At 42.6% G+C, this 72,089-nt stretch overlaps 3 protein-coding genes and 1 pseudogene across 3 annotated transcripts in view; 1 reads left to right on the forward strand and 3 right to left on the reverse strand.

Moving 5' to 3' along the window:
- Nucleotides 1-519: 519 nt before the first annotated feature.
- LOC128751269 (up-regulator of cell proliferation-like) lies at nucleotides 520-8,058 on the forward strand. The gene is made up of 2 exons (XM_053852179.1): nucleotides 520-544; nucleotides 3,416-8,058. Exons 1-2 carry the CDS (start codon nucleotides 520-522, stop codon nucleotides 8,056-8,058), a joined length of 4,668 nt encoding a protein of 1,555 aa, XP_053708154.1.
- A 13,384-nt stretch (nucleotides 8,059-21,442) lies between these two features.
- On the reverse strand, nucleotides 21,443-28,883 carry LOC128752250 (interferon-induced very large GTPase 1-like). Its single transcript, XM_053853281.1, has 3 exons — nucleotides 28,869-28,883; nucleotides 27,958-28,030; nucleotides 21,443-25,944 (listed from the first exon to the last, which is right to left on the reverse strand). Exons 2-3 carry the CDS (start codon nucleotides 27,989-27,991, stop codon nucleotides 21,947-21,949), a joined length of 4,032 nt encoding a protein of 1,343 aa, XP_053709256.1. The 5' UTR covers nucleotides 27,992-28,030; nucleotides 28,869-28,883; the 3' UTR covers nucleotides 21,443-21,946.
- Nucleotides 28,884-37,393: 8,510 nt separating this feature from the next.
- On the reverse strand, nucleotides 37,394-57,135 carry LOC128751467 (interferon-induced very large GTPase 1-like; annotated as a pseudogene).
- Nucleotides 57,136-62,476: 5,341 nt separating this feature from the next.
- The window catches only part of LOC128751588 (up-regulator of cell proliferation-like), a 14,198-nt gene continuing 4,585 nt past the window's right edge, over nucleotides 62,477-72,089 (reverse strand). The window contains 1 exon segment of the mRNA XM_053852708.1: nucleotides 62,477-67,059. Within this exon segment, the coding sequence (XP_053708683.1) occupies nucleotides 62,477-67,059 (4,583 nt within the window).

The raw sequence follows: 72,089 nt of genomic DNA on the forward strand, positions 1-72,089 counted from the left end.
CCCGCTCACTGAGGTTTTTAACAGTGTTCTTGTGCTGGTTGTTAATGCTCTGGACTGTTGACACAGGGATATCATACTGCTTTGATATGACCTTGGAACCTTTACCTTTAGTGTTGGCCTACACAAGATGTTGATGCAGGTCCTCACTGAGCTCCTTCTTCTTGACAATAATGATCAGAAAATGGGAACAAGCCAAACATTTTCCCTCTATTTATACTCTTCTAGAAAGATGCTATTTTGATCACTGCTTCACAGTGATCAAAATGAGGCTGAGTGTAAAAATACGATAATAGCTGGATTCATCACGGAGGCCCACAGATGTCACTGCCTGCTTGATCATCATTGTCTCAGAACAGTATTGTATCATGAAGCCTCATCAGCCCATCACTAACAAGCATTATTTCATTCCTCATGTCTTCAACACTGTAACTGTGGCACACAAAGGTTTCACATGGAAAATAAACATGACTAATTCTGATTTTAGGTCGTCATGGCTTGAACGACAAAGAGGAAGCGAACATGGCATCAGAAGACAAAGTCGAAGGTACATTTTGTTCTATCATATAAAACACATTTTAATTTGGTCGTCGAACAGTAAGAGACCCAGATCCAATCCACTCCATCCACTAAGCAATAGGGTCCATTTGCCTCCGACGATGGACAAATAGGCAAAATAAGCAAATTAGACATAATAACAAACTGAGCGATCAACCATGAGAAAATGTCTAACACATAGAGACTCAAATGGAACAAAATACAAAGTGAGTCTACAATCCAAAGTTAAGTCTGTGAAACAAGCCCAGAGTCCAGAAGAGCCAGGCATGATCAGAGAAGACACAACACAAACAAATAAACATGACAACAGAATGAATGTGGGGGTGGGAAGATGAAAAGGTGAAAAAACAGGGCAATCCAAGAGCAAAAAAAAACAAAAAACACAAAAGTAATCCAAGGAGAAAAATGCTTGTGTAAACTGATGCGAGTGACAGGAGTAGACACTGTGGTGCTGAACACCAAGTGTCAGTGGCTTGTCAGCACAGGTGAAGGTGACCAGCAGAGATTTAAGTCAGATTTGATGGTGCCAAGCTCGGTTAAGAGGAAGCAGAAAGACATGCCAGGAGGAGAAAGCAGTTACAAAATCAAAGCAGGAGTGGAAACCATGACTCTTTCCCCTTTAAAGACTGAGTGAGTAGATTATTGGGTGAATTACAGTTGGAGCCATTCAATAGTTCCCCTCCCAACACAGTTGCAGTCGCTGGAGGAAGTGTCTTTTAATAATGCAAACCCCAACTACTCATTGCACTACAAGGTGTGAACTGAAGGTGGCACTTTCTCTTCATACACTAACCGCACAGTGACTACTGAAACCTGGTTTCACACCAACATTGGTTGCGTTTTGAGACCTCTCCGGATTAGGGCTTCACTCAGTAAGTCCCATGTCTCAGGGATAGGTTACTGGAGGATCCCGTCACATGTCTGTGGCAAACTTGAGATTACTTCTTCATGCTATTAGCAAGTCGTAATAATACGTTATTAGTGCAAAAAATATTTTGTGAAAATAGTCTGAGTCTGCAGACAGTTGAGTGAAAGTTCTGGGCTTTCTTGAGACTCAGGTGTGAAGCGGGGTTTGGGGAGCTCTTTTGTTGTGGGCCTTTCACTGCTGTCTGTCCTAATGAGCTCACGATTCACATGCTGGTCGCTGAATGATGTTGTGAGATTCCAGGATTGTGAGGAACAGTGTCTCTGTGCAAGGTGAATAGCGCACCCACTTTATTTAAAAATAATTAATAAAATGATGATGATTATTACACACAAGCCCAATGAAATGGTAATTTTGTTTACAGCTCAACACTGTTTTCGTCTGGAGGGAGTTTCGTATTCACTGCAGAACCATTGGCAGTTAAGCAGCTTTCATGAAAATGAAACTCACTCAAAAACATAAATCCAGAAGGGCCCTTCAGTTTGAAGCCATCACACTTTCTGAAAATTTGTAAAAAATGTACTTTACATCAAAATATTTTACAACATTAAATAAAACTTTGCTTGTGGCACTTAGTTCTGTGTGAGAGCAATTGATGTGCCCCAGCAGACTAGGGGACTGGAGCCATGGCATATGACAAATATTAGCATCAGAATCATGAGATCACACCAACTCAAGGACACTTTCTTGGTTACCTGGGAGCCAATTGCTCATGAACAGATAAAAATAGATGCGGACAGATAAATGATCAATAGATATACTGTACTGCACAATATTTCTTTTTGATTTTGCCAGACTTATGGCTTGTCTCAGTATTTTGACACACAATGAGTCTGTCACTTCTAACAGGCTTTGTGAGTGTGTGGCTTGATGCTGACAGAGCGGAATGCAAGTACAGTTAGACATCATGAATAGCCAACATCTCGCTGGAAATGTAATTAATTTTTTCTAAAACACAACATTGTGGTCATGAATCAGACAAATGTGTCCTGTGTTATTTAGTTTAAAATGGGCAAGTAAAAAAGCAGAGTGGGCAGATGGATGTCAACTGTATAATTTTGACCGAATGTTGTGGTGTTGGGTCTCAGGTGTGAAGGGAGGAGAGAGTGAGAGAGAGCTCCTTTTTGGGGGGTTCATTGTTGTTGAGCTTTGTTTCTCAAATGCGCTGTTATCATTGTCAAAATAACTTTACAACTGCCACATGGACAGAATGCAAGTGATAGCTGTGGAACTGAGAACAAACTGAACAGCACCTGGACTCAGGGGCAGCTGCGGATATCGGATATGTTCCACTGGATTTAATGATTTCACCGCAATCGCGAATGAATAACTGATGAAATATATCACACAAGTTTCGCTTGGATTGTGACAATGATCCGAATGTTGAGCCAAATCGTCCGCGGCATGATCATTTCTTGGTGTCCCAAGCGGTGCTTCGCGTGTACAAGCGTGCATTTAGGAGCCCAGTTATTTTTTACGTCAACTAATATCTTAACAATCTCTAATTCATTAGCTGCAGGATCCTAGCCTCGACACCATAAAGATTTTCATCTTTAAGTTCCCATTTATTTGCTGATCCAGCTAAAGAGCTTTTGCGAGACTGGGTTCAACAACTGCTGTTTGCTGCTGTACTTCGCTCAGTTGAGGGCATATCTTGGTGTTTGGTCCATTATTGTACTGAACTCATATTACTAAATAAGCAATTGAAAGTTATATTCTTTTGAAGGGGAGATTGTCATACATTTCACCTAAACAATTTTTTTTTGTTGGAGTAACAATCTAACTGGGTTTAGAACAGGGGTCACTTAGTGCCCACAGGCTCTCTTGCTCGGTGAGGCAAGTCGTTCTACTACTCTTTGGCATCATTGATGAAAAAAGGATGAGAACCCAAAACGTCAGTGATATTAATGAATTTTAACTGATTCTTGTTTACAGCTCTACAGGACATTCTTTCCAAACTTGGATTGGAGAAATACTACCCCAACAAGCTGACTCTGCAATCTCTCTTGGAGATCAAGAAGAGCAGAGTTGATCAGAATGAAGCTTTGACTGTAGACCAATTGCCATTCCTCTTTCTCACAAAGCTATTCAAACTCAATGCTGAGTGCAGGTGCTTAAAGAAATCAACATTCAACTGCACAATGGATGACTTATTCAGTGACAAATATGAAGTCAATGATGAAGATAAAGTTCATGAAGATCAGGACAGAGCAGATGAAGATGACAATGTTCATCCTCTGGACCTCATAGTTGCTCTGTTCCTCTGTGCTGACAGCTGTTTGCAGCAGGAAATGGCCCTCAGAATGTCAATGTGTCAGTTTCCTCTTCCTCTCTTGTTACCACCCACTGAGAACAGTCAGTGCACACTCATGCTTTGGGCTCTGAGAGAAATCATAAAAGAGTGGCAGCCACATGGTTTGTCAGAGTCAAGAGGGTTCAAGGAGAACTACATCGTCCGGGAAGGAATTCCTCTCATTTCCTTTGTGAGGCTGAAAAACTGCTCCTTATCCAAATCTCAGATTTTAAATCAAGTCCTGAGTCGTGGCCAGCAGAGTCACAACATGTTCATCCACAGAGAGATGGAGGGAGGAGAAGTGGAGAGGAAAATATCTGCTGGTCTGGTTGAGGTTGGTTGGTTTCTCCCCAGTGGAAGAGAAAATCTTGATGTTTTCTCCAATCCAGTTGCATTTGCAAACCTGCGAGGAGACATCTCAGAGTCCCAAACACAATTCACTTTCCTCATGGAGGTGTCCGCTGCTGTGTTTGTTTTCCTGGACAGAGTGGAAGAGGCTGAAAACCAAACTCTCAGATCAGTGAGAAATCTGAAATCTAAAATGTTCCTCGTGGTGAATCGCACTAACAGTCGTGAAAACATGGAGACAGTCAAGAAAACACTGGAAGAACTGGAGATGTCAAAGGACAATGTCCGAATTAAAGAACCAACCGTTAATGCAGCTGGGCTTTCGAAGATACTTGGTGAAGCTATCAGGACTTCTGAGTTGAACAGTTCTGTTAGTATTGAGAACATGCGTAATACTGCTGGTGACTTGGGACTATCTGTGGATGAAGAGCAAACTGTGGAGCAGAAAGAAAAAGGAAAGAAGATCTTTGGTGGCTGTGGAGCTATTCAATGGTTCAAGAACAAACAGCTTCCTCTGCAAGGAATAGAGTGGAAATCACTTGCTCGATTAGAAAGAGAGGAATGTCGTATAAAAGTAACAGTTGATGTTGGAATTGAACATCGAAAATCTGACATCAGAGCAGAAAAACAGAAGCTTCAGAGAGAACAAGCAAAAAAAAGGGTCAGCAACAAAGTCACCACGTTCATTGAAACATTATTATCCAGTGATAAAGGACAAAGAGGCTGTTTTCTGAGATGGATGCAGTTCTTGTTCAACACTCATTCACAACACGTGCTAACTGAGCTACGGCAACAGTTCAAAGAGCAACGCAACAGAAAAGATGCAGCACGTGTTGCAGAGTTGGATCAGAAGTTAGTTGACAGTTCATTGGGACTGGAGCATTACATGAGAGAAATGGGGCTGATTTTTGAGTTTTCCTCGCCTCTCCAAAACCTTGAGAAGCTTCCAGGTCTGGCTGCAGACCTGCTGCTGGATGGTTATCCATTAGAGCTCCTGGATGGAGAAGCCTCCAACATCCCTCAGAGATGGATCTCACATGTGCTGATGGAGCTGCACCGGAAGGTTGGAGGGAGAAGCCGACTGTTGGTGCTGACTGTGTTGGGAGTTCAAAGCACTGGGAAGTCCACACTTCTGAACACCATGTTTGGAGTTAGATTTCCTGTCAGCAGTGGGCGCTGCACAAGAGGAGCCTACATGCTCTTTCTGAAGGTTGGAGAGGACATGCAATGTGGCTTTGACTTCATCCTTCTTATCGACACAGAGGGTCTGAAATCTCCTGAGTTAGCTCAGCTTGATGACAGTTATGAGCACGACAACCAACTGGCAACCTTTGTCATCGGCCTCAGTGACATCACCATCATCAACCTTGCCATGGAGAACACTACTGAGATGAAAGACATTCTGCAGATCGCTGTTCACGCCTTTTTGAGGATGAAAGAGATTGGAAAAAAGCCCATTTGTCATTTTGTGCACCAGAATGTAGCAGGTGTTTCAGCTCATGGAAAGACCATGACAGAACGAAACCGTTTGTTGGACCACCTGAATGAAATGACTCAGCTTGCTGCAGAAATGGAGAAGAAGCCTTCTGTTCAGTCCTTCACTGATGTGCTGGATTACAACGTGGACACCAACAACTGGTACATCCCAGGACTCTGGCATGGAACCCCACCAATGGCAGCTGTCAACACAGGTTACAGTGAAGCTGTGGCAGATTTCAAGAACAAGCTTCTGGAGAGTGTTAAACACAACCAGGACAGAGAACTCTCAACAATCCCAGAGTTCATTGAATGGATCACAAGTCTGTGGAGAGCAGTGAAATATGAAGACTTCATCTTCAGCTTCAGAAACATCCTGGTGGCTCAGGCCTATGACGACCTGTCTAAAGAGTTCAGCCAGTGGGAATGGGAGTTCAGGAAAGAGATTCTCTCCCAGAGTGGAGAGGCAGAGTTAGAAATCCAAAATGCTGATCATGAGTCAGGCTTAGCTGCTTTAGTGAGGTCAAAGAAAACAGAGCTCATCCATAGCATTAAATCACAAGAGACCAAGATGAGAGAGAAGCTAAATGGCTTCTACAAAAGAAAAGGCAAACATGTGAAAGTGATTGAAAAATACAAGTCTGACTTCTCAAACAGCATCACAAGTCTTTCAAATGAGATCAAGTCTGAAGTCAACACAAACCAAGACTCTGCACTGGAGCGGAAGAAGGCATCCATAAAAGTTAAAAAAATTCAGGGTGAATCCAGGAAGATGATGGAGCAGGAGGTGATGAAGCTTCTGTCAGACGTTCGTAATCACACATTGTCTGATGAAGAACTGAGGACTGAGTTTGATAAAATGTGGACTTCAGCAACTGATAATGTGCCTCAGCAGAAGGAAAGAAAAATTTCTGAAAGTGTTCTCTACCAACTTGCACAAAATCTATCACGTCAGAATGTGAATGAACTATTCTTTCATGTTGGAGATCTGAGTCAACATGGTCGAGGCCAATTCCAGGTGAGAAATGAACACATTGACTCAAACTTCAAGAAATTTCTACGACTGTGGAGCGATGAGCCCCAGGGGTTTACAAATAAAGTGATTGAGCGTTCAGAAAAGTTCATTGCTGATAAATCCCAAACAAAACAGGACTACAGTGATTCATTCACCAGAGAGCTGCTGCAGGAAGTTGATCAATCTCTTGAAGAGAGTTACAATCGTCACAAGACAAGCAAACAGTTTGGATCTGAGCTGAAACTTCATATTTGTGGAATCGCTGCGAGGAAGTTCCAACAGATGCACAAGAGATTCTTGTCCGATAATGATCCAAGATTGCAGCTGGAAAAGCAGAAGGAGCAGTGGTTTCAGGACTTCCTGGACTTGTACAGAGAGAGGGACGACTGCCAGCGCAAAGCAGAGTACTTTGTCACCCTTTGTATCAAACCAGCTGTGGAGGATTACATCAACAGGTCACTGGGAATCAACATTGTGGATGAGGTTCTGACAAGTTCACACTCCGCAGTGTTCAGCTCTCGCTCCTTCTTCCAGTACAGCATCCTGAAAGAGTTGCTCCTGCAGGATGACTTCAAGGCTTTGGTCAAGTACTGTGGTGAATATGAAAGGTTTGTCAAGGATTGGATACGTCAGCATGTTTCACAGAAGCTGCAAGAGAATCAGACTCTTCTTAAACTCAGGAGAAACAACCTGAAAGTAATTGTTGAGAAGATCAGAAGAGTGATAGAAGAGGCAGTGAGAAACTCACCAGATGACAATGAAAACATCACAGAGCTTGTTGATGGGATCCGCAGGAGTCTGATCAAAGACGTCTCAATATCTGAGGAGGCTGTCAGACGAAGCTTGTTCCAGATCAAAAGCACAAGTCATCAGTTTGGAAAGATGGTTTTAGAGTCCCTTAGTGAGATGACAGAATCCTTCCACACTGATTTCTTAAAACCTGAGGACGTCACAGAAACTCTGAACCAACTTCCTGTCAAACCAGAAGATGAGCTGTTCAAGAGGGTCATTGGTTGTGGCCACCAATGTCCGTTTTGTAAAGTTCCCTGTGAGGCAGGAGGCAAAGGACACGAGAAGCACCATGCTTCCATCCATCGGCCTCAAGCTTTTGGAAGATGCCGTGACAAGGAGAGTAAAAAATTAACGGAAAACTTATGTACAACATGTGTTGCTGACAACTGGAGTTTTAGCTCAGAAGAGACCAAACAAGAGTTTGTTCCTTTCACACAATATGCAGAGTATTATCCAGACTGGCACATCCCACCAGATGCCAGCATACAAGCATCTGACTATTGGAAGCATCTTCTTGTCAAATACAACCAACAACTGGCTCAAGAGTTCGATGCCAAACCAGCCAACATTCCAGAACTCTGGAAAGAAATCACACAGGAAAAAGCTCTGAAGGGCCTGAGAGAGGCCTTCAACATCAGTGAAGAAGACCATTAGTTCCCTGGCAAATCTCTGAACTACTGTTTAATTCAGTTATCAATCTTGAGGTGGAAAAGAAGGGGGTAAACTGACACTGAAAACCTTTTTGGCAAATACTGAAATGTGATGAGTTCACACAAGTGACATTGTCTGATCTTTCCCGGCTCTTTTAAAAAAAAATGTTGGCAATGCAATTTCAAATGAAACAGTTCATTCCATTTACAAGTCTAGTACTTGTGTTTTCTCACATCTAAAAGATCTAAGATGATTTGGGCACTCTCTGCTGATTTCTTTTACCTATCATGGTTTTGATACAAGTGTAAATGAATATTTGTTTTTTAAGAACTGTATTGCCATTCAAATTGTTTAAATATACAGTATTAATTCAGAATTAACATGTTTTTTTTTCGTTTTTTTTATTTCTGATAATCGACACAGTTGTATACTGTGACAGAGTGTGTGTGCGATTGTTGGTAATAAAGTAAAGAATCATAACAAACTGACTCCTGACTCTTTTAAGATCTTGCACAAAAGCATTTCTATGGGGTGGAGCTCCAGTGTTGCAAATTTGATTCATTCACCAGATCTGTTCCGAAAGCTCACGCAAAGATGTGCCAGTGGCAAAAGTAACAAATGGCTTAGACTAAGGTTAGACTAATATATGTACATGTGTATATATATATATATATATATATATATATATATATATATATATATATATATATATATATATATATATATATATATATATATATATGTATACAAACAACCCTCTCAAGGCAATTCGTGCATGTGGTCACAAATATTTTATTTATTGAATCTTGCATGGGGTTACGAAAAACACCTTTTTTACGTGCTGAGGACCACGAAAAAATTTCTCATTCATACGCTATAACGTCGTAATGCTGCAGTTTATTTGAGCTTCTCCGACCCCTGTTACAACATTACAGCCACACGAGTCACTTTTTTCACCAGATTGACTTCGATTTTGGGTTTTATTCACACTTTGTTCCCGAGTGCTCTGTTCTGTTTCCCGACAAAGTCATGGAGAAAAACGAGCGCAGACTCATAATATGGACGTGCGTTTTATTGGTTTAAATTTGTCTGAATCTGTTTAGTGAATGCCCCACATTTTCGTGGAAATAAATGAAACTAATTCACTGTGCATGTATTCGCGCACACGCACGTACGGTCAACTCATTTTTAAACAGGCACTGTCATCAGCAACTATGCCACTGCGTGACGCTCCAAGGACCCCAGGGACAGACAGACCAACGGACCTACCTCTGAGCAGGTAAGTTGCGGTGCCCCGATGTTAATATAATAGATTTTAGTGCAGCAGTACCGTTGTCGAACCTTGTATTTGTGCCGTGTAACTCGGGTGTCACTTTTGTCTGTTGCCAGTGAAGCGTTGTGAGTCTTTTGAGGTTTTATTTTTGACCGTTCTTTATTTAGAAGAACTCGATTATCATTATACAATTTTAGCAAGATTAAGGTGAACCATTTGTTTTGGATGGTTCCGTGAAGGACTGGAGGCTGGGGAAAGGGTTCTGTCATTGACGGTCCTCACTAAGAAAGAAAGACTAACGTGTGCGTGCGTGCGTTTATACATGGTCTCGTTCAGGGGCTCTTAACCTTTGATCTCTGCGCCAACTTTTCCCAGAACAAATGGGCCCGGGACCATTCAAGTAACAGAACTGATCCATTACTCTTAATTTCATTTGTGATCAACAACCATGTTTAATCTACTCACATGTAAACAAACCAAAACCTTATGAAATGACATGAAACCATGTGATCATTGCAAATATGTTTGTCATAGAAAAGTACAACCAGCAGCAGAACCAGGTGCAAGTCATGTTCATCACATTACAAAATACAATTCTGAATAAAATATTCCAGAGAAGGTCTGGAGTTACACTGGTCTTTGTAGTTCAAGAGGAAGCTTCCCAGAGTTCCTAAGAAAAGAAGCATGCAAGGGCCGCTATGAGGACGGAAAGTGGTGAGGTATGCAACGGGAGTTGGGGAAGGTTTCAAGTGGATCCTAAGATCACACCGGGAATGACGTGGTGAGAGGAGAAGCTGTGGAAGTACGAGCTGGAAAGGAGAGGAATGAAGCTCCGTAGATACAGAACAATAAATGTGTGTACACTAGAAAGAGAGAGGTAGGAGGCCTGGTGATGGTGAGGGAGCAGAAGAAGTGAAAAGTTAAGGTTTTAGAGAGCAGTCATAGAGATTGATGGACAGATTAAAAGAGGTGAATAGGAAAGTGTAGGCAGGTTGGACCAGGTGAGGACGGTTGATGTGATGATCTGTGATCGAGAGTAGCAGCAGTTCTTCATTTTTAAATATTCATTCCTTATGATGTTTGTCTCTTTATTTCTCAGGTGGATGCAGCAGTTGGTGAAACAGATCGTCGGTCCAAGGAAACCATCTGAGGTGATATCGCATGTGACTTCTGGAGAGATCTGCTGTTGGTCATCCCACAGTGTAAAGAAGGGATTTTCTTTTCTGGTCTTTTATGGTAAAATCATTAATTAGAAAATTCAGGAAAAGTGGTATTGAGGGTCAGGAATGATAATGATTAAACAATAAACAAATAATAAAGTCAACAATAAATTCTCTTCATTCAAAGGTAAACAGACATTAACAGTATGCAACTGAGTCTGACTCTGGAGCTTTGAGGACACAAGGGAAAGATTCATGAGAGAACATTTAAAGTGTTGTGTCGTTTGTTCAGGTATGATTCTATAACTCTACATGAACGAGCAGCCCTGTGTTGAAGGTGAAGCCCACAGGACAGTGGACTCTCAGAGCATGCTAGAACAGTTGGTCTCATGTCCAAACACCCAAGTGTTGACAGACTGTGGGCATTCAAAGGTGGACATTAATCGAGGTTCAAAGGTCACTCCTTCTGTCGGGGATTCACATTTGACCTTCATACTTATAGAGGTCAATAAGCAGGACGAGACCTTTCAAACAATGCATTGATATTCGCTGTGCAATGAAGTCAGCATGATTCATACATTACAGACACCTGATCAGAGACGTTCCATGTAACAGCTGCAAACAGCTGCTGACTTTGAGCAGCCATTTCAACATATGATGGACCCTGACTCACAAACAAAACATCAAGAGATGCTTTCAGAGTTAGGGTTGAAACATTTTAAGGAAGCACTGACAGTTGCTTTCAGTCTTCACATAATACGCATAATTCACATAGTACGTCTGGAAATGTGTTGTGATCTTGATTTGACAAATGCTAACTTCATCACAGAGCTAATATCAATGCATTGTTTGAAAGGTCTCGTCCTGCTTATTATTCTGTCTCTTCATCACCTGCATTCTCCATTAAGACTGTTTGGTTAGTCCCACATGCTGTGATTTTTAAGTGGATCTGAATTGTTTTGTTTTTAATCATGCTGAGACTGGTCGTAGAACACACGGATAGTGCTGTTATGTCTCCACCGCCACTTTACCTGCACCAGCAGGCGGATGCATGTATTAGCAGCAGCGACGGCATCCAGGACCAGATGACAGGCCTCCCACTCCTTGTTCTTTGTTTGCTGAACACAATATTTCAGCGTCCATTGACATGTTTGGTTGATTATTTTTTGATGGTTTTTCCTTTTTTTCCTCCTTTCATCTAATCAACTTGGTTGCATTGTTATATGGGTGAGGCATGCCATTCTGAGTGACACATTTCTGCTTGACTTTGTTTTTGGTTTGCTTAATTTGTTTGTTCAGAATATTTAATTTTCGTTTGAATGGGGTCTTGTATGTTTCTTCTGATAAATCCTGATTTGTTTCTGTGACATGTTTGAAGCAGGGGACTCAAATGCAGACCGAAAATCAGGAACTTGATATTTGGAATTGTGCTTCTAGTGCCGTGGTGGAGATCCCAGACGAGTGGCTGGTGGGGGTCCAGCAGTCCAGCGCTGGGTACAAGCTGCAGAGTAGAAGTGTAGGAGGTGCAGGCAGGCTTAAGTTCTGAGACAGAGGGGATTAGTTAAAATAGCTAGGGCAAGGATTCCGGCGGGCAGTAGCAAACAGTGGGGCTTCCAGCTTGGAGACAAACCGTGAAAGGTTGACAAACAGGCGAGGACTGGCAGGTTGGCCCGGTTCTTAAACCTTCAGGTGATTGGAGGCAGGTGTGGCAAGGTGGGTTGGCCAGTGTCGGTGTCGGAGGAAGGGGGTAGCGACAGTTTCAAATCCACAATCTGTGGACAATGTATTTTCTTTCTTGTGTATTCTTTTGCGAGCCCATCACATTAGGATGGAGTTGAATTTGAAATATTATATAAAATAAACATTGTGCATTATATAGTGAGCTTATTTTCCTGTGGAGCGAGTGGAACTGCATGTCCTTTGCTTGTCTACTTCTTGGGTTGCCAGTCCCAAGTGGTGCAGAGAGCAGAGATATTTAACAACACAACGCATACTATAGTATTGCCTTGCCACAGAAGTGCAACCAAATATTTCACTGGAGGTGTTACAATAGAAACATACTATAAGCCAAAAATTGACCACCTCAATACAAAAAATAAACTTAGTTTGGGGGAGAAGAGACTAGAAAGAAGTGAAGTGCAGTAAGATGTTTAGACTGGGTATGATTTCTTGAAAGAAGACATATTTAGGTCTTAAGAAAGGGAGAAATCCCTTGAAATAAGCAGTAGCTACTTATTTCCAACTACTTTACCAAGTCAAATAAATTCAAAACCAGCTTGTCACTTCTTATGAGCGTTTGCTTCTCTTAATTTCAGTGAAAAGATCTTAAAATCCCGAACCCACTAAACAAGATTATTCTTAATGCAAGAGTTATTAATAGCTTTTCTTTCTCAAAATGAGAGCGCATTCACACTAAACAAACCAAGCAAACACAATTAACATTGTCAACAATTATTTATTAAATTAAATTGTTGAAAAAGTGCTTTGTGATACCTACAGTTTAGGTAGTTGGCAAACTTCACTGAGACGAACATCACAGGTCATAATGTCTAGAATGCAAGTAATGTGTTACATTATTGAACAGAACATTGGTGCCACAAAATATGCTCTAATGAATAACAGAAAAACAAAACAACTCTACAACAGACTCCCACTGCTATACAGTTCTACTTTAATAAAATCTTTCCATTCTGCTATGGCCCTTTTGTATGAGGCGGTGGTGTCTCGCTCATGGACAGCATCCTGCAATATTTCTGCCTGAATGACAGAGGGGAGGGTTGCCACACACTTTGGATATGTGAGATGCAGGGTATAGTGGTAAAGCAGACCTTCATCCAAGTATTCCTTGGCAAACGTGGCGACAGAAGTGGTTCCAATGCAGACAAGATCTTCTGTTGGCTAAAGAAAAAGAAATACCTTAGTAGGGTAGAACAGAAAAAAACTACCGGAGCAGTCTTATCACTGAAATTGTTAAGACACCACAATGTCCAGGCACGTGTAACCTTGATTGAATCAATTATTCAAACTAAACTATTCAAAGTCATTTTTTTTTTTTTAAATGAAACGTTGGGGGTGCTTATTAAACTGAATGCCTTTGCAGACATACATGCAGTGTTAAATGTGACAAAATGTGAACTTTTACCTGGAGGACATGAAGCAATGTCTCACCGGCATGTCCCAGCCTCTTCTTAGGTGGTGCACTTGGGGAAGGAACGAGTGAGGGGAGTGCCCTGAACAGCGCTATGGCGTATTCCACTAGAACAGAACAAATCAACTTTTAGTCCAAAGTTACTCTTCTTAAACATGGCTATTGTCATTGTGTTGGTCACAATGCAGCTATTTATTCAGTATTACGCCTAGGCAACATACACAATTGTATTGTCATGCATGTTTGAGGAAATGGCTACACAGTGAATTCGAGAAACAGCAAAATTACTTACCTACATTTACGGTCATGGGTGGCCTCATAACTGTCTTGGGACGAAGGACGAGGGAACGAGTGCCACGTATAGAGGACGTGGAGCAGGACCAAAGCGCAAGTGGTGATAGGCACAGGAGGCAGGAGCAAGTCAAAAATAGATATTTAATAATTAACAAACTAAAACAGAACAGAAGGGTCACCGAACCGGGAGAAACAAAACTCAAATCACAGGAAACTAGAGGGGATGAAAGCACAATGAACAGAGAGTAAATAAGTAAACCAGGGAAGCACACGGAAACAGGAAGAAACAAAACACTAAACTCGGGCACAGGGTTTAGCACAAATCCAAAATAAGCTAGCTCACAGAACAAGAGACCGAAAACAGAGAGCCACAAGAAACGAGGAAAATAAGATAGCTAATCTGAACGAGAAAACGAACACAGGAGAGCCACGAGAACCAGGAGTTATCACGGGGAACAAGGAGTCCAAAATCCCAGGAACTAGAGGACACATCACAGGGGAACCAACGGAAGAAATCATAGGGACTAGGAGAACTGACAGGAAACAATGGGAGACGATCTAGCAAACAAGAAGCAACGATCTGGCACACGTTGCTGGAGCCCAGGTGTTTATGTAATCAAGTTCATCAGGGGTTAATCGGCTCCAGCCGTGTGCCAAAGGAACAGAGGGATAAAAGCAAAACCAGGACTCAGAGCCAGGAAGCGGAGCCATAACAGTACCCCCCCTAAGGGACACCTCCAGGTGTTCGATCCGGTCATAGATGGACGATCGTCGAAGACGAGGGGAGGAGGAGGCCCATTGGAGCGACTGGAAGAGCTGGGCTGCAGTGACTCGGAAGACAAGCTGGGGTCCTGGGGAGGTGGCGGGTGGGAAGCCGCGGTTGCTTGGGAGCCACGCTAGAGGCATCGGGAGGCGACGGCGGCTTGGAAGCCACGCCGGAGTCAACGGGAGGCGGCGGAAAAACACAAGCGTCCTCGAAAAAAAAATCACAGACGGGAAGCTCCGGTTCTGGGGCCAGGACGGGAACAGAAAAAGTTTGCTTTGACATTTGAGGGGGAGCAGAGGAAACAAGTGGAGCACCGGGCAGACCAGAGTGAGAGGACGGCCGAGCAACTGCCTCAGAAAGAGTCCAAGACCTCAAAGATAGACCAAATAATCCTCTCCACATTGCTAATACTGGTGGCCTGAGCATCTAGTTCGTCCTGCTGGGTCCAATAACATGGCCAGATCGTAAGGTCACGGGACGAAGGACGAGGGACGAGCGCCACGTATAGATAACAATAACTTTTTTCCTAACACCATAAAATTGCACCTTGGCGCAGAAGTCATCCCATCTCTTCTTACTTCAACTTTGAATTTGCTGTTCCCCTTATCCAGGATGTGCCGCAGCTAATCCATCACCTATAATGGAAGTGTTAAAATCTACAACAACGCTTGCTTTTCTTAATGAGTTAAAACAAGATAATTACTTGCATGATGAAGATCTTTGAAACATGGATATGCATCCAGGATCTTTGTTGGCCTGTCTTCTTTCAGACCATCACTGTCAATGAAGGCTCATCTTGCTTGAAACTCAAGTTCAAGGATTTGGGAGACAGCATCTTTGTTGGGTTTAGGTTTCTTGTACAGCTCCTGCAGGGTCTGGCCTGTATTGTCAGGGTCATGATTACTCATTAATGGACCCAGGTGCAGATGATTGCAGGCTGACAGAAGGCACAAACAACGAGATTAAATTAAGAAATTTAATAAACAAGTTACAATAAACATGACGAAGACAGGAACTGGAGGCGCTGGAGTCAAAACACAAACCGGGAAATACACAGAGGGACTAGGGAAAAATCTGCAACAAAAGAAAGATTGGAAAATTAGATTCAACCTTAAATAACAGGGAGAACATCAACACGCTTGGATACAAACTCACAAGGTCCAGATCAACTAAAAGCGCTAAGTGGAGGAGAAGACTCAAACTCACACAAAGGGAAAAAATCTACACAATCGATGAGAAGTGAGTTCAAGAACACGCAGTCTGGCTAAAGAATTGAGATGAAAACAGAAGAGGAGCGAGGAGGAGAAAGCGAAACTCAAGTCAAACTTACTTTACAAATAACATTAATATGGAGACTTTTTCATACCTAAACGTGACATACCATTTAAAATTGATACTGTGACATCATCCAGCTCATGGTGGCCCCCTGTCTTGTACTGCCTACTTTAATTGCTCCTCAATCTGTCAGAGAAAAATGATAAGCTACATTTAGGACAGGTTAGCCTCCTGACTCATCAGTTTTTTTTGTTTTGTTTTTTCACATGCCCATCTGCCATGGATCCCAAATCCTGCAGTACCGTAACGTTGTGACACCTAATCTGAAACGTACTATGGGATCAGCTGCACAGGTCCAACTAGGGATGAGAACCCTAACAGCTCAGCAGTTGCTGGTCATATACAGACAGAATTGAAATTGGAGTGAAACTTGTAATAGCTAACTTATGAAATGCGTGCAAGTCGGTAGCTCATATGTTGAGAGAGAGAGAGAGAGAGTGAGAGGCACACAGCAAAAGCAAAAGTACAAAACAATGTTACTCAATATCAATCACAATGTAAAATGAGATATTGACAAACCTTTTTCCCCTCACCAGCCAGGTTAACAACAAACTTTTCTTATCCTTTTTCTACCAGTGTTACGCTTTCAAAATAAAAGCAGATATGGAGCAGCTCCAAGACGAGGCACTGGCAATATTGGACAATTTTCAGGATCCTTTTGTTTTGACTAAATATAACCTTGATGATGTCATTGCACTTAACACTGAAAAGTTATTACCATGGAAAAGATTTGGAACGTGAATGTGGTGAATTGAAAATGTTGCTATTGTTTGTTACTGCTTGTAACCGATTGCAAGTAAATGTGTTGATGTTGACAGTGTACTAGCACTTGGAATAAATTAAATAATGTGACTTAACAAATGGGATCGTTGAAAATGAGTGCTGAACTCATTGCATTTCATCTCTCGAGCCGAAGGTGGAATTTCTTTGATAATCTTATTGAGTGTCCTAAGAAGTGTAGTTTTCCAGCTGAGCAACTTTTTTGCAATTGAAATGGAGGTGAAAAAAATTGTCCGTTGTGACAGTTCTGCCCTGGTCCAGAAATGATCCCATCAATGGTCCGATCAACTTCATTACCACACTCTCGGACAGTCTCTCCTCTTTGGGACGACCAGGTTCCTTGCCAACATATGGAAAGACGTTGCAGATATATTTTGATGTCAAGTCGCAAGCCACCCAAAACTTGATACCAAACATATCTGGTTTTGTATATTGCAGAAAAGGGCAACGTGTCTTTGATAGGTAAAGCTGTTCATCAATTGTGATATGACGACCAGGTCTGTAGAATGTGACGGTTCTTTCGAAATGATTCCCACAGTTCAGAAATTGCTGCAGAAACTGCAATAAAAGCCATAAGTTCTGGAACATCCATGAACCAATCCACCGTTTCCGTTTCCTTTGCATGCTCAATTGTGCATGCTTGAATGGTACGAAGTATCTGAAGAGTGAGAAAACAGCGGAAGCTTTGAAGGCAAGTTTTGATCCTTTTTCTGGCTTCATGTGTTGGCTCTCCTTCTGCGGTGTAGGGTTCAATAGGAGTGACAGGCATCTTTTGCAGTCTGTTACTGCGCTATCCAGCCGAGGTTTCTTCCTCTGCAAATTGAACAAATTTATTTCATTATCAAAGAGATGTGTACCAATGTAGAAATTAGTCAAATTATATCAATTCTTTCCATTGTTCTTTTTGCCTTTATTCTAAACTCTGTCAGTGTTGTGGTCCTCGGTTCAGATGATCACATTTTTCTGGCTGCTTCTGTTCTGCTTCTAGACGCGGGGCAGGACCCAAGTGCAGTGTTGAAAGAGTCACAGGAGGCAGGAGCGAAGATACAAAATATATAACCAAAAGCGTCACCGAACCAGGAGAAATTATGCAAGAAGAGTCTGTAACAGGAGAGCAAACACACAATGAGCAATAAAACAGTAAACTAAAAGTAAACTATCGAGGTCGTCAACACGAACGCATGAGTAAGAGATGACAGAAGGAAAACCAAGAAGCCACACAGAGCAGGGAGAACAAAGGGAGTCAAAATACAAAAACTCAGAACACCAGGGTTTAGAAAGGTGAACAGATGATAATTCAAAACGACGGATACATGTACACGGGTAGACAGGAACGAATAGAGCAGTTTACTAGTCGGAGCAAATGAAGCAAACGATCTGGCACATGTTGTTGGAGTCCAGGTGTTCTTAAACTTGGGAGATTAGAGGTGGATTGACTCCAGCCATGTGCCACAGGAACAGGAAGGAGAAAACAAAACAGGACTCACGTGACCAAAATAAAAGCAGAATCATGACAGTAACCCCCCCTCAAAGAACACCTCCAGGTGTCTTACCCGGCAAGCTGGGATTCAGACTGTGGAACTCTGAGGAGGAGCCTCTGGTCCAAGAGGGAGCCGGTGATCCAGGATCCACTCTTCCTCAGGGCCATCCCAGCTGACCAGGCATTGGAAGCCATTACCGTGCCGTCTGACATCGAGGATGCTTTGGACTGTGGTGGATGGATGGTCGTCGGAGAAGGCTCATTGGAGCGACTGAAAGAGCTTGGCGGCTGTGACTTGGACGGCAAGCTGGGGTCCTGGGGAGGCGGCGGATGGGAAGGCACGGTGAGTGACCTGAGGAAGGGCACCGCTGTGCATTGCCCAGAGAGAGCGAGGTGAGTCCAACCTGCGTCTGAGCCACCAGAAGAGAACGAGGGGTCTTGGGACATGCAGGACAGGAGCCAAGAACGTGACCAGCCACACCACAGTATAAACACAAACCGTGAGCTAACTGGTATTGACGTGCTTCAGGTGAGAGACGAGTTCTGTTCACCTGGGTGGTAGTAGTAACAGGGGGAGAGCGAGGGTTCTTGGGACGCACGGGGCAGGTTCTGAGGAAGTGGCCAGCTACACCACAATATAGACAAAGACCATGAGCTAACTGGTACTGACGCACTTCAGGAGAGAGACAAGTTCTTCCCAACTGCATGGGCTCCTCTGGCTCTTCAATAAAAGCAGGGGGTAACCTAGGGACTTGAACAGCAGGTGCCAGAGGAACGCCAGAGGAACAGGAGAAGCGTGGACCCCGGGTCGTGACTGCCGACGGCGCTCTCAAATGCAGTTGTCAATGTTAATAACGAGAGTTATCAAGACTTCTAATGACTCGGGTTCGTCCCAAGTCACTCCTGAATCTCACTACTTAGGCCTCTGGTGAAGGTAGATTCAAGAGCAGGTTCGTTCCAACCGCAGCGACCCGGAAATGAAGAGAGTACTCTGAAACAGATTCAGACTAGGGATTCTGCTGTAGGTGCAATAAGCGACGGGAGGAGCATGAACCGCTCTTGTAAGGAGCGTCAGAGACACGTCACAACTCAGAAGAGAATGAACGAAAAGACTCAAGAACCGGAGAATGAGATTCCCACAGAGACGCCGCCCACTGAGCTGCCCTGCCCCGGAGTAGATTTGTCACAAATGCGATCTTGGCACAGTCAGACTCATATGAACGTGGCTATAAATCAAAAACTAGACTAAAAATTCTGGAGAAGGAATGAGAGGCTCACGGGAAAGAAAAGACGAGTTTCGCGCCGCTGCTTCAGAAACCACGGGGGAAGCAGGCGGAGCACTGGGTGGAAGCGGACAGGAGGACAGCTGTTTAACTGCCGCAGACAGCGATCGCAACTCCTTCAATATAGTTTGAGTTACATCCTCTAGCGTCCTAATCCTGGTGGCCTGAGTGGCTAGGGCATCTTGTAGATCTTTCAACACTGCTGGGTCCATGTTTAAGGCCAGGTCTTATGTTATGAATCAAGACGCAGGGCGGGACCCAAGTGCAGTGTTGAAAGAGTCACAGGAGGCAGAAGCGAGTCAATACAATAATTTAATGACAAGATACAATATATATAACCAAAGGCGTCACCGAACCGGGAGAAGAAAACAAAACAAATCCAGAACGTCACCAAAACCGGGAAGAGTCCACAACGTCCAAACGAGTCCAAACGAAAATCATCACTGAACCTGTCTGTAACAGGAGAGCAAACACACAATGAGCAATAAAACAAAGTAAAGTATCGAGGTCGTCAAAACGGACACACGAGTAGGGATTTTCTAAAAAAAATTTAAAAAAAAAAAAAAAAAATTACCTCACTTGAGTTTTTTGCAGCCCCCAGATAAAACACACAATTGTTTCATATTTCATAAAGAAATCTTGAAGTAAAAAAAAGTTATTGCCAAAAAGAAAAAAATCATTTAAATTAAATATGAAGTATTCTAAAACGGAAATTTGATGTTTGAGAAACCTTACCTGAAGACTGCTCTGAGTCTGATACTGCCTGAAGGTCTATGTCTTCTCCATCTGAGTCAAAAGAGTTTGACTCAGCCAGAAGAACTTGTTGAGCCTGCTCAGTGGAGAATCTTCTCTGCATCTTTGGAGAGTTCTTGAGGCAAATGATGAACTGCTCAGCTACTGAATCTCATCAAGTACTTACAATCCCATCCCTATGCAACCATGATGAGTCACTAATTTGAGATAACTCAAACGGATCAACCATGATGAGTCTCACTTACATTTCACACCTTGCATCATACTCCCAGTAAGTGGCGGCCTGCCATTAGTGGCACATTAGAATTAAAACAGGGACTGTTCAGCCACTGCATTCCAGGGCAAATGATCCCTCTTCAGTTCGAGTACCCCAAAATTCCAGTCTTACGAGTGTTAAGCATTTGTTACTGGTCTTGAAACAAGTTCTTAAAAACACTGGATGGCCTTTGAGATTTACGGAGATGAGATTAACAAAGTAAGAAAAAAGAGTAGAAATATTCTTAAAACAATCTTAATAATCTTATACAATTTGGTCTTACATAGTATATTGTGCTCAAAACAAGATCAATGAGAATTTTAGCCTAGATATAAGATTGTTTTGGCTAGATTTTTGCAGTGTACAAATCTTTGACAGCCTCCCTTCTTGTAAGGATATTTTGGCTGGTCCTCATATGTCAAATGAACCAGGTCATTCGAATTGGGTTTCAGTTTGGTTAAGATAGTTCATTGTGCTGACCTGGCGCAAGTAATCCATGCAGACTCCTCATCTTCCTTCTAACCCACAGCTGACGGCCACCGGCAGACAGGGATCATGGTACTCCAAGGAACACGGAGAAAATCATTTCCTGATGAATATCTGCTCCGTGTGGAGGGGAAACCTGTTGCCTCTCTCCTCAACACAGGGAGAATAGAAACATGACACACTGATGCCCCAAGATGGAAGCTAATCTTTTAGTGAGGAGGGTGAAACAAATAATGCTTTAAACACTTTATTGGTGATAAAAATTTACCTTGAACATGACGAGCACAGTGGAGCAAGTAGTCGCATTTGTGTTTAAGATTCAGTAATAATCAACTCATTATTGGACATTCATTCAAGGTTCACATCCCAACAAACAAATTCTAAAATAATAATGTATACTTCCCATGTTGCAATCTACACTTCATTTGATAATGTTTTTGATTGAGATCCAAACGAAATGAGTTTCCAATTCCTCCCAATTTTGTTCTATTGCTCACGCTTAAAATGGCTTATGATCTTCTGTCTGACTTTTTACTGTCTGACCTTGAAATTGAATTTAATTGTTCTCTGTATAATATTATTGTAGTGTTTCTTGTATTATGTTCTTTCATTTTCTGAATTTTAAACGTAGCATATTAATATATTAAAACAGTTGACATTTTCAGATCTGTTTTCTTTCAGATTTGTTCAGATCAGAAAATCAGCATCTAGATGATCGAGTGGGTGGGCAAATGACATGGGATTGACTAATATCATGTCATTTTCACAACAAGACGCACTTCTAATACACAACAGACACACACCTTTTGCGTTTGTCACTTAGGTTTGTAATGACCATCATTTTACTGCTGGGCTACTGGTTCATTTTGAGTTTACATCACATCCTACCAAAGCACCCGCATGTTTTGGAGAGCTTTTGACTCGGAGTATAAAGTTGAACTCGACACCTCTCCGGTTCAATGTCCACCAAGGCTTTATCTTTTGAGATTTGTTTCCAGGACTTTGGACATTTGGCTGGTTTGGCTTTGTATTCTACAGCCAGTTGTTTGTTGTATTTAACAAGAACGTACTTCCAATAGTCAGATGTTTGAATGGTGACATCTGGTGGAAAGTGCCAGGTGGATGTTTGTTTAGTCTCCTTTGATCTAACTGTCCTATCATCCATCATATCTGGGGAACAGAGATTTGTCACTAGCCTTTTTGTTTTTTTATCACAGTATCCTCCAAAAGCTTGTGGTCGATGGATGGAAGCATGGTGCTTCTCGTGTCCTTTGCCTCCTGCCTCACAGGGAACTTTACAAAACAGACATTGGTGGCCACAACCAAAGACCCTCTTGACCAGCTCATCTTCTGGTTTGACAGGAAGTTGGTTCAGAGTTTCTGTGACGTCTTCAGGTTTTAAGAAATCAGTGTGGAAGGATTCTGTCATCTTACTAAGAGACTCTAAAACCATCTTTCCAAACTGATGACTTGTGCTTTTGATCTGGAACAAGCTTCGTCTGACAGCCTCCTCAGATATTGAGACGTCTTTGATCAAACTCCTGCGGATCCCATCAACAAGCTCTGTGATGTTTTCATTGTCATCTGGTGAGTTTCTCACTGCCTCTTCTATCACTCTTCTGATCTTCTCAACAATTATGTGAAGCATATTACTCTTCAGTTTAAGAAGAGTCTGATTCTCTTGCAGCTTCTGTGAAACATGCTGACGTATCCAATCCTTGACAAACCTTTCATATTCACCACAGTACTTGACCAAAGCCTTGAAGTCATCCTGCAGGAGCAACTCTTTCAGGATGCTGTACTGGAAGAAGGAGCGAGAGCTGAACACTGCGGAGTGTGAACTTGTCAGAACATCATCCACAATGTTGATTCCCAGTGACCTGTTGATGTAATCCTCCACAGCTGGTTTGATACAAAGGGTGACAAAGTACTCTGCTTTGTGCTGGCAGTCGTCCCTCTCTCTGTTTGACAGAGGTTTCACCTGCTCCTGCTCCATCATTGTCATTGTCCTCTTTTTCCTATTTTTTTGTCTACATTCTAGTTTTGTGGAGACTGTGTTTTTAATCTCATTTGAAAGACTTGTGATGCTGTTCGAGAAGTCAGACTTGTATTTTTCAATCAGTTTCACACGTCGGTCTTTTCTTTTGTAGTAGCCATTTAGCTTCTCTCTCATCTTGGTCTCTTGTGATTTAATGCTGTCGATGAGCTCTGTTTTCTTTGACCTCACTAAAGCAGACAAGTCTGAGTCATGATCAGCATTTTGGATTTCTAACTCTGCCTCTCCACTCTGGGAGAGAATCTCTTTCCTGAACTCCCATTCCCACTGGCTGAACTCTTTAGACAGGTCGTCATAGGCCTGAGCCACCAGGGTGTTTGTGAAGCTGAAGATGAAGTCTTCATATTTCACTGCTCTCCACAGACTTGTGATCCATTCAATGAACTCTGGGATTGTTGAGAGTTCTCTGTCCTGGTTGTGTTTAACACTCTCCAGAAGCTTGTTCTTGAAATCTGCCACAGCTTCACTGTAACCTGTGTTGACAGCTGCCATTGGTGGGGTTCCATGCCAGAGTCCTGGGATGTACCAGTTGTTGGTGTCCACGTTGTAATCCAGCACATCAGTGAAGGACTGAACAGAAGGCTTCTTCTCCATTTCTGCAGCAAGCTGAGTCATTTCATTCAGGTGGTCCAACAAACGGTTTCTTCCTGCTGTGTTCTTTCCATGAGCTGAAACACCTGCTACATTCTGGTGCACAAAATGACAAATGGGCTTTTTTCCAATCTCTTTCATCCTCAAAAAGGCGTGAACAGCGATCTGCAGAATGTCTTTCATCTCAGTAGTGTTCTCCATGGCAAGGTTGATGATGGTGATGTCACTGAGGCCGATGTCAAAGGTTGCCAGTTGGTTGTCGCGCTCATAACTGTCATCAAGCTCTGCTAAGTCGGGAGATTTCAGACCCTCTGTGTCGATAAGAAGGATGAAGTCAAAGCCACATTGCATGTCCTCTCCAACCTTCAGAAAGAGCATGTAGGCTCCTCTTGTGCAGCGCCCACTGCTGACAGGAAATCTAACTCCAAACATGGTGTTCAGAAGTGTGGACTTCCCGGTGCTTTGAACTCCCAACACAGTCAGCACCAACAGTCGGCTTCTCCCTCCAACCTTCTGGTGCAGCTCCATCAGCACATGTGAGATCCATCTCTGAGGGATGTTGGAGGCTTCTCCATCCAGGAGCTCTAATGGATAACCATCCAGCAGCAGGTCTGCAGCCAGACCTGGAAGCTTCTCAAGGTTTTGGAGAGGCGAGGAAAACTCAAAAATCAGCCCCATTTCTCTCATGTAATGCTCCAGTCCCAATGAACTGTCAACTAACTTCTGATCCAACTCTGCAACACGTGCTGAGTCTTTTCTGTTGCGTTGCTCTTTGAACTGTTGCCGTAGCTCAGTTAGCACGTGTTGTGAATGAGTGTTGAACAAGAACTGCATCCATCTCAGAAAACAGCCTCTTTGTTCTTTATCACTGGATAATAATGTTCCAATGAACATGGTGACTCCACTGGAGAGCTTTTTTCTTGCTTGTGCTTCCTGAAGCTTCTGTTTTTCTGCTCTGATCTCACATTTACGATGTTCAATTCCAACATCAGCTGTAACTTTGATGCGACATTCCTCTCTTTCTAATCGAGCAAGTGATTTCCACTCTTTTCCTTGCAGAGGAAGTTGTTGATTCTTGAACTCTGGAATACTTCTAACGTCACCAAAGATCTTCTCTGCTGTCTCTTTCTGCAGCAGAGTTTGCTCTTCATCCACAGACAGACCCAAGTTAACAGCAGTGTCACACATGTTCTCAAGACTGATGGTGTGGTTCACCTCAGAAAGCAAAGTTTTGATGGTGGAACCGACTTTTTTTGAAATCTCTGCTGAGTTCATTCTTGAGTCTTTCATTGACACTTTGTTCTTTGGCATCTCCAGGTCCTTTAATGTTTTCTTGACAGTCTCCATGTTTTCACGACTGCGATTCACCACGACGAACATTTTGGATTTTAGATTTTCCACTGATCTGAGAGTTTGGTTTTCAGCCTCTTCCACTCTGTCCAGGAAAACAAACACAGCAGTGGACACCTCCATGAGGAAAGTGAATTGTGTTTGGGACTCTGAGATGTCTCCTCGCAGGTTTGCAAATGCAACTGGATTGGAGAAAACATCAAGATTTTCTCTTCCACTGGGGAGAAACCAACCAACCTCAACCAGACCAGCAGATATTTTCCTCTGACGGGCTCCTCCCTCCATCTCTCTGTGGATGAACATGCTGTGACTCTGCTGGCCACGACTCAGGACTTGATTTAAAATCTGAGATTTGGATAAGGAGCAGTTTTTCAGCCTCACAAAGGAAATGAGAGGAATTCCTTCCCGGACGATGTAGTTCTCCTTGAACCCTCTCGACTCTGACAAACCATGTGGCTGCCACTCTTTTATGATTTCTCTCAGAGCCCAAAGCATGAGTGTGCACTGACTGTTCTCAGTGGGTGGTAACAAGAGAGGAAGAGGAAACTGACACATTGACATTCTGAGGGCCATTTCCTGCTGCAAACAGCTGTCAGCACAGAGGAACAGAGCAACTATGAGGTCCAGAGGATGAACATCGTCGTCTGCATCTTCATCATCACTGAAATTCTCCAGATCAACAAGTTGGTCAGGATCTCTCACTAATAAAAAATCCCTGTACTCAGCATGAAGTTTGAATAGCTTTGTGAGAATGTGGAATATAATCCGGTCCATCGTCAGGGCTCCAGTGGCCTTCCTGATCTCCAAGACAGCCTGGAGAGTGAGCCTGTTTGGGTAGTATTCCTCCAGCCCATGTTTGTGCAGAATGTTTTGCAGAACTGTCCAAATGAAATTCAAAGAGAATGAGGGTTAGTTTTCTTAGATTAATCTGAGACCAGCCATCATTTTAATGAGGGTGTTGACGCCTAAATCTCTACCCTGTGTTCTGGACCCAATTTTTCATTGTTATATCAAACATATTTTTTTCTGATGTATTGCTGTCCTCTACCATTTTATTGTCATCTGGATTCTAAATTGCATTTTGGGAGATTTTGCCATGGTCTTACAATTTCAATCTCGATATTAATCCCAGGAAAACAACCATTTTCCATACAATGAGGACAAAAAAAGGCATTTTTTAAAAGTCATAGAAAAAATATACATCTCAGAAAAATTATCAGAAAATGTTGAAATAATAATAATATCACACAAGACAACCACTTTTGGGTTACTTTACCCCCCCAAAAGCATCATAACTAAGCTAGCTATAAGTCGGTAATAGATCTACAGAGATGAACTCTGCCACAGCGCAGTTTATTTTCAAAGCTTCATAATTTTGTTGTTTTTCAAATAACTTGACCAGAGCTGATGTGCAAAGAGCACCTTGCCCCAAGGGACATCGGGCCTGGAGCCAGGCCTGGGTGTTGGGCCCGTCGGCAAGCGGCTGGTGGCCGGGTGACCCACGTAGCCCGACTGGGTGCAGCCAGAGCTGCATCAACACTCCACCAATTCCATCCTCATCCCATGGGCCCACCACCTGTGGGAAATATCCCACAAGTCAGGTGTGCTGCTGTTTGGGAGGCAGTGGAAGAGAGGTGTGCCAGTGTAGGAGGTCTCGGCTGCATCAACAAGCTCTGGGGACGTAGAATGTCACCACACAGTGGGGTAAAGAGCCTAAGTAAGTGCAGGAGGTTGAGCGTTACCAGTTGGATCTGGTGGAGCTCACTTCCATGCACAGCTTGGGTTCTGGGACCCAGCTCCTCGACAGGGGCTGGACTCGTTCCTTCTTTGGTGATGCTCAAGGTGTGAGGCACCAGGCAGGTGTGAGGGTGCTCATCGGCCTTCTCCAAAAGGACTTCTGTGCTAGTCAAAGTTTGCGCATCACGAGCACCATGTTCAAATGTCGGGAAGCTCACAGGTGTAGCAGAGCGCTCTAGGTCGTAGCTCAATGAATGATTTTGTAATTCTATGGCTTGACCTGTGGCCAAACCTTCTGGAGAAGAGAGGGGCAGAACTATCAACTTTGGCTCCGATGGCAGTGGAAGCCTCTGGAATGACCAGGTAAACCCAAACGAGCAGCTTTCTCCTGCATTCCTGTGAAGGTTGGGAACATCGAGCACGACTGCCCGCTGTTCAAAGCTGCCATGGCTGAAGCTTCAGTGGTGAGCTGTGGCATGAAGGTCATCGGTGCATCAAAGGCAGTAACCCAACGACATTGTGGTGGACACCGGATGTTATGGAAGCCATTCGGCTGAAGTACTCTTATCGAGGTCCTGCGTCTTGTGGAACCCCTCAAGCAGTGTGAGATTCTGAGACACTAAAGCTGTTTTGGAAGACGCTCAAGCACCACCACTTCTGGAGGCCTTGAAGCCCAGATTTGAGCTCTCCTCATGGCAGCAGTTTGCCCTGTACTTTAAGAAAAACATTTTTCTATTCAGCTGTCAGTGTTGGTCTCTGTTATTTCTATTGTTTTAGACAATGTGTTGTAACACTTGTGTTTCTGAATATTAAGATGAATTATATTCCACATTTTTTCATCTTCTCCTTCAACTTCTATTTTAACAACTACGCGCCCACTTCCTTATTCCCCTAGCAATAATAATAATAATAATGATAATAATAACAACAATGATAATAATAATAACAATAATAATAATAATAATAATACGTGTTATTGTTTGTGTATTATAAATATTATTGTTATTTCTAGTAGAAGTAGTAGTAATGTTATTATTGTTTGACTGTTGATTTATCAAATAGATTTTTCTAATAAATTTTCAAATATATTCTATTTTATCAAATAGATTTTTCAAAGAGCTATTGACAATTGTTGCATGCTGATTTGAAAGTACCTGCAAAGTCATTTTCTTCCTTCACCGCCGCCATGTTCTCAGTATTCTCTTAACCTTCTCAAGCAGTTAGAACCTGCAAGAAACAGCAAATATTTTTCTGTTATTACAGAAGAAGAAAAATCAGTTTGTTTAGACTATTACAGCAGCATTGATCCAATTGGAGCACCACTGTCAGTCTTCGTCTCGTGTGTTTCAGACATGTTGATTCTGCTTTCAGAACACGCCCAGTGTTCTGCATTAGGTTCGTCCACACAGAGGAAGAGAGATGGACACAGAGACGGGTTTCTCATTCAAGTGAATTATTTTCCTCTTTGTTGGGTTGTGGCACGCACACATGACCTCTCCGTCCCATCCCCCTTTCCCCAGCCTCTCCACCTGAACCTAACCATCCAGAACACATGGCTCACCAGAACCAGGACTCTGAACCAAACTGGAACCCAGTTATAATGAACCAGTTAATTTGAAGTCTTCATCCTCAGATTGTGAGTTTCATTGTTGTGGGTACCAGCAAAAAGTTCCCAGAAAACAAACTGTGGCACACAAGTAGGTGCGTTTCCAATAATTGATCGCCACAAATGTGTCTAGTCCAGCCAGAGACACACACACACACACACACACACACACACACACACACACACACACACACACACACACACACACACACACACACACACACACACACACACACACACACACACACACACACACACACACACACACACACACACACACACACAAAGACTGAAATATGGAGCCAAAGCCACAGTGATAGCTAATAGAGTTTCAGGGTGGAAAGATGATAATAATTTGGAAAGTCTGAATAAGGCATGATATCTCATGCTTTAAAACATGGTCATGATCAGATTGATGTTGGGAAAGTTTCCCCTCAAAAGTTAAACATGTCCACTCACCTCTGAGGTTCAGTGATGCTCTGTGATGAGCATGCTCCTGTTATCACTCTGCACAAACTCTTCTCACCCCCCCACCCTTCACTTCCTGTTTCATTATGAGCCACTGATGCATTTCCTGTGCAGTAATGGGTGCTGAAAAGGTTTTGAAATCAATTGTTATTTTTAAAGACAAGTGCTCTGCAATGTGAAAATTAAAGTTAAAGTAAACATTTTCAAGTGATGCATCATCACAGGTTGGCAGAGTGACTTTCAACCAATAGAGTGACACAGGACTAAGGTCGGCTCGTGTCCGGCGTATGTCTCTTCTGCATTTATTTTTAAAATTCATGCATTTTACCGTGATCCTTTTCGAAATATCACACTAAATAACAAGGCCATTTCCTGTGTTTTTAACAACTACTCAATAATCCCAAAAGATCCTAATAAAACATACATTTCTTTCATGGATGGATGGGCAGAGTCGAAGAACTGAAGGTGGGCACTGATGTGTGTGTGTGTGTGACTGGAATTATACATTTAAGCCACAGGAATTTGGACATTTATGAATGAATCATGTCGTGGGGTTTGGATTTCAAGGTTTTGTGTACAAGGCAATTGGCTATAACATCAGCCGTCCCTAGTTCCGAGCACACTACCTCCCTTTGCCTTTCTAGTAAAGGGCCCCTCGGGTGGTCAACTCAGTCAGCCTCTTGTTGCGGACACGGTTCTAAGACTATAATAAGTGTATCAACTTTACCTTATTATATTAGTGAGTAGTATCGGCACTTCACTGAGCGGGTTATTTAATTCGCCCGACCTGTTGAGAAACAGGTTCTTGACCTTACAATGCTACACCTCTTACCGTAGTCTCTTTACTTAGCTTCGTTTAGGGACTCATGATCGGATCCTCAATCCATTCCTTAAATGAAATATTACCTCAGCCTTCTGAACTACCACTTTATCATTGACATAATAATAAATTGTTTTTATATCAAAAGTATTTCCTCAAAAAATTGATAAAAAGGATAACAAAACAGTAAAATCAATAAAGAATAAAATTCAATTCAAAAATGATAAAAGGATAATAAAACAATAAAATAAAAAAAAGGATAATAAAAACAATAAAATCAATAAACATCAATAAACTCAAGGGTATTGCCAGACGCTAATACCCAACAAAGTCAAAGGCACTGCCAGACGCTCGTGCACATACATAAATGTCAAAAGATCATATAATCAAAATGCATACACAATAAAAAGGATTAAGTCAAAGATCATAAAAAATATATTCAAAGTATATGCAATAAAAGAGATTAAGTCAAAAGAATCAATAATAAAAATCAACCAATCACTAATAAAAAACCATAAGAGAACAATAAAAAGAGTTAAATCAAATGGCCTAAGAGCAAGAGCAAGAGCACCGTCCCAAGTTAAGATACAAGACCTTACAGCAAACGGATGAAGTCAAAAGCGTGGAGCAAGAGAGCAAGGGTCAGTTTTTCCTAGACCTTTATAGCAACATTGCTGATTACAATAAACAATCCCCCAATGCGTCATTAATGGGTGACGTATTCTTGTCATCTTCAGTGGAAAGTTTTAATTTTCATCACGTGTTCTAGCTGTCGTCCTTAGTGGAAAGTTTTAACTTCATTCGAGACACCCCTCATGTCTTATGCAGATGTTTTAGATTCATTGAACATGCTGAGTGTTAGTTTCAATCTTTTGATAAATGTAACTTAGTCTCTAAGTGAAGACAGCAATGTTCTATTAATACAACGTACCTTCTAAGTGTTAACCATAATCGCAAGCTCAGCTTAAAAACACGTTCTGCTTACAAATTCACCCTGAGGTTAGCGCATGCCCTGCTTGTAAGTTCAAAAGTGCAAAGCATACAGGTTCAATAAGTGCTCATAATAAGTGTAGGCCTTGGTTATAATATTTTCGATTTTCCAGTATATACAACAAATCACGACCCTTGGTGGCAATATTTGTGGGCAGACGTGAGCGTTTAGCGTCGCACATGACTTCATCTCAACAAATCTAAACATTCTAATACTTTAATTTGAACCAAACTCAAAGGTGGTGCCCTACTCTTTGAGGTAAATCCTTTCAATAATATAGCTTCTGTTATGACTTGTTTTTCTTTTTACAATCTGAATGTATTTAATGTGTTGGGTTTCTTTTTTCCACAGCCAGTGTTCTTTTCTTTCAGACTGAGAACATACTCAATAAACGGTCAATAAAGTGACAATGAAGTACGGTCTGACTCCTTGTGATTGAAAAAGAGCAGTTCAAACAAAAAAATGTTGACTGTCTAGAACATTTCAAGTTGCTTGAATTGTCAGACCAGTCCACTCCATGATCAGGAGACTGTTTTTCAAGCAAGTAGCACTTCAAGTAACATGAGCAGGACAGGCAAATATCAAACTTAAAGTGAAAGAGACAAAGCAGTGGGTGTAACCCATCAGAGCAGAATGTTGTTTTGTCACGCAAGCCTTCCTTATTAAAAAAGCATTTCCGTTCCTGCGTCTTTATTTGACTGAGACCTCTTGAGCCACATGGATGGACTCTGGTCTGTACTGCATTAGTTTACAGGAAAGAGTTTGTTCACTGAATTTATTTGTTTATTATTTGTTCATGTTATTTATTTATTTTCATTAACTGGTCAGAAAACATTAAACCAACCTCTGTGTTGTCAGTTAAGCAGAAAGTGTTGAGTCAAAGCGAAGACGGTTAACTGAAAACACATTTGTCATTCTCAAATATTCTCAAAAACACAACTGTATGTTCTATTTCATATGTGTGCCCCCCTCTAACGGCCTTCGCTATTGGTTAATCCACATCGAGGCACTGGCCTCGGCCTGAGACTTCGATTGATTGGCTCTCCGCCCAGGAAGGCACTTCCCACCACATATAAGACTCCCCTACTCCTACCGCTCTGCTCCTTTTTCCACTCAGCCTGATACAGTCAACACCATGCCAGGCCAATACGATGAGCGTTTTGCTCACTGTGCTGTTAGTCTGACTGTATTCCCAGCCGGCATTTTCCTTTTTCCACCACTCCTCTCGTTTTAACAGACTTTGATATTGGCTACTTCACTCTGAGGCTAAGCGACTCTCCGCCCATGTAGGCTCCTCCCCTCTCATAAACCCCCTGCCTCTTCTCCTGTATGAAGTCGGTAGCAGAAAAACAGGTGCATGCTGGGTGAACTGTGAGAGGGCTTCACGTGTTCCTAGAACTGAAGTCATATTAAGTAACTTATATGTCTATGCCACACGTGCTCTGCCCTCCAGCAGGCTGTGCTATTGTTTCACATGGAGGCAAAGACCATAGGGACGAGTTTCCTCCCAGCACGGCATGCACACGAAGCCAAGCTCCAGAACAAAACGGATACCTATATCCCCTCCTCCACTGTTCTTTCGCACGACACAGAATGTTTTGGTGACATTTCATCTTGCTGACATTGCAGACAGGAGCACGACTGAGCCCCCCGGACACATTGTGATGCAAGAGTTTGATGTTTGAATCTAGCCCATGTGTATTGCTGATTTTAGGTGGTCCTGGTTTGAACGAAGCAGAGGAAGAGAACATGCCGTCAGAAGACATTGATGAAGGTTTGTTTCCTCAATGTCGTTCAATCCATGGATCAAAGTGAGTCAGAGTCACACATCAGTATACTGAGCTTGTCATTGCGAGTGACTTGATCAGAAAGTATTGTCACCTCAGACAAATGAAGCGCCCACTGTGCTCTTCAAATGACGGTGTTCCCAGCCGGCACTTTCCTTTTTCCACCACTCCTCTGGTGCAGCTGTGATGTGACACGGCTGGTTGCACATGTACAGACGCAACACAGAGGATTTCTCACGTCGGCTGCGTTCCAATAGATTTTTCAAATAAATTTTCAAATATTTTCTATTTTATCAAAGAGATTTTTCAAAGAGCTGTTGACAATTGTTGCATGCTGATTTGAAAGTACCTGCAAAGTCATTTTCTTCCTTCACCGCCGCCATGTTCTCAGTATTCTCTTAACCTTCTCAAGCAGTTAGAACCTGCAAGAACCAGCAAATATTTTTCTGTTCATACAGTCTATGTTGTATGAGAAGAAAAATCAGTTTGTTTAGACTATTACAGCAGCATTGATCCAATTGGAGCACCACTGTCAGTCTTCGTCTCGTGTGTTTCAGACATGTTGATTCTGCTTTCAGAACACGCCCAGTGTTCTGCATTAGGTTCGTCCACACAGAGGAAGAGAGATGGACACAGAGACAGGTTTCTCATTCAAGTGAATTATTTTCCTCTTTGTTGGGTTGTGGCACGCACACATGACCTCTCCGTCCCATCCCCCTTTCCCCAGCCTCTCCACCTGAACCTAACCATCCAGAACACATGGCTCACCAGAACCAGGACTCTGAACCAAACTGGAACCCAGTTATAATGAACCAGTTAATTTGAAGTCTTCATCCTCAGATTGTGAGTTTCATTGTTGTGGGTACCAGCAAAAAGTTCCCAGAAAACAAACTGTGGCACACAAGTAGGTGCGTTTCCAATAATTGATCGCCACAAATGTGTCTAGTCCAGCCAGAGACACACACACACACACACACACACACACACACACACACACACACACACACACACACACACACACACACACACAAGACTGAAATATGGAGCCAAAGCCACAGTGATAGCTAATAGAGTTTCAGGGTGGAAAGATGATAATAATTTGGAAAGTCTGAATAAGGCATGATATCTCATGCTTTAAAACATGGTCATGATCAGATTGATGTTGGGAAAGTTTCCCCTCAAAAGTTAAACATGTCCACTCACCTCTGAGGTTCAGTGATGCTCTGTGATGAGCATGCTCCTGTTATCACTCTGCACAAACTCTTCTCACCCCCCCACCCTTCACTTCCTGTTTCATTATGAGCCACTGATGCATTTCCTGTGCAGTAATGGGTGCTGAAAAGGTTTTGAAATCAATTGTTATTTTTAAAGACAAGTGCTCTGCAATGTGAAAATTAAAGTTAAAGTAAACATTTTCAAGTGATGCATCATCACAGGTTGGCAGAGTGACTTTCAACCAATAGAGTGACACAGGACTAAGGTCGGCTCGTGTCCGGCGTATGTCTCTTCTGCATTTATTTTTAAAATTCATGCATTTTACCGTGATCCTTTTCGAAATATCACACTAAATAACAAGGCCATTTCCTGTGTTTTTAACAACTACTCAATAATCCCAAAAGATCCGAATAAAACATACATTTCTTTCATGGATGGATGGGCAGAGTCGAAGAACTGAAGGTGGGCACTGATGTGTGTGTGTGTGTGACTGGAATTATACATTTAAGCCACAGGAATTTGGACATTTATGAATGAATCACGACCCTTGGTGGCAATATTTGTGGGCAGACGTGAGCGTTTAGCGTCGCACATGATTTCATCTCAACAAATCTAAACATTCTAATACTTTAATTTGAACCAAACTCAAAGGTGGTGCCCTACTCTTTGAGGTAAATCCTTTCAATAATATAGCTTCTGTTATGACTTGTTTTTCTTTTTACAGTCTGAATGTATTTAATGTGTTGGGTTTCTTTTTTCCACAGCCAGTGTTCTTTTCTTTCAGACCGAGAACATACTCAATAAACGGTCAATAAAGTGACAATGAAGTACGGTCTGACTCCTTGTGATTGAAAAAGAGCAGTTCAAACAAAAAAATGTTGACTGTCTAGAACATTTCAAGTTGCTTGAATTGTCAGACCAGTCCACTCCATGATCAGGAGACTGTTTTTCAACCAAGTAGCATTTATTTTTTGTTCATGTTATTTATTTATTTTCATTAACTGTTCAGAAAACATTAAACAAACCTCTGCGTTGTCAGTTAAGCAGAAAGTGTTGAGTCAAAGCGAAGACGGTTAACTGAAAACACATTTGTCATTCTCAAATATTCTCAAAAACACAACTGTATGTTCTATTTCATATGTGTGCCCCCCTCTAACGGCCTTCGCCATTGGTTAATCCACATCGAGGCACTGGCCTCGGCCTGAGACTTCGATTGATTGGCTCTCCGCCCAGGAAGGCACCTCCCACCACATATAAGACTCCCCTACTCCCACCGCTCTGCTCCTTTTTCCACTCAGCCTGATACAGTCAACACCATCGGGTGAACATGGACCGTACCTCTGTGTCTTGCGCTGCCAAACAGGAAAAAGGTTTATCAGCAGACTGATGTTAATTTGGCAAGAGTTCTGTATTACGTTGAAAGGGGACACAGACCTCCGAGGAGAGAAAGGTTGCACGAACCTGCGGGTGCTCTGACAATATTGAGACAGTGGGATAAATTGACTCTTGTGGATGGTATACTCTATCAGGTGTCTAAAAACCCAGCCACCAATATGAAGAAACATCAGTTTGTGGTCCCGGTGTCACTGAGGATTGATGTCCTACGAGAGTGTCATGATGACGCTGGTCACCAAGGTCAAGACAGGACATGTTTTCATGAAACAACACTTCTACTGGGATTCTGTGGAATGTGATGTGAGAGACCATGTGAAGCATTGTTCTCGATGTGTGAAGACACCTGATCCAGATGGCCGTGCGCCTCTTGAAAGTATCAAAACAACTGCACCAATGGAATTAGTCTGTGTTGAATTTTGGTCAGCAGAAGATTCTAAAAATCGCAGTGTTGATGTTCTGGTTGTGACAGACCACTTCAGCCGCCGTCCCGTCTCGCTTTTATCACCATAAGCCATGAATTTCCGGCAACAGTGGCGACGTCATCAGCCAGGGATGCCGGGAGATGAAGTCCTCTGCTTGACTCGGTACCCAGTTGAGCGCTCGGAGCAGCTGCACTGGGCTGCCGGTGACGTCATCAGCAGGGAGCTGGGAGACGGAGTCTTCCATGTGACCCCGCACTCACCTGCGCGCTTGAAGCAACTGGACCAGGCGGTGCAAAATGGCTGCCGGTCGGGAGAGCTAGCGCCAGTTTCGCTTCCTTAGCTAGCGGGCCCAAAGTATGTGCTCGAAGCCGGCCTTCAGGACCAGACACTGGCAGGCCCGTAAAAGCGGAGGAGGTGGAAGGCTGGTCAGGCTCGCTGGGGTTCACTCCAGGCTCACTCCACCCGGACATCTCGACGTCCCATGCGCTCCCCGGAGCTAGAGGACGACGGCTGGGAACCACGCTGAGAGAAGCGGAAGTGTTCAGGCAGCGTGGCAGAGGACTTCTGAGTCTCGAACTTTTCCAGGTACTCGGAGACGTTGGGTCAGAAGAGCGTGTCGTCAGTAATGGGGTCGCCGATGACGTTCCCCTTCTCCGCCTCCTTAAGGCCCGTCTTGGAGAGCCACAGGTTGCAGGTGGCCATCTGAGACAACGCGCGTGTAACCCCTCTATTCCTTTGCTGGTCCAACAGAGTGTGTCCACTCTGGTTTCAGGTTTTTTCAGCTTTCTTTACTGAACAAAAAGGAAAAACAGTCACACTGGGATGGGGTCTTGACACAACAGTTGCTCACCCACCAACAGAGTCCTGCGAAAAAGAGCTCATAAACTAGTGATCGTATAATGTATGATGACTAAACAAATAAACAGTATGAGTGGATTATTCCAAAAATATATATATACAAACATTCAGGGACTAAATACAGCTAATGAAAGCAGAGTGGTGGGAGCAGGGGAGTCTTATATGTGGTGGGAGGAGCCTTCCTGACTATCCGAGCACAGATTTTTTTTTCACAATAATGTGTTTTTTTTTTTTTTTTTAAGAGTGTTATGTGTCAATCTGCCTGAAGTCTGTGACTCAGCAGCCACGAAGCTCGCCGAAGATCATTGATCTGATCTGAGTGATGCTTGCTGAAAACAAGGTCAAAGGTCAAATTCAATATGAACCTGTAATACTTATTTGGATGTTAAAGAAGTACATGGTAAGAAAGCATGTGGTTACAGTTAACAGGACACATTCTGGTGATGAATGAATCAAATTTGCAACACTGGAGCTCCACCCCATGGAAATGCTTTTGTGCAAGATCTTAAAAGAGTCAGGAGTCAGTTTGTTACGATTCTTTACTTTATTACCAACAATCACACACACACTCTGTCACAGTATACAACTGTGTCGATGATCAGAATAAAAAAAACGAAAAAAAAACATGTTAATTCTGAATTAATACTGTATATTTAAACAATTTGAATGGCAATACAGTTCTTAATAAAACAAAAATTCATTTACACTTGTATCAAAACCATGATAGGTAAAAGAAATCAGCAGAGAGTGCCCAAATCATCTTAGATCTTTTAGATGTGAGAAAACACAAATACTAGACTTGTAATTGGAATGAACTGTTTCATTTGAAATTGAAAAGCTTAATTTGAAAGTGCATTGCCAACATTTTTTTTTTTTAAAGAGCCGGGAAAGATCAAACAATGTCACTTGTGTGAACTCATCACATTTCAGTATTTGCCAAAAAGGTTTTCAGTGTCAGTTTACCCCCTTCTTTTTCACCTCAAGATTGATAACTGAATTAAACAGTTGTTCAGAGATTTGCCAGGGAACTAATGGTCTTCTTCACTGATGTTGAAGGCCTCTCTCAGGCCCTTCAGAGCTTTTTCCTCTGTGATTTCTTTCCAGAGTTCTGGACTCTTGGCTGGTTTGGCGTCGAACTCTTGAGCCAGTTGTTGGTTGTATTTAACAAGAACATGCTTCCAATAGTCAGATGCTTGTATGCTGGCATCTGGTGGGATGTTCCAGTCTGGATAATACTCTGCATATTGTGTGTAAGGGACAAACTCTTGTTTGGTCTCTTGTGATTTAAATCTCCTGCCAGTCGTCATGTCTGTTGTGCAGAGGGCTTCCACTAATATTCGGCTCTTTATATTACGATATCTTCCAAAAGCTTGAGGTCGATGGATGGAAGCATGGTGCTTCTCGTGTCCTTTGCCTCCTGCCTCACAGGGAACTTTACAAAACGGACATTGGTGGCCACAACCAAAGACCCTCTTGAACAGCTCATCTTCTGGTTTGACAGGAAGTTGGTTCAGAGTTTCTGTGACGTCCTCAGGTTTTAAGAAATCAGTGTGGAAGGATTCTGTCATCTCACTAAGGAACTCTAAAACCATCTTTCCAAACTGATGACTTGTGGTTTGGATCTGGAACAAGCTTCGTTCGACAGCCTCCTCAGATATTGACATGTCTTTCATCAGACTCCTGCGGATCCCATCAACAAGCTCTGTGATGTTTTCATTGTCATCTGGTGAGTTTCTCACTGCCTCTTCTATCACTCTTCTGATCTTCTCAACAATTATTTTCAGATTGTTTCTCCTGAGTTCAAGAAGAGTCTGATTCTCTTGCAGCTTCTGTGAAACATGCTGACGTATCCAATCCTTGACAAACCTTTCATATTCACCACAGTACTTGACCAAAGCCTTGAAGTCATCCTGCAGGAGCAACTCTTTCAGGATGCTGTACTGGAAGAAGGAGCGAGAGCTGAACACTGCGGAGTGTGAACTTGTCAGAACCTCATCCACAATGTTGATTCCCAGTGACCTGTTGATGTAATCCTCCACAGCTGGTTTGATACAAAGGGTGACAAAGTACTCTGCTTTGCGCTGGCAGTCGTCCCTCTCTCTGTACAAGTCCAGGAAGTCCTGAAACCACTGCTCCTTCTGCTTTTCCAGCTGCAATCTTGGATCATTATTGGACAAGAATCTCTTGTGCATCTGTTGGAACTTCCTCGCAGCGATTCCACAAATATGAAGTTTCAGCTGAAATCCAAACTGTTTGTTTGTCTTGTGACGATTGAAACTGTCTTCAAGACATTGATCAACTTCCTGCAGCAGCTCTCTGGTGAATGAATCACTGTAGTCCTGATTTGTTTGGGATTTATCAGCAATGAACTTTTCTCAACGCTCTATCACTTCATTTGTAAACACCTGGGGCTCATCACCCCACAGTCGTAGAAATTTCTTCAAGTTTGAGTCAATGTGTTCATTTCTCACCTGGAACTTGCCTCGACCATGTTGACTCAGATCTCCAACATGAAAGAATAGTTCATTCACATTCTGACGTGAAAGATTTTCCTTCAGTTGGTAAAGAACACGATCAGAAATGTTTCTTGCCTTCTGTTGAGGCACATTTTCAGTGGCTGAAGTCCACATTTTATCAAACTCAGTCCTCAGTTCTTCATCAGACATTGTGTGGTCTCGAACATTTGACAGAAGCTTCATCAGCTCCTGCTCCATCATCGTCCTGGATTCACCCTGAATGTTTTGAACCTTTATGGATGCCTTCTTCCTCTCCAGTGTAGAGTCTAGGTTTGTGTTGACTTCAGACTTGATCTCATTTGAAAGACTTGTGATGCTGTTCGAGAAGTCAGACTTGTATTTTTCAATCAGTTTCACATGTCGGTCTTTTCTTTTGTAGTAGCCATTTAGCTTCTCTCTCATCTTGGTCTCTTGTGATTTAATGCTGTCGATGAGCTCTGTTTTCTTTGACTTCACTAAAGCAGACAAGTCTGAGTCATGATCAGCATTTTGGATTTCTAACTCTGCCTCTCCACTCTGGGAGAGAATCTCTTTCCTGAACTCCCATTCCCACTGGCTGAACTCTTTAGACAGGTCGTCATAGGCCTGAGCCACCAGGGTGTTTCTGAAGCTGAAGATGAAGTCTTCATATTTCACTGCTCTCCACAGACTTGTGATCCATTCAATGAACTCTGGAATTGTTGAGAGTTCTCTGTCCTGGTTGTGTTTCACACTCTCCAGAAGCTTGTTCTTGAAATCTGCCACAGCTTCACTGTAACCTGTGTTGACAGGTGCCATTGGTGGGGTTCCATGCCAGAGTCCTGGGATGTACCAGTTGTTGGTGTCCACGTTGTAATCCAGCACATCAGTGAAGGCCTGAACAGAAGGCTTCTTCTCCATTTTAGCGGCAATCTGTGTCATTTCATTCAGGTGGTCCAACAAACAGTTTCTTCCTGCTGTGTTCTTTCCATGAGCTGAAACACCTGCTACATTCTGGTGCACAAAATGACAAATGGGCTTTTTCCCAATCTCTTTCATCCTCAAGAAGGCGTGAACAGCGATCTGCAGAATGTCTTTCATCTCAGTAGCGTTCTCCATGGCAAGGTTGATGATGGTGATGTGGTTGGTTGTCGTGCTCATAACTGTCATCAAGCTGAGCTAACTCAGGAGATTTCAGACCCTCTGTGTCGATAAGAAGGATGAAGTCAAAGCCACATTGCATGTCCTCTCCAACCTTCAGAAAGAGCATGTAGGCTCCTCTGGTGCAGCGCCCACTGCTGACAGGAAATCCCTTGAACTCCCAACACAGTCAGCACCAACAGTCGGCTTCTCCCTCCAACCTTCTGGTGCAGCTCCATCAGCACATGTGAGATCCATCTCTGAGGGATGTTGGAGGCTTCTCCATCCAGGAGCTCTAATGGATAACCATCCAGCAGCAGGTCTGCAGCCAGACCTGGAAGCTTCTCAAGGTTTTGGAGAGGCGAGGAGAACTCAAAAATCAGCCCCATTTCTCTCATGTAATGCTCCAGTCCCAATGAATTGTCAACTAACTTCTGATCCAACTCTGCAACACGTGCTGCATCTTTTCTGTTGTGTTGCCCTTTGAACTGTTGCCGTAGCTCAGTTAGCACGTGTAGTGAATGACAGTTGAACAAGAACTGCATCCATCTCAGAAAACAGTCTCTTTGTTCTTTATCACTGGATAATGTTTCAATGAACATGGTGACTCCACTGGAGAGCTTTTTTCTTGCTTGTGCTTCCTGAAGCTTCTGTTTTTCTGCTCTGATCTCACATTTACGATGTTCAATTCCAACATCAGTCACTTTGATGCGACATTCCTTTCTTTCTAATCGAGCAAGTGATTTCCACTCTTTTCCTTGCAGAGGAAGCTGTTGATTCTTGAACTCTGGAATACTTCGAACGTCACCAAAGATCTTCTCTGCTGTCTCTTTCTGCTGCAGAGTTTGATCTTCATCCACAGACAGACCCAAGCTAATGGCAGTGTCACACATGTTCTCAACACTTGTGGTGTGGTTCAAACCAGAAGCCACTATCTTAATAGTTTCCCTGAGTTTATTCGAAAACCCAAGTGTATTAACTCCAGAACCTTTTACTATTACTTTCCTCTTTGGTAACTCCAGTTCTTCCAGTGTTTTCTTGACTGTCTCCATGTTTTCACGACTGTTAGTGCGATTCACCACGAGGAACATTTTGGATTTTAGATATTCCACTGATCTGAGAGTTTGGTTTTCAGCCTCTTCCACTCTGTCCAGGAAAACAAACACAGCAGTGGACACCTCCATGAGGAAAGTGAATTGTGTTTGGGACTCTGAGATGTCTCCTCGCAGGTTTGCAAATGCAACTGGATTGGAGAAAACATCAAGATTTTCTCTTCCACTGGGGAGAAACCAACCAACCTCAACCAGACCAGCAGATATTTTCCTCTCCACTTCTCCTCCCTCCATCTCTCTGTGGATGAACATGTTGTGACTCTGCTGGCCACGACTCAGGACTTGATTTAAAATCTGAGATTTGGATAAGGAGCAGTTTTTCAGCCTCACAAAGGAAATGAGAGGAATTCCTTCCCGGACGATGTAGTTCTCCTTGAACCCTCTTGACTCTGACAAACCATGTGGCTGCCACTCTTTTATGATTCCTCTCAGAGCCCAAAGCATGAGTGTGCACTGACTGTTCTCAGTGGGTGGTAACAAGAGAGGAAGAGAAAACTGACACATTGACATTCTGAGGGCCATTTCCTGCTGCAAACAGCTGTCAGCACAGAGGAACAGAGCAACTATGAGGTCCAGAGGATGAACGTTCTCGTTTCCAGCAAAGTGCTCTTCTCCACCGTTTCTCTCAAACATGTCATTTTTTTTATTGTCCTTTAATGATGAGCAGTCCCTACACTCAGCATTGATTTCTACAAGTCGTGTGAGGAAATAGTCTGTTAACTTTGATGTTTCTTCACAATGGGGGTGCCGTTGACCTCCAAGAGGGCGCAAACATTGAACTTGTTGGGGTAATATTTTTCTAGCCCCAGTTTGGTGAGGATTTTTTGCAGATCTGTAAAATAAAAAATATCTATGAACTTAACTTGTTTTTTGCATCCTCAAAAGCATTAATGATGATGAATAAATGGCAGTAAGGTGCATTTTTCCAGCTTTTTCGCCAACAAACACTTCTTGACCTGCTATCTAGTGGGTTAATACTGGATATGCGATGACAAAATGAGAATGGCCTCCTTTTGTATGTTTTTTGTGTGTTGGTTCAATTAATTACATTGATTAGTTATATTAAATAAATATGGCAGCATTATCACACGCCACTTGAAACTGGATATTGCATGTTGGATATTGCAGCGACTGCTCATCAGTGGTGTGTAAGTAAATAAGTGAACTTTATTTGGATTGAACCTTTCACAGAGAGGGCTCATAAGATGCTTCACGGTTTAAAATAATAATCAACAACAGGATAACAAAATACCAAGAATATAAAAGCTACGAACAATAATAAAAGGTTCACCTGCTAATATACTGTATATATATGTGTGTGTGGGCGAGTGTGTATTTGTGTGTGTGCCATTGATCATCACTCTTCATCATTCCCAAATGAAAACCTGGATGTGCAGCATAACTGTAACTTACTGTATTTTCCTCTTTTAAGACATGAATGTAGGGCCTTTAAACGCTTTTTAAAGCAAAAGTGAATATTGCATTTCAGTGCAATGATCCGATTTCAGATCCACTACACTACCCAGAAGACCACTACACCATTATTTTTTTTTTGGTGACAAACAAGTCTGTTTTGGATCTTTAGGGTGCGTGCCAGCAACTTTTTTTTCTCTCTAGTTAACACATAACATTGACCTAGGTGACATCATTTTTTTTCATGTGTTCACTAACTGCATAAACATTCATGACTTTTTCCATCTCTGACCTTGGAGGAGTGACATTTTGTTTAATATGTTGCCATGGTGAATCATCTGGCTTACATTGATGAGGGCTTCTGATGTCATCAAACACGGGCTGTTGGCAGATCAACTTTGACTCTAGGTTGATTGAACTAACCGTTAAACTAACTATGAGTTGTGCAAATCAGAGTCGGACAACCAACTCATCCATTCTTCTCACTAGTTTTGATAAACCAGCTTCTTGAAACAGGCCCTGTTCACAAACAACAACCAAACTGATACTAAGACATAGCATACTGATATCTGTAGCCACAGATTACAGCTGTTGTTATAAGGATGCATGTATTTAATGTTCTCAAACACAGTACTGGTGTCATTGGATGTATTGAACTTCCCGTGCACACCTTATTGAAAGGCCTCGGAATTGGCACTGCACCTCCCCGTTCAGATAAAACCTGTTGTAACTCAATTGCAACATTATGTACAGCTTTCACAATGAGGATTCACTGTATAGTGATTGAATTCCATCCCATCAGGAAAAGGAACTATAATTTGGCTCTGCCACACGTGCTGCATCTTTTCCGTTGTGTTGCTCTTTGAACTGTTGCCGTAGCTCAGTTAGCACATGTTGTGAATAAGTGTTGAATACAATGTTCGTTTCCAACATTTACTGTAACTTTGGTGTGACATTCCCCTCTTTCTAATTGAGCTAGTGATTTCCACTCTTTTCCTTGCACAGGAAGCTGTTGGTTCTTGAACTCTGGAATACTTCTAACGTCACCAAAGATGTTCTCTGCTGTCTCTTTCTGCTCCAGACAGACCTAACGGTACTGTCACGTATGTTCACACAACCAACTTTCTTAATCCATGGTAATGGTTAATGGTCTAAACATTTGGATTCAGTGGTAGCTCGGTTTCAAAAAATTTGAGATTTTTTGCTTCGGATTAGGAACGAAAATCCAGAACTCGAACACCCCCGAAAAAGCCAGAAGAACGCGTTTTGTTATTATGTATAACGCAGCCTCTGTATGCAGACGTGTCCCATTAGCTCCATTTACTGACTGTTTTTTCTTCATATTGAGGTGTAAAACCTTTCCTGTCTCCGCACTGGACCGTGGTAGAGTGTCACAGGGGAGGTGCTGGAGCGCTCACTCCAGGGTTTGATGTCCTGTTGTGGGCTGGAGCTGGGACAGGGATGAGGCCAGTCTGGGACAGAGCGTGACTTGGTTTATGACTTTGTCACAGCCAAACTGCACAGAAGCGCACATTCAGAGCTGGACACGCACCGGGCACCTCTTCACTTCTGGAGAGACCTCACTCACTCGGCAACCCCTCCCACATGCAGCGGCCACACACATAGAGGAACAGCCACCTGCAGCAGACACTCTACATTCACTCCTACAAAAGACTATTTTAAGGCTTGGAACGCATTATTGCTTTTTCCATTCATTGTAATGGGAAAAAATGATTCAGATTTCAAACAAATCGCTTCTCGAACGGCCGTCTGGAACGGATTGTACTGAAAAGGGTTATGTAACCCTGATGACCTGGGCCTTCCACAACCAGGAGAATGCCAGTAAAGGAGTGGTTTACGGTTATTATTATTATTATTTGGGGGGTCATACTTATGGGCTCATAAATGAAGTTCCTGGAGTTTGAGAACCATCTTTCTCCTGACCTGTTAGCATGTCTGATCCAGCTGTTGCTGGAATGACTTGCACTTTGAAATTCATGCTGTTTGTATGAGTCAGTTGCTGGGGTTCCTCACCTGCTGAGAGCCTGACACTTCTTATCTGGCATATCCAGGGAGAACTACAAAAATGCATCAATTGTAGCATTAGTTAACCAATATTTGCCATGTTCAGTATTTTCAAGATGTGTGTTGGACAAATTTGATTCCTCACATTGTCGTGGTTGCATGCCCTTGGAGAATTAACTGCATCAATGACTGGGGGCGATGAGGGACATCTGCAATGTGAGTCACTGCAAAAGAAGGCCAGAGGACAATGAAATAGTGTGTACTATAGTTAAGGGGTACAACTGAACCTTGACAGTTTTTGCACCGTCTTGTAGTAATGTGTCATGATCTGCTGGTGACACACACCTGGGACCTGCTCAGACACTGCTGTCCCAGTGCTGTGAGCCACGTCCTCAATGCTCCCAGGTCACTTGGCTATTTCTTGATTATTCTTGCTCCAATTTCCCTTTGGATCTTTGAGCATCTATAGTTACATTTATCTGTTAGTCAGGTCTGTTCTGCCATGCGTTGTTTCCTCTACCTTTGTTCTCCCTCTTTTCTCAGTTGTGTGTGTGTGTTTCCACCACCAGCCCATTTTTGTTGTACTTATTGCACTCTCCCTTTTCCTTTTTCGTGAGTTTTGACCACTACATTACTTTATTTTACTATTTTACTGTATTTCACCACGATTGAGTGTTTCACCATTGTGTATTTTGTGTTCCTGGACTTTTTACTTTGTGAGTGACTGACTCCTGCGTTGTCCTGCGTTCTCTTGTGTCTGTGTTGTGATTCTCGTTTGCTCTCTGTCCCCAGATTTACTACTTGGTTCTGTTCCTGTTTGTTCCCGGTTCACTTCTGGGTTTATCCTACTTTGTGGGGAACAATTCCTGAATTCCCTGTGAGGATCATATGACTTTGTGGGGACATTTGGCTGGACCACAAGAATAAGCTTCAATTTGAGGTTGAAGGCTGGGTCAATATAATTGGGTTCCGGTTTGGTTCAGAGTGATGGTTCTGGTTAGCCATGTGTTTTGGAGGGTTAGTTATGGGTGGTGGTGCTTTTACAGATTTTGTGTCCAAACATTGTGTCTTAGACATTTACAGCAATGAACTTTTCATAACATATTCATGCGTCCGTTCCTTTCATGTAGTGTATTGATGAAAGAAAATTGATAAGGGCAAACAACTGTAGTGTCTTGTTGAAGGTAAGGTAGCTTTTATTGCCACTTCTGCCATATGGATTGCATACAAGGGATTGAAATTACTAGGGGTCCGTGCGTTGATATATGCAACATCAAACCTTGTATAAAATACAACAGAAACAACACAACAACATGAATAACTGAATGATGGCGGTTTGGGATGTTTTTCTGTTTTGTTTTTTTTTTTAAACAATGTCTTTCCAGTGCCTGTATTTATTTGTTCTCACCGTCTGATGAATGTAACCACAAAACCACAGTCTGCCATCAAAAGTTAATCCTACAAACCTGATGTCAGAGTTTTCCCCAGAGACTAAATAAGACAAAAATGTATATGAAATAAATTGTGAAAATCTCAGATATATAATTGGGTGATTAATACATAGAACAAATGAGTATTAATCGGTCGCCTTAGGAATAGTTTGATAAATAACCACAGAGCAAATTTCTAGCTTCAGAAATTAACCTGAGACCACTTCATTCTACTATTCAGTCCGATCAGTTCCTTGGTTCTCTGGTTGCACTGAAGGTAATAAAAATGTAGACATTTTTCAAGCAATTAAACAGCACATAAAATATTCTGTGTACATCATATTTGAAGTAATTATTTTAAGTAGTAAAAATAAAATAAGTAGTAAAAAAGTGTCAAAACATCGAGCAAAGCACTTACCTTCTATCAATGATCACCAGGGTGTATGTGAGGTCTTCCCTGCACAGAGTGAAGAACTAAGGAGGATTTATACTGATATGGAAGTGAATTGCTCAAAGGCACACCTTCGACAAAAGAACTTTATTGCATTCGTACGTGGACTTGATCATGTGACCAGACTGCTATTGGCACATTTAATGACAAGAACCCACAAGTGGGATGAAAGGTCATTTCAAATTACTTTATATATTTCTGAATTGAATCTTTATTGAACTAGTAAGTGGAGCTTATGTCAGGTTTGAATGAATCTGTGCCGTATTTACAATGTTTTGTAAATGATATAGTTAAAACATTCTCTTGCAGTACATGATTCAGGTATAGCAATATATAATTTGAGAATATTTGTCTTTTGCAGTGCTGCTGGTACAGTGGTACAAATGTCTTTCTGTTATTTGACAACAGAAAATTGGCACCGCCATTTTTGGAAGGAAGTCAGGGAAGCAGAAGAAGTTGAAAGGAGAGTGAATGAGATTTCAAACCTTTTTCTGTACAGCACATTTTATAACATTGTTCACAAAGTAATGTACTGAATCAAGACAATTTAAACAAGAAAAAAGACTAAAGTGAAGCTTTTCTTCTGTGTGAATGCAATCAGTGTGTTCAAATCATGACCATTAGGAACATTAACAGGAACAGAAATGCATTTTTTTTGCATACTTCCATGCATTAAAAAAAATAAATAAATGTGACATTCTGATTTTGACAGTTAAAATAAAAAAGAAAATTACATTCCAGTTGTAATTTTCCAATGCTGCTACAGTTAAAAAAATGAAAAAAAAATATATATATATATATCAATTTCTAAATTACATTTCAAAATTTTTAAGCATTAATTTAGAAATGCATTTTCATTTTCAGAGTAAAGCTGCATTTTTTAACAAATTTAAATATCAATTACCATCAATGAATTTTTTGGGATCTTATGTCAATGTTTACTGGGGGTGTCTTGGATTTGTTTAGTTTTCTGTTTAGTTTTCTGAAGCCCCCTGAATACATCAGAGGCTGTCATTGACCATCAAAGACACAAAGTATTATCAGTAGCATCACTCTGCATGCATGTAGGGCAGTTACCGGGTGAAGCAGATGATGAAGTTGATGTTGATGTAAACTGTAAAAAGAAAACCAACAATGCCATTCGGGGAATTTCTCAGTGAAATTTCCTGAGAAATTAAACAAAATCTAGTGCAGACTTGTGCTGCTATATTTGTGGGGACATTTCGTGGTGTCCCCCAGCCTCTCACCCGAAACCTAACCATGCAAAAGAAGTGGCTAAACTTGTCCAGGAACGTTAACCAAATTAAACTCGACATAACTGAACATTGTGTCTCAATATCGCCCTCAGCTGAGGTGCTTTCTCCTTGAGTGTGCTTAGCTCCTCTGAGTGGTTGTGTCCTTCTAGCGCTGAAGAAGGACACATGCACTCGCCACCCAGTAGTTGGCAGCATACCGTCCAATTTTAGGAAGTGTATACCGGTGCCTGGCCCCCCATTTTCATTCATGCACTTGTGGAAGACAGTATAGTAGAAGTAAGTGCTGTTGAAAGCTTTCTATTGTTGCAACTTTATCTTTCTGCCCAGTAATGAAGTTGGATCTGTAGGGTGCGTTATTTACGAGTAAGCTATTTCCAAACATATCAGAGGTGTTAAACATGTTTGGGGCCGGATCACCTTAAGGAAGATTGTCTTGTGAAGACCTTCCACTGGCTGTGCCCGCCCTAAGACTAAACTTGAAGAAGTCTTGCACCCCCAGAGCAAATGGTAGGTTTTGATGTAGACGATGAAAGAAGATGTTACAGTGGATCCAGAGAAGTTGTTTACAGATTAGCAAACAACACAAAAGATAACTCCAACTTATCTCTCAACATTCTACCTCAAATGACAGCATCAGCCACGAGCCTTATAGTTGTAGAGATATCTTTACTCACATACTCGAGCCAGAGCCCATCCCATTGTTCGACAGACTTCTGCGAGGAGAAAGCATGGCCGGTAACAAACCGACACCCTCCAAACTGGGGCAAGGAAAAACCTGAAACAGAAAACAGGCAATTAAACTTAAGCCTGACTAAGGGGGACAACAAAGGAGTTTACCGTGACGACGCAAAGAAACCATCTGGCGACGTGAGCTGGCTCCAAGGTGTGGATATCCATGGTGTGTTGATTCTACTATTGCTGCCAGCCATGTCGCTCGGGAAGCTGGAGGAAACACAGGAAGAGGAAACAAATACAAGGAAACCGAAAGTATGGAAAATAAAAGGAGAAGGCGGGATACACATATAGCTGGAGGCGGATCTGAGGCAGTGGGAATGACAATGAGTACTCCATTCAGAAATTTTGGAATGTGTCCAGTCAATCTGGGGGTTGTGGAGAAAAAGCCAGGGAAAACCGAGTACCAAAGGAGATGAGGAGCCTGGAAGCACCAGATAGGACATCACCTCAGTGTGGGCCTCAGGTGCGAGGTGGCTTGAGGAAGTGGGTTGCTCTCTATCCCCGCTCTCAATCTCAGATAGAGAGCGGGGATAGTCCAATCTGATGAGGAAGGGACAAAGATTTAGCAAAATTGGTGTGAAATTGTCGTCAACACCGGAGTCTATGAACACCTCTACAGGTGCGCTAGTCTCTCCTTTGCGTAAGGATGCAGTGAAAATAATTGCCCAATCTCATAGGAGAGATACGGGGGACGAGTGGAAGACGATGGCCTCCTGGACGAACCGGACAGGAGGGGATGATGTGGCCTGGTTGGCCACAGCACAAACACAAACTACAAGAGAGCCGGAGTTGGCATTCTTTCAGAGTATTGGTTGGTGGCTCGGACTGGGAACTAAAAGCAGATGGGGAAAACGGCAACACCATGTGATGAGTGGACCCCTTGGGTATGCTCTCTCAATGCGATTGACGATCTTTATTGCAAGTAAAATAAGTTTCTCCAGAGAGTTAGGCTGATCTCAGAGGGACAGTTGGTCCTGAATATTCGAAGCCAAACCATTGGAGAATATGGACATGAGTGTGGGCTCGTTCCAACCAGCTTCACTGGCTAAAATGCGAAAACGTATGGAGAACTCAAAGACCGATTCCTCAGGGGAATCCTGAGATAAAGTGACGAGGTGCTTTGAGGCGCTTATAGGCACGAGGACTGCTCTTAAAAGGAGCGTCAAACACACGTCGCATTTCTGAAGAAAATGTCTGGAAGCTATGTAAAATTGGAGAGTCTGACTCCTATAGAGAGATGGCCTTATGGCCTTATCGCAGAGGAGGTTTATGCAATAGGCGATCTTGGCCCGGTCCGTCTGGAAAAGGGACGGTTGAGAGTCGAATACCAGAGAACATTGTAAAAAAAAAAAATCGTACAAAAGTCTGGCCTACCATCATAAACCTCCGGCACGGGGTGAACGCTGGTAGCATGCTATACTGGGACAGTAGCAGCAGTGTCAGCTTCTGCGGGTGAGGTCAAAAAGCGCTCGAGCATGGCCGAAATGTTCTGCAACTGTTCCAGGACACTCTGAGAGTCGCGATCCTCGTGCCCTGGACGCCTACAGCCTTCTGTAAACCGATAACGATTGGTGGGTCCGAAACATGTCCAGATGGTTCTGTCATGATCGACGAGCGTAGGAGTTAACAATGAATTTTAATACAATGAACACTAATAATACACAAACAGGAATTAATAACTGTGGACGTCGACACCAGAAGTGAAGAACTAAAAAAGTATTCCCTGATTCACGGTACAACTGACACGCACTCGGAAACAAAACTTGCGAGGCCCAAATAACACAGCTTTCTCTGAGGTGGTTATACACACATACACACACGAAGATAAAGTATGGCGTAGAGAAACAGAGAAGGTGAGGAGAAACAAGAACACTCACACGCGATCTGGATGAGAAAAGAAAAGAAGCGAGGAGAACAACTAAAGAGGCGACAGAGTGTGCGGAAAACAGAGATGTACAAAAGAGCAACAAGAGATGGGAGGGTCGAGTGAGTTTACCGTCGGAACACAAAGTGATCATCTGGCAGTGCAGTCCGGAACCCATGTGTAGAAATTTGTGCAGTCTGATCAGTGGAATGGGATCCAGCTGCTCTGCTAATCATGCTAGAAACAAGGGGATGAAACAAGACACCGGAACACAGGAAATAGCAAAATAAGAGCACACAAAAACCGAAACATAACAAATCCATTGCTTCAACAAAGGACTCTTTAAATCACACACAAGGTGGATTATAGAGCGCACTTCAAAGGATAGTAATATGAAGAGTACTGAAACTACCTGATTGAACACAGATGTTCATATACCAAGCCAGAAATGGCACACCACTGTAAACTAACAAAGACAGTTTGACCTATCACCTGGCGAACAGGAACAGAGACGAAGGGGAGGCATGTGCCAATATGCTGCATCTACAAATGAATGCTCCAGTTCCAAGAGTAAAAATGTGGAACTCACTATCAACCAAAATTAAAATGAACCATTATATTTTGGTATTAAAACGTGTAAGTTTTACCTGGGCAGAGAAATGACTTCTGACCTGAGGAGAAAGTGGACGTGACAAACATTTGAAAGTCTGAGTTCAGGTAAGAGACATCACTATTTGATAATGAGCTGCTGACTCTTGACCAGCTTGAACTGAGGTCAGCGTCATCTATAAATGTTTCAATATCCTAATCACGGCGCTAATAAACATAAATCTTTTACTGTTCTGATAATTCCAAGGTTAAAAATGATTGCCTCCAACATTAATAAATAACGTGACACCTTTAATAAGGCCGCGCACACACACACACACACACACACAATATGGAAGTATGTGTTTCATATGTACCTCTGCCTCATATTAGCAATATATTTGGGGCAGGTTATGTGCTCTAACAGGGGAACTTAAACGGGGCACAACTTTGGGAACAGCAATTTCCAAAGTCAGACCATCCGTGCTTTGCTGAAGAAAAATATCTCACAAGAAATAATCATTCTTATAATCTGTTAATGCAGTCAATATGCTTCATTAATATGTTAATCATAATTTAAATCAATATTCTCTGAAGATTTTTTTACATCATAATTTAAATGCAAGTTCTGCAATGATCAATGCACTCTACTCTCAAAACCTATGTTGACACCATAATAATGCAAAAGAAACTGACATACTTTTACACAATTTATGCAGGGATAAGGGATAGTAGAATGAAAAGGAATGTAATGAAAGTGACCTTGGAAGTTTGGCCATCTTAATAAATCCATCCAGATAGGAGCTTTTTCTGTCCCCTCACGGATGGTGCAGGCACATTTTCTTTTTTCCTGTAACACACCGATCCTAAGAAGCTTGAGCAGTGAATCTCCTGCATCCCACCTCCTCAGGCTCACACTGGGCCCTCCAGCCATTCTCCCTTCAGGCCTCAACGAGCTACAGGTAGCTGGCAGTCTTCCTCTTATGGGCCATGCTGGACACCACTCAGGATCAGACCGGGTTTTGTCCATTGGAAACTTTTGCTCCTTCCACAGAACCAGCTTATGTTTTCAGTTGCGAGGTGAAGCCGTCATCCCACGTCATCTCAACGTCTTAAGGTTATTTCAGCCAGAGGTGGCGACTCGAGTCACACTAAAGTCGCACCTCAGTGACTTGAGACTTGACTCATCAAATCAGCAACAGTCTACATGTCAAGCATTTACAAACTGGCTCATACTGGAACAATATATTTTTCTTTCTTTAATATCATATCTTAATTTTTCCTGGCTGCTCTATTATTCAACATTTTCACCTCCAACATGACATGACACACACTGCAGCATATCTACGGTCGTTGCACCATCATCAATCAAGTGATGTTTGAAGGCAACATAATCTATGGCTATAAATGTGAGTTATCTGAGTGCTGGGAAATTAATGGGAGCAAGGTTGATGAGCTATCAGAGATGAAATCCCTCAGGCTGTTTGAAAAGAACCAATTTTACTTGGGTTGAAACAGCATCAGCAATGCTTTGTCAAATATCACTTAATAATACTTGTGCATTTTCATATTGTTCTTGGTTTGAGTTGGGAGCTGCAACATATAAATAAATATGAACTGTAACTCAACTCTCTACAGTACAGATGATTTGGTGACTGACTGTTATTGAAAGGTTTGTTCTATATGAAGCAAATCAAAGAATGCTCACTTCAATCAAAAGACTTTACTTGCATTGGTGACCAATGACCAGTGTGTATGAGTGTGAACGGGATGTTCTTGGCACTGTTTCATTCAAATAACATTACATTACTATTTATTATTTTATTATATTTATTATTTTACCTAATAGTTCCTGCAAAAAGCCAAGTGGATCATTTCATTTTGTTGAAATATGACATATTTCATTCAACTTTTTGATTAACCTAACTCTGGTGTTAGGTACAGGGGTTGGACAAAAGGGGTTTCCGTTATTTTGTCCCAAGTCCTGTATAAAATGAACCCATTTTCAATTTAAAATGGACAGAAGTAGTACATACGATCAGATCACAGAAGATCAGATTAGATGGCCTTCATAAGAATTAAAGTGTATTAAATTATAATTTCAAAAGTCTTCGAAATGTGAACACTTAAGTTATGTTGGAATCACTTGATAACAATTATTCCTCTATTAAAAATAGTTAACAGATTGACTCTTATTGCAACATTGTGTGATCACTATAACGGAACAAACAAAACTAAGAGTCCCAGTGGTAATCAAAGTTGTTGCCCCCGGGACTCTCACTGCAGATGCACCTCACGGTTCATGTAGACAGCAACTTCTGATCGAGACGTTTGCGTTGGGCCACATGGGGAGGTGTAAATTCAAAGAGAATGAGCTCATCATCCGTCAAACCCGACATCATTGTATTTTTTTTTTGACAGTAAAAGCCAAAGACTCCACCCAGAAATTCTGACATTATCGCCACTTTTGTGCAGGTTGTCAGTCATGGCCCATCTGAGAAATGCTCCTGCCACGGTGGGGGTGATAAAACATCCCCTGAAGAGGAGCCACTTAGAGGAGAAACACTGTTGTTTATATATGAAGTCTCTACTGGTTTGCAGCAGCTTGGACCAGAAGAGACATTTCCAAGATGCCACTGCCCAGAGGAGGCCGCCATTTTGGGGTTGGTTAGCTTGTTGTTCTCCGCAAAATGGCAGCTGCTGAGCTCACACTGGATAGGTTTGTGCACAGCCAGATGGAAGCAGCAATGATCTGCGCTGATCAGTGCACAATGCATTGTGGCAAATCAGGCTGTTGGGGGTCGCGCAGTTCTGACATCCTCAGAGAGCGAAGAGTGCAGGGGGCGGGAGCCAGGCGTGTCGCTGTCCAATCACCTACCCTCTCCTTTGGTCACGTAATTTGTGACCTCACCGTATTTACTCCGTTGTCTCACCAAGACGCCGTTTGTTTTGCTGTTTGTCATATTGCACATTCGAAGCGTACAGTGAACCTATAGATGGCCAAACCGATTAGCCACAATGCTAATAAGGCCTGGAAGGCATTCTTTGTGCTTACTGCGGGTCTTGGATGTGTTATTAAATGCGGGGAACTTGTTTTTGAGATGATAACAAACGTGTAAGTTTCTCATTTTATTGTGTTTATCACGGTATAATGTAGATATATCCAGCAAAACGCTAGCCGCTAGCAGCTAATGTCCGTGGCTAACATCTGCTAGCTTTTATCAGACAGAAAAATTCAACGTCAATTCAATGTCATTTGCAATGTTTATCCACCTGGTTTGGACAAATGTACCATGTTATATCTCATGTTCTATCTGTAGCTGTTGCCGTTGAGTCCTGAACGAAGAAGAATAATAGTTTGTAACTGACTTCTGTGTCCACAGTTAACTCGAAATAAACATTTGAACGGACATTTTGATGCTCACGCTCTGATCGCTGTTTGCTGCTTGACAGTCATGACAGTCATGATATAATAAAGCCAGAGGAAAAACGCTGCTCCTTCATCTTTATTATTTTACAGTGCTGTAAACAACAGTGGTGTGTTCACGGAAGGATCACGTAAGGAACAGTACAACTGATTTCTGTTCGCGGAACTCAAGTGTGCATTCCATGAATTCCAGCTGGACATGTGAATGAGACGGACCCTGATGACGTTTCATTTTACAGATTTATTTCTCATAACTACAAGATAGCGGTTTGTTGTCTCTTGTCACCTAATCAGTAAATGTTCAAACTTTCCCCTTTACTTCATTCTGAAAGGTGCAGTAAAAATATTTATCATCTGACTCCATCTCTGATGTCAAATGATGGATGCTTCTCCACTGCGTTCCAAATTATTATGCAAATGATGCTTTTGTTTGATTTTCCAAAATACTTGATGCAAATAACGATCAACATAATTTTCATGTCTATGAGGGTGGGAGGCAGTTCACATCCAAACAGCAACTCTGGGAGGCTGTTCTGACATCCTGCAAAGACATTCAAGCAGAAACTGTCCATAAACTCACAAGTTCTATGGATGCAAGAATTGTGAAGCTGCTATCAAAGGGGTCCTATGTTAACATGACACTTGACCTGTTAAGATGTTTTGGATTGTAATAGCTTTTTATTTCAGTAAACATGATTCAACAAATTACTTTTTTCAGTTCTTTACAAACTAGAAAATGTCTTGAAAGTATGTTGTGCATAATAATTTGGAACAGTGCGTTTTAAGTTTTTTATTTATTTTTTAAATACTGTTTTCATTAGTTTTGTTCAATAACATTTGAAATACATTTCGACAGCTAATGACTTGAAAATTATGTTGATTGTTATTTGCATCAAGTATTTTGGAAAATCAAACAAAAACATCATTTGCATAATAATTTGGAACGCAGTGTAGAGTTGCCTTCTCAAGTATAGGCTGGACAGTGTTGTATATTCTGTGATTACATTTTTCGCTCTTTTGTCATGGTCTTTGCTCTCTAACAAACATGGGACGCAGGGCAGGACCGGAGATCCACCTGTGCGTCAGCCTCCAATTACACTCGTTTACTTATTTTCATTCCTGCCTACAGCTGCTTTAATGAACACGAAAATGCGCGACACTTGGAAAAGTTGAGCTTCATTGGTGGTCTTACCTGTTTTTTTCGCCTAGTCCATACATACGCAGAGGACCGGAAATGCTACCAGAGTTTGGAGGCGTATAACCAGATGGTGTGCGGATGGGTCAGGGAACTGTTATACCAAGCCATCGACGACATTTGCACCTACGAGAATGTGACGTATTTAAATATTTTGATGTTTCATTTTGAGTTTGTGTGCTATTTTTGTTTGTGCTTAAGTATTTTGTGTGTGCGTGTGAGAGAGAGCTTTTTAAGGGAACGTTCTGACAACTGTGTGTTGGCATCAATAAACATGTTCTGATCAAAGTTCTGTGTGTTCCCTTCCACAGCAATACAATGCAAATTATCATCAGCACAACATCATTTAGGCTATATTTTTTCTTTTTTTTTTTTTTAAAGACCAAAATATAGGATGTTATCCACAGTTCAGCTTTACTAACCACCAGCGCCTTCTTTCTTCCGACAACTTGTAAACAGGAGTGGTTGCACGGGTTCAATTAGGTGCTACAGCGGTTCAAGATGGGGTATCGATTAGAATACCGGAGGAGGTCGAAGAGGGGAGGAGGATGGTCCTGATTCAGAGGTATTTATTTGCAGCACTCAGTACAGCATCAATATTAGTTTCTGCTCAGTTACTCAAACGCTTGAGTGCTGCTCAAGCGTTTGAGTAACTGATGTCTCCACTAACCGCCACAGGATATTCACGGAACCTTAGCAGGACTCCGAGCAGGGAAGCGCCAAGAGTAGGTCCAGGAAGAAGGTACTGGTTAAGGGTCTGTCCCAAGTATTGGTGTGAACAGTTAAACACAAGGCGATTTTTCCCATTATGGCTGACAAGGTGATGAGGAATATACCAACATTCTTTTGGTGGGATGGTTTCAGAAGCCACTTCTTGCACAGTGCCAGAGTCGATGAGCCTTTGCATCTCCACCTTATAGGCTTTAGCTTGAATAGGGTTCTTACGGAGACGTCTCTCTGTGCTACGCAACAGTGGCATGACTGAATCAGTTGGAGCACTGAGCTGTGGCATGTTGGGATGGCGCAACAACAGGGTGGCATACCTCGAAATTCCATCCACCTTGGTCCTGACAGTCTTGGTCTCAAGCACCGCAACAGCCAGCTTATCTTGCTTTGAACGAGTAGCCTCTTTCTCGTTTCGGTAGGGGATTGTATCTATCTCCCAAAGCCTTTTGACGTGCTTGAACAATTCATCGCCAGTCGATGGTGACGATATGAAGAGACACTGGGTTTCGTCAGTGAACCACCCCGTGCTTCTCTCAGGACCCTGGAGGGTCCACCCGAGTCTTGTGTGGATAGCTGCTGGACCCCCAGGTGGTCCAAGCCGGACAGGCTCCACTGGGGTGATAAGATGAGGCTGATCTGATCCAATGAGAAGGGAGGGCTTGGCTCCCTTCAAAGCTGGAATGGGAAGCCCTCTGAGGTGTCGAAACCTTCTCTGCAGGCGATCAACAGGATAGCTGTGCTGGGCCAGGCTGAGATGGCTAGCTGTGAACGCTCCTGCAATGTTGTATCTGTTCTCAGGGTTGGTAGCTGGGGAGACGCTGAAAGACACTGCATGGCCATGGAGCACCTGGATGTCCTGACGTACTGTCCGCAGTGGGAGATCTTCAGGAAGGCCCTTCATACCCAGGAACTTAGCTGCCGCAGGGAGAAGCATAGTTCTCTCTGACCCACCATCTAGAATGGCAAAAGTCTCCAGAGTTCGTTTCCCATACTGTACGAGCACTGGCACAACTTTCAGTAGGACTCTGTTCCCAGTTCCATGACGGTCAAGGTAGAGGGCATCTGAGGTGGAACTAGTTAGGCAGGCTTCTTCTCTAACGGCAGTATTCATGCTCCCACTTGTTGCTCTTGTATTTATTTCGTGAAGGACCAATAGGTGTTTCTTCTGGCAAATGTTGCAGGCTTTCTTCAATGTGCACTGTGCTGCTTGGTGTTGCCGAGCACATCGCCAGCACCGATTATTAGCCTGGATCCATTCTTTCAGTTGATCTTTGGAAAGCTTGGCGACGTCACTGCATTGACTGAAATAATGCTCCTTGCTCTCACAGTAAGCACAGTAGGCCTTTGTCTTAGTTTGGTTCTTCACTGGACTCTCTATACCTGGCTGTATGGGGGGCACTGGTGACTCTTCAGCCCCATGCAGGATTGTAATTGTTTGTTTCTTGGGGCTCTCACTCTTAGCATAGCTTCGATCTCGGCTTCCTCTTCCCCCAAGCTGATTATCGAATCCTTGACACCATGACTCATAATGGTTTCTGATCATTGGATTTTCAGTCACATCAGTTGTTACTTTGTCCTGCAACCATCAGGCTGGTATGGCCCCTCCAGATCTGACTGCTCTGAGGAGTCGTGTGACAGCCCTGGAGGAGGAGCGCGAGGAAAACCTCTGGAAGATCGAGCAATATGATGAGCTAAGATTGCAGAACGGTACGGATAATGGCCAGAACTATTGCGATTTGATGAATTGGTCTTTTTATAAATCTTGAATTGGCTCATCTTTATGATGAACTTAGAAATGCTGGAGGCAAAGCTTGTGGTCTACGAGGACCAGCAGAGGACACTGCAGGCTGAACTGGAGCAGTTCACCAAGAGCGCGACGTCTCAGGTTGGTCTTCTTCAGTTTGATTGCAGCTTGGGAATCTACTCACTGTCTCCTTCCGTTTTTCAAATATTAAAATGAAAAATATTAAAATAAAAATGTTCAGGCCAGTGAGTCAGGAAGCGCTGTCCTAGGGGAAAGGGTCCTGAAGTATGGGAGTGATCTGGTTGGCCTGGTTTCACCAGCGGTGGAGGGGGAGGAGGGTAGGCAACAGCGTTGTCAGCGTAGTAGATTGAACCAGCATGTTGTCGTTGATCAAGCTGAAGGTTCTGAATACTGTCATAGAGGTCAGTCTCAGCTGAGGGCCAGGGTGGAGGATCAGGCCAGTTCTCTTCCTCATCTTCATCTGTAGCACTATAGGTTTGGCAACCAACGACGACAGGTCTTGGCTCCCGACATATGCGTGATGGAGCTCGACTAACAGCTTGACCAATGTCTGCTTTCAAGGAACAGGCCACCTGGAGGAGCTCTTTAATCTCGCACCGCGCCTCGTCCAGTGCTCTCATGCCGGACTGGAAAACTTGTTGTTGGTGCATAAGTCGAGGATTCTCCTCTAGGATGGCTCTCATCTCGGAGTAGTAGGGCTCCTGACTTGAGTAGGAAGGTGAAGGGTTATCGGGACAGTGCCAGTCGCTTCCCTGGAGATGACCTGGGGTTCGTCGGGGGGTCTCTGGTTGAGCCGCATTCCCTAAAAGTCCACTGTAGGGGGCGTGGTCTGAATAGCGGGCCTTGGTACACAATAAATCTTCTCTCATAACTGATGATCCCTTCTGTCCACTGTGAGGGAGGCCTGCATACTCCACCTCAAAGTCTAAAAGTCTGACAGGAGGACGTGTTCATCGCCGAGGTCGGACGACAGGGTTGATCTCTCCTTCTGAGTCCATCTTGGACGCTGTATCCGGCTCGAAGGACCAAATAAACAGGAGAGGTTGCACGGGTTCAATTAGGTGCTACAGCGGTTCAAGATGGGGTATCGATTAGAATACCGGAGGAGGTCGAAGAGAGGAGGAGGATGGTCCTGATTCAGAGGTATTTATTTGCAGCACTCAGTACAGCATCAATATTAGTTTCTGCTCAGTTACTCAAACGCTTGAGTGCTGCTGAACCAGGACCCGAAGCGACCACGACCGAACACTAGCTCCACACATCGGGAAAAGGAACGATGGGAAAAAGGAACGTGACGTAAAATGCAAATGAGCGAAAGGCTCTTAAAGTGACAGACTCATGGTGGGAGCCTTTTATACAACTTGCTTCCAGGAATCACCATTTACACAAACTCATGCAGCGAGGCGTCCGCTCGCAACATTCAATCATTAACATCTGAGAACTATTGATGGCCGTTAGTTTCTAGTACAGAGATCCTAAACGATCCGAGCACAAACAAGGCTTTTCTATTGAGGGAGGCCGAGCGGCACACAGTCCTTTTGGAATTGTAAATGACCTCATTTCATGCAATACACACATCCATCCAGACAAATTAGCACATGAACATACCTTTCCATCAAGTCAACTGACCTGGATCACCATATATTTACACTGCACAAAGGCGGCCATTTGCCACAGTCAAGCACAACTGAGCCTCACGAAAGACCAGACCTTTCACCCAAACCAAGGTGTCTGTAGGGGCTGCGTCCAGCGATACGTGCACGTGTTCACGGATGCATCCCTGGGGGGGAGGCACGCTGGGGGAGGACTCTGGTCGGATTCCACGCCCCCCATAAACCAGTTGGAGTAGCTGGTGGTAGAGAGAGTGCTGGAGTCACGTCTGGAGGGCCATCACGTGATGGTCAGGTCAGACAACTCCACGACGGTTGCTTAAATCAACCGCCAGGGGGGAGTGAGAGCTCCCTCTTTGCACAGAGTGGCGGCTCGCATTCTTCTGTGGGCGTCCTCTCATGTCTTGTCTCTGAGAGCGCGTCACGTTCCAGGTGTGCTGAAGGTGGACAGAATGTCCAATGGAGGAGGCGTGTTGGCGGAAGAGTGGGGTCTCGCGCCACATGTGGCAGAGGCGGTCTGGGCTCACTTCGTGGTTCCGGTCGCGGACTTGTTTGCGTCAAGGATGAACTACAAAGCCCCTCTGTGGTTCTCCTTGAGGGCGTCGGACAACCCCACCCTCGGGGTGGATGCTCTGGCTCACGCAACATAGCCGCAGAGACTTCTGTATGTGTTTCCTCCGCTGAGATTGTTGATGCCGTTCCTTCTTCGTGTGAGGACGCAGAAGTTGACGGTGATCACGGTGGTCCCAGACAGTCCCGGCACCAGGTGGTTTCTGGACCTGATCAGCTTGGCGGCAGGTCCACCCTGGACGATTCCAGACTCTCACGGGGCTCAGGTGCAGGATCAGGGCCGGCTTCGGTCCCGTCCTGTCCTGGGTTGACCTCTCAAGGTCTGGTTGCTGAAAGGGTGAGACTGCTGGACACGGGGCTGTCGGATGCAGTCATCCATACGGTGCAGAGCGCCCATGCACCAGCTATTAACAAGCTTACACTTCCAAGTGGCGTGTGTTTGCTAGCTGGTGCGCAGCAAGACAGCTTTTGCCGTCTGCCTGCTCTGTGGCGGAGGTCTTGTCCTTCCTGCTGGAGCTGTTGCACAAGGGCCGTTAGGCGTCCACGCTCAACGTGTTTGTAGCTGCCATTTCGGCTGGGCACCAAGGCTTTGGTCGAGTCTCTGTGGGGAATCACCCGATCATTAAGAGATTTCTTCTTGGTGCTCGGCGCATTAGGCCACCGGTGAGGAGCCTTATGCAGGTGGTTTTGGAAGGGCTCTGTAGGGCTCAGTTCGAACCACTGGCAGCCGCTTCGTGGGATGTTCTGTCCTTGAAGACGGCTCTTCTTCTTGCCTTAGCTTCGGCTAAGAGAGTGGGCGATCTGACACCCTTGTCTGTGAGCCCACGGTGTATGTCTTTTGGTGAGGGTTTGACCTCTGTGACCCTTCATCTAAACCCGGCTTTTAGACCGAAGGTCATCACGGCTTTGTATCGGTCTCAAGTCCTGATGTTGAGGGCCTTTTATTCCCCACCTCATCAGTCTGACCAGGAGGCTAGGATGCACCAGTTGTGCCCGGTGCGGGCCCTAGCTTGCTATGTGGATAGGACAAAAGACTTCCGTCTGACCGATAGTCTGCTTGTCTGCTATGGAGGGAACCTGAAAGGCCAAGCTGTCACGTCACAGCGTCTTGCCCACTGGGTTTGTATGGCCATTTCTGCTGCATACAAGGCTGAAGGCTCTGTGGGCCCAGAGGGCCGCAGGGCTCATTCAACTAGGGCCATTTCCTCATCTGCTGTGCTTTTCGTAGATGCTTCCATGGAAGACATCTGTCAAGCTGCTTTTTGGTCATCTGCTTCGACCTTTGCTCAGAACTATCTGAGAGACATGACGGACACTTCAGTGGCTCACACTGTTTTGTCTGTCCAGAGATCTTCGACCATGGCTGGACCCTCTGGTTGTTGAACTGGTTCTTTCCCTCTCTGGTCTTCTGTTAGGCCATGCTGGGCATGAACTAATCCCTACGGCCTTCGCCGTGGTTTTTAACCAACAGTGAAGGCCGTTAGAGGGCGGAGCACATATGAAATAGAAATGATGGTTACTCACGTAACCCAGGTTCTATGAATATGTGCGTAGCCCTCTAAATGGCTGAACTGCAGGCCTGTTTCTGCTGAGTTCCAAAAGAAGCTGAGCGGCGGGAGCAGGGGAGCCATGAGCCTCAGTTCACCTCATTGTCTGTGTATTCACTGTTTACTTGTTTATTGTAATTATTCGCTAACAGAACTATCACTTGTCCGAGTCCTGAGTTAGGAATCATCTGCTCTTGGGTCCACCTTAGATTAGCAGTCATGACACTGTCTTATTCATGAAGGCATTTGGGTCCGACGCCACTCGAACTCTGACACTAAATCTACTGTTGTCTGCTATAACCCTATGATATTTCATTGACAAAAACAATCCAGATAACGAAACTGAGTTGAAGTAAGTTGAAAGAAAAACTAAATCAAATTCTGTTTTCAAAATTAGCACAGGTTGGATGCATATCAATACGGTTCCAAAACATGCCAGATGTGGCTAGGTCTTAACATCTTCCCACTAACTTGCATAGCTAACAACTTTAGTATTCAAAGAAAGAAACTCATTGACATCAAGACTTTTTATTGTGTGCTGTTAACAGCGGAAAAAAAACATGTCAATTTTCTTCATGGTGTTGAACACAATTTATCAGCAACTGATTATTTTGTAAAGAACTCTCCAGAGATGGAAAGGACAAAAAAGACAAGGCCAATTAATTTCATAGGTATTTCGAGTTTTAAAAATAAAACCCAAACAATTCAGTAATTTACTGAGGTAATTACTTCATCTGAGATTGTCACAATAAGAACTAAGTAGTTCAGAGATTTGCCAGGGAACTAATGGTCTTCTTCACTGATGTTGAAGGCCTCTCTCAGGCCCTTCAGAGCTTTTTCCTTTGTGATTTCTTTCCAGAGTTCTGGAATGTTGGCTGGTTTGGCGTCGAACTCTTGAGCCAGTTGTTGGTTGTATTTGACAAGAAGATGCTTCCAATAGTCAGATGCTTGTATGCTGGCATCTGGTGGGATGTGCCAGTCTGGATAATACTCTGCATATTGTGTGAAAGGAACAATCTCTTGTTTGGTCTCTTCTGCGCTAAATTTAAGGTCAGTCGTCATGTCTGTGCAGAGGGCTTCCACTAATATTTGACTCTCTTTGTCACGGTATCTTCCAAAAGCTTGAGGTCGATGGATGGAAGCATGGTGCTTCTCATGATCTTTACCTCCTTCCTCACAGGGAACTTTACAAAACGGACATTGGTGGCCACAACCAAAGACCCTCTTGAACAGCTCATCTTCTGGTTTGACAGGAAGTTGGTTCAGAGTTTCTGTGACGTCCTCAGGTTTTAAGAAATCAGTGTGGAAGGATTCTGTCATCTCACTAAGGGACTCTAAAACCATCTTTCCAAACTGATGACTTGTGCTTTTGATCTGGAACAAGCTTCGTCTGACAGCCTCCTCAGATATTGAGACGTCTTTGATCAGACTCCTGCGGATCCCATCAACAAGCTCTGTGATGTTTTCATTGTCATCTGGTGAGTTTCTCACTGCCTCTTCTATCACTCTTCTGATCTTCTCAACAATTACTTTCAGGTTGTTTCTCCTGAGTTTAAGAAGAGTCTGATTCTCTTGCAGCTTCTGTGAAACATGCTGACGTATCCAATCCTTGACAAACCTTTCATATTCACCACAGTACTTGACCAAAGCCTTGAAGTCATCCTGCAGGAGCAACTCTTTCAGGATGCTGTACTGGAAGAAGGAGCGAGAGCTGAACACTGCGGAGTGTGAACTCGTCAGAACCTCATCCACAATGGTGATTCCCAGTGACCTGTTGATGTAATCCTCCACAGCTGGTTTGATACAAAGGGTGACAAAGTACTCTGCTTTGCGCTGGCAGTCGTCCCTCTCTCTGTACAAGTCCAGGAAGTCCTGAAACCACTGCTCCTTCTGCTTTTCCAGCTGCAGTCTTGGATCAGTATCTGACAAGAATCTCTTGTGCATCTGTTGGAACTTCCTCGCAGCGATTCCACAAATATGAAGTTTCAGCTCAAATCCAAACTGTTTGTTTGTCTTGTGACGATTGTAACTCTCTTCAAGAGATTGATCAACTTCCTGCAGCAGCTCTCTCATGAATGAATCACTGTAGTCCTGATTTGTTTGGAATTTATCAGCAATGAACTTTTCTGAATGCTCAATCACCTTATTTGTAAACACCTGGGGCTCATCACTCCACGGTTGTTGACCTTTCTTGAAGTTTGAGTCAATGTGTTCATTTCTGACCTGGAACTGGCCTCGACCATGTTGACTCAGATCTACAACGCGAGAGAATAATTCATTCACATTCTGACGGCAAAGATTTCATTCAGATCAAATGTTTCTTTCCTTCTGTTGAGGCACATTTTCAGTGGCTGAAGTCCACATTTTATCAAACTCAGTCCTCAGTTCTTCATCAGACAACGTGTGGTCTCGAACGTTCGACAGAAGCTTCATCACCTCCTGCTCCATCATCTTCCTGGATTCACCCTCAATTTTTTGAACTTTTATGGATGCCTTCTTCCGCTCCAGTGCAGAGTCTAGGTTTGTGTTGACTTCAGACTTGATCTCAATTGAAAGACTTGTGATGCTGTTTGAGAAGTCAGACTTGTATTTTTCAATCAGTTTCACATGTCGGTCTTTTCTTTTGTAGTAGCCATTTAGCTTCTCTCTCATCTTGGTCTCTTGTGATTTAATGCTGTCGATGAGCTCTGATTTCTTTGACCTCACTAAAGCAGACAAGTCTGAGTCATGATCAGCATTTTGGATTTCTAACTCTGCCTCTCCACTCTGGGAGAGAATCTCTTTCCTGAACTCCCATTCCCACTGGCTGAACTCTTTAGACAGGTCGTCATAGGCCTGAGCCACCAGGATGTTTCTGAAGCTGAAGATGAAGTCTTCATATTTCACTGCTCTCCACAGACTTGTGATCCATTCAATGAACTCTGGAATTGTTGAGAGTTCTCTGTCCTGGTTGTGTTTAACACTCTCCAGAAGCTTGTTCTTGAAATCTGCCACAGCTTCACTGTAACCTGTGTTGACAGGTGCCATTGGTGGGGTTCCATGCCAGAGTCCTGGGATGTACCAGTTGTTGGTGTCCACGTTGTAATCCAGCACATCAGTGAAGGACTGAACAGCAGGCTTCTTCTCCATTTCAGCAGCAAGCTGAGTCATTTCATTCAGGTGGTCCAACAAACGGTTTCTTCCTGCTGTGTTCTTTCCATGAGCTGCAACACCTGCTACATTCTGGTGCACAAAATGACAAATGGGCTTTTTACGAATTTCTTTCATCCTCAAAGAGGCGTGAATGAAAATCTGAAGAACAAGTTTCATCTCAGTAGCGTTCTCCATGGCAAGGTTGATGATGGTGATGTCACTCAGGCCGATGACAAAGGTTGCCAGTTGGTTGTCGTGCTCATAACTGTCATCAAGCTGAGCTAACTCAGGAGATTTCAGACCCTCTGTGTCGATAAGAAGGATGAAGTCAAAGCCACATTGCATGTCCTCTCCAACCTTCAGAAAGAGCATGTAGGCTCCTCTTGTGCAGCGCCCACTGCTGACAGGAAATCTAACTCCAAACATGGTGTTCAGAAGTGTGGACTTTCCGCTGCTTTGAACTCCCAACACAGTCAGCACCAACAGTCGGCTTCTCCCTCCAACCTTCTGGTGCAGCTCCATCAGCACATGTGAGATCCATCTCTGAGGGATGTTGGAGGCTTCTCCATCCAGGAGCTCTAATGGATAACCATCCAGCAGCAGGTCTGCAGCCAGACCTGGAAGCTTCTCAAGGTTTTGGAGAGGCGAGGAAAACTCAAAAATCAGCCCCATTTCTCTCATGTAATGCTCCAGTCCCAATGAACTGTCAACTAACTTCTGATCCAACTCTGCAACAACTGCTGCATCTTTTCTTTTGCGTTGCTCTTTGAACTGTTTCCGTAGCTCAGTTAACACGTGTTGTGAATGAGTGTTGAACAAGAACTGCATCCATCTCAGAAAACAGTCTCTTTGTTCTTTATCACTGGATAATAATGTTTCAATGAACATGGTGACTCCTCTGGAGAGCTTTTTTCTTGCTTGTGCTTCCTGAAGCTTCTGTTTTTCTGCTCTGATCTCACATTTACGATGTTCAATTCCAACATCAGCTGTAACTTTGATGCGACATTCCTCTCTTTCTAATCGAGCGAGTGATTTCCACTCTTTTCCTTGCAGAGGAAGTTGTTGGTTCTTGAACTCTGGAATACTTCTAGCATCACCAAAGATCTTCTTTGCTGTCTCTTTTTGGTCAATAGTTTGTTTTTCATCCACACACAGACCCAAGTTAACAGCAGTGTCACACATGTTCTCAACACTGATGTGGTTTAAATCAGTTACCAAAGTCTTGATGGTTTCACAGAGTTTCTTTGAAATCCTAGATACATTTGAATCTTTCATGATGACTTTGTTTTTTGGCAGCTTCAGTTCTTCAAGTATTTTATTGATTGATTTTTTGTTTTCACGACTGTTCACGACAAGGAATATTTTAGATTTTAGATATTCCACTGATCTGAGAGTTAGGTTTTCAGCCTCTTCCACTCTGTCCAGGAAAACAAACACAGCAGTGGACACCTCCATGAGGAAAGTGAATTGTGTTTGGGACTCTGAGATGTCTCCTCGCAGGTTTGCAAATGCAACTGGATTGGAGAAAACATCAAGATTTTCTCTTCCACTGGGGAGAAACCAACCAACCTCAACCAGACCAGCAGATATTTTCCTCTCCACTTCTCCTCCCTCCATCTCTCTGTGGATGAACATGTTGTGACTCTGCTGGCCACGACTCAGGACTTGATTTAAAATCTGAGATTTGGATAAGGAGCAGTTTTTCAGCCTCACAAAGGAAATGAGAGGAATTCCTTCCTGGACGATGTAGTTCTCCTTGAACCCTCTCGACTCTGACAAACCATGTGGCTGCCACTCTTTTATGATTCCTCTCAGAGCCCAAAGCATGAGTGTGCACTGGCTGTTCTCAGTGGGTGGTAACAAGAGAGGAAGAGGAAACTGACACATTGACATTTTGAGGGCCATTTCCTGCTGCAAACAGCTGTCAGCACAGAGGAACAGAGCAACTATGAGGTCCAGAGGATGAACACCATCATCAGCAGTGACCTCATCTTCATCATCTTCATCTACATCATTGTATATATCTTCCTCTGCGTTGTTCATCAATGTCATAAAGCTTCTGCACTCAACATTGAGTTTGAATAGCTTTGTGAGAAAGTGGAATGGAATTTGGTTCAGAGCCAAAGCTTCATTGTCATGACTGCTGGTCTTCTTGATTTCCAGGAGAGACTGGAGTCTAAGCTTGTTGGGATAGTATTGATCCAGTGCAAGTTTGGAAATGACGTTCAGCAGAACTGTAAAAAAAAAATCTGTTAGATATTAAGTCAAACAAATGGTAGATTCTCATATGTCAAAGGAGAACACATTCTAACATCAGTGACCACACAATCGTCCATTCGTTCATTTGTCTGAATTTGTTTTTTTTGCAGAAACATGGGCCACTGGACTACATACAATCACCTGAATGATTTGCTGCTTCTTACTCACTAAATTACTATGATGAACAAGTGGAATCAGGAGACTGAACAGATGAGTCAAAGCCATGGATATCTTTTTATTTTATTTTTTTACATTGGTAAGGTAAATATCGATTGAGCTAATATAATGATGAGAAGAAAGTGAGCCAGGTTATGTGTCTAGCAAATTACTAGTTATTTTTTGTGCAGATGCTTCATGAGTCGATGGTCTTGGGTTGTTGAAAATCCAAATTCTAGGAATTGAGGTTGGTGGTATTAATGTTCTTTTGGCAAGGCTAAATGTCTTTGCAATTAATGTGAACTCAAGAACCAGTGGAGTGTGTCAAGTCTTGTGTGGAGTATTGACATGGTGAAAAAATTCCCAATCTCGACTTTGTTTTTTATTTTCGTCTTCAGGTCCAGCTCCTCTTCATGATGGTCTGTCCTGTCATGTGTGCAAAAACTCTTCAATTTACGCTTGTCTCCGAGTCTTCTGTCGACCAGTACTCATTGCACCTGGGTCCAACTTCAAGCATCCATGACATGTCCTTCATCATGATGTTGCTTTGTTGTGAAGTTTGTGGTTTACAGAGGAAGTTTAGAGAGCTATCACAGTGGGCTTCATTCTGCCTCCAGCACAGCTCTGAACCACCCACTTCCTTATTAGATCGAGACAAAGCTGTGTCTATCTGCTTAGATCAGATATGTGATGCTTGATTCAAGTTAGTTCAACCTTTATAACGGCTTCCCTCCACTGGCTTCCTGTCCGCGTAGACAGTGTCCAAGCAAGTACAAACATTCTTCACTGTTCTTTTAATCAACAATATGTGAACATTGTTGAAAAAATGCTATATAAATTATGCTTTATTATTGATCTCAATTAACATGTTTTGTGTGTGCGCATGATCAACCCACATTCAAATAGGTCAAATATATGGTCAAATATCATTTTAAAAGACACTCAAATCACTTGATTACTTTTACTTTGAGTGGTTGTAAAGTGGCTTTGTATCCATCCACCTTGAATGCAAAGTATGTCAACATACAAATCCAACTACCTGATTCATTGATAAGCTGAAGAGTTGCATATTGACTGCACTTTTTTTTTTTTTATAGACAACCGGAATTATTTTCAGTTCAATCCACATATGTGGAAACTACCTCCATCTGAGCGTCGTAGAATTAACATGTAAACAATCAACACTTAACCCCAGAATTATTCATATCCCTGTTCACCTTTGATTTGACATAATATATGTGGGCAGGTATGGAACAGTCATGTTATGTGAGGTAACACTATACAAAGAGTTAAATTAAACTTCAACAACAAAGCCACAATGTCCAAAATTATTAATACCCCAGTGACACTAAGACCGATAGCCACAGGATATTCAAACAAACCGTCGTCTCTGAGTTTGCATTTTGTTCTTTAACCAGTTTACGGACTATAAAAGTTGACTTGCTTCTCACATTTCAGTCATTTTCAAGTCAACACAAGACTTGCCTTGTCAAAGACCAAAGAGCTTAGTGAGGAGATGAGAACATGTATTGTAAAAGTTAAAAAGGAAGAAAAGGGCACAATAAACTGCCAAACAATTTTAGGTGCAAGTAGCAACGGTACAAAGCATCATCTGAAAGGACCAAAAATTTCACACCATCAAAGATTTAGTGTCAATAGTGTCACCTCAGCTTGCCATAAAGATCAAGCGTGTTGAAAACAATCCAAGGACTACTAAGGCTGTTCTGAAGGAACTGAGTTCGAGTGGTGTGACTCTATCAAGGCACTCCAGTGGACACTGCACCAAAATGGACTCTATGGACATTAACCAAGAAAGACCCCCCTGCTTCAACTAAAGCATGTAAAAGCGCCGTCTGACCTTTGCAAAGATACGCTTCTTTTTGTGGTCAGATGAAACAAAAATGGAGCTTTTTGGATATAGACATGTGCCACATAGATGTGTGCCAAAGGTGGAAATGGTTCCAGGACAATGATGTTAATGTTGTGAAGTGACAGGGGTGACCGCATGGAAACCTTCCAACCTCAAAGATATGAAAACATTTGCAAAGAGGGAATGCTCCAAAATTCCTGCTGATACTTGCAAAAAGCTTGGGAGCAATATTCTAAACAACGTTTGGAGGGCTCTGATTATATATATATATATATATATATATATATATATATATATATATATATATATATATATATATATATATATAGTTTGCCACTGAGCAATGAGACTGGTTATGAGTAATTTTGGACAGTGTGATTTTTTTCTTGAATCTTCTTGAAGATGTTAATTTACACTTTCTACCTTAAATAAATTGGTTATGGCTTCAGTCTTTCTTGTGAGTCCTATTTATGTAAAATCTGAAGTGATATACTGAGGTGCAACTGAAAAAGGGATCCTTTGTTTTTGACAAGAGTATGAATTATTGTATATTTGTGTATATTTGGTATTGACGGTGGTTAAAATAGCTGGTATTGTTGTTGCTGTATGATGGTATAGATTGGCTGACCATTTTTGGTGTAACATGTGTAACTGTGCAATCTCTAATTTTTTTTCACCACCATTACAAAAAGAAATACACTGAAACATCACATTGCATAATTTTTTTTTTAGTATGATCGGATGATATTGAAGAAGTGTACCATCATCTTTAGTTTTCGATGCCATGTCCCCTTCCTCTGCGTTGTTCAAACCATTAGGACCTGAAATCAACAATGAAGATCAGTTAGTTTTTTGACGCCCACGATTGAAATGGACAAAGTTATACCAATGGCCTTCCTGAGAAATCAACTCTGAAAGTCATCTCTGTTCTTGAGCATGAGTCTGTGACAGCGTCTGACAGCGTTTTGAAAGACAGTGTTGCAGACACCGAGATTCTCTCCTTTTCCTCCCAAGAGTGATTCGAACAATGGCCAGAATGTCTTGACAACCCACTATTTTCATTTAATGTTGCCTATCTAAGGAGATACTGGAGTCTGAACCCGCTCACAGCAAGATGATGGAACAGTGCCAGAATTTTTTTTTTTTTTTTTTAACAGAAGATCAGGTAAATTCATGGCTAATAGAATCAATGCCTAGTTGTGTTCATAGCTGTGTCCATTATTTGTAATTTACATCGTTTGCTGTGAGTTTAACCAAATTGTTGGAAATAATCTCAAAAAAAGGCGTTTTCGAAACAAATGATCGGCACAGTTTTTGCCTATTTGAGCTCTTCCAGTCCAAAACAGGGAAGGTTGGGCAGCCGTTGTCAGACATTTCTACACAGACCAAGGTTTGTTCAGTGAGTCTTGACAATGAATGAGTTTTTCATATGTTACAATGTCGAATAGGAGAGAAAAAAATACATTAGCCAATTTTGTCTTTTAAATTGGAATTACTTTGTTCAAATTAGATATTTGTTCTCAGAATAAATTATTGGCCTGCTTTAACTTTAATTGGCCAAATTCATTGGCCTGTTTGAAGGGGACATAATGTAAGCATTTAATTCATCATTTTTATTTTCTGTTCTTGGCTTTGGAGGCAACACCTGTTCGAATCAGAATCAGAATCAGAATTTAATTTATTGCCATGGTCAGTGGGGAGCCCACCAACTAGGAAAGTGCTTTGGAATAAAGTGCACTCCTCTGAGGTAAGAGTAGCCTCTGCATCAGATTTGGAATTGGAGGTAATTCCATTTGTTTGTTTTAATCCAGCTGTATGTATTCTGCATCTGTACGTATTTGACATCTTATGTCATATGTCTAATTCCTGTGCGCTCTCTTGTGCTAGCTCACCTCTCATTTTATTCAGCAAGTATTTTTGGGGTTAGGCAACAAGGAACTCAAACCAAGATTGTCGTCAATGAAAAAACAGCTTTTGTCCTTAACACCAAATAACTAACTTTATCTGGTTTCCTTGATGTCTGTGTTTCATTGTTTTAATAACTTTAAGAATATATCATATATGCTGTGACTGCCTTATTCTTTTATCCTGTTCAGCTGGTGAGTTAAAAAAAAAAAAAAGTTTTTTTTTTTTTTTTTTTTTTTTTTTTTTTAAATTATCCTTATTCAAGAATTTACTTCAAATATATTGAAACAGGAGCAGAGCAGGACACATTTTACTGTGTAATATGTGGCAAACTTGAAATCATTCTAGTTTGATCCAGACTATGATCTTATCAGTCTTATATACATGTGAACTTTTTTCGTCAAAGGTTGCAATTTTACAACAGGTACAACGTTTTATACTTACAGAGGCATGGTTAGATTCATTTCCAAATAAAATATATTGTGAAATGTAACTATTATTCCAATTAGCAAATTATTTTCAACAGTGTATAAATAACGCCATTCATTTTTTTAATTACTTTGGTCTCAGTCAAATCCTATTAAAATTTTAAGTTCACACGACTTAACATTTTCAATTTTAACAATAAGTAAAAAACTTGCATTTTACTAATGCAATCTGTTTCTACAACAGCTACACAAATTTTGGTGTACTGTGCACATTTTCTCAAAACAATAGAACCCCAAAAAACAAAGTTACTCTGTACAGCTTTCCCCTTGCACAGGCACAACAGACATTTTGGGGGTTGGTGCTCAAGCCAGAAAAAGGCTACATTGAAAACATATTATTACTGTCATTGTCACAGAAATATTCTAATATTCTACTTCGTCTAGTTCTACAAATATATACGGTATTATCCATGCAGTGCAGTGGGTAATATTCAAACCTTTTGTTGTGTGATGACCTGGATATCTAAGCTCTCTCACAAACATTTAAGAATGTTGCTGCTCGACAGAACATTGAACTGTCACCGAAAAACGAATCAGTCATTGAGGGTTCGGACAAATACCATGCAGCCCACCAAGGAAAGTACTG

This window comes from Synchiropus splendidus, chromosome 1 (assembly GCF_027744825.2).
Source record: "Synchiropus splendidus isolate RoL2022-P1 chromosome 1, RoL_Sspl_1.0, whole genome shotgun sequence".
NCBI classification, from domain to species: domain Eukaryota; kingdom Metazoa; phylum Chordata; class Actinopteri; order Syngnathiformes; family Callionymidae; genus Synchiropus; species Synchiropus splendidus.

Bases quoted from the DNA above. Each gene is read 5' to 3' on its own strand.
- LOC128751269 (XM_053852179.1), top strand. From the start codon at position 520: ATGGCATCAGAAGACAAAGTCGAAG. The intron at 545-3,415 runs GTACATTTTGTT...TCTTGTTTACAG, and splicing joins ATCAGAAGACAAAGTCGAAG to CTCTACAGGACATTCTTTCC.
- LOC128752250 (XM_053853281.1), bottom strand. From the start codon at position 27,991: ATGGCGGCGGTGAAGGAAGAAAATGACTTTGCAG. The intron at 25,945-27,957 runs GTACTTTCAAAT...TCATTTGGACAG, and splicing joins GGAAGAAAATGACTTTGCAG to TTCTGCAAAACATTCTGCAC.